Genomic DNA, 68,112 nt, shown 5'->3' with positions numbered 1-68,112 from the left:
CGGAGCGTAATACCCTACGTCCACTTTGGTGTTGTATTGGCTGTGTTTCTGGTTGTTGAACCTTGTCTTCTAACGGGTGTACTCTCCCTTTTATAGTGCAAGGGGAGTGCTTACACTGAGCGGGACCCCGACAGGTGGGCCCAGCCAACAGGAGCTGTTCTACGAGAGATATGGAGATCATCTCCTCGAGCTCCTCTCTGTAGTCCTCTCAATCGAGAAGTTGATGTGCGTATCTACAGCCAGGATATGGCCGCGTACAGCCTTGTCTTGTACAGTGTTCGGTGTCAGCGTTGCCCAACAGTGAAGCCGTGCTGTCACTGTTGGGATGGAACCTCCAGTCAGGGGGCGAGCCAGCGCTGACTCGTGCCATGCGCACTGTTACAGCGCAAGCCTTAGCACGCCTATTACAGACCATCATCACGCGCGCAGCACCGTGATGGGACTGCACACAGTCCGCGCACTGTGCGCGGTGATTCGACGCGCCGCCTTCAGATCAGGCGGGCTTACCGTGGTGTCAGCTTACCTGCCCCGTGTGTCAGTGGCAGGCCGCACCTTTTGACCTTGGCGCGCCCAACTCACCTACCGCATTGAATGCTGGTAGGTGGAGAGGCGACACGTAAGGGGCCTCCGGCCGCAGGCACGCGGCGGGGTCAGCCCGGCTCCTCCCGCCGGGCAGCACATGGCAGCACCGGACCCCTTCCCGGGGGAAAGTGGGGTCCGGGGCCCCCGTGGCCGGCCGGAGCGGGCTGACCTGTGATGGTCTGGCCATCACACGTGGCGGCCTCGGACCTCCCAGGGGAGGCCGGGTCCGCAGGGGTTACCCGAGAGCTCTCCCGCTCACGTGGGTGTGCAAAAGCCCCGGACCTCACGGAGCTCGGGGGGGGTCCGGAGACCGTGGTCCCAGCTGTCAGGCCCGGAGGCCGTGTGCCACGTGGCCCAGAGGCGAGGGGGAGCGTGGATTATGAGAAGTACCAGGGCCTGGACACCCTAGCAGGAGGTACCCCTATCTGTATGTACCGACAGTAATCGATGCCACGTGTTCCACAGCCCCCGAGCCTTGAATCCAAATCATTTGGAAAAAAGGATCCCAAAGGTCGTGGCAAAAATGCTCCCTTTTGATAAAATATAGCTTAAGAGGAGGCAATTGGCATAAAGTGAACTCGAAACTCAAAAAACCTCTTTTTTCGGGACAATTAACCCTGAAAAAATGGTCAGTCAAGTAACGGCCCAAAAAATCCACCAAAAAAGCCTATGTCCAATTAATCCCATTGCGCGACGCTTCACCTTTCACACAGTAACCCACTACCTGAGCGCTGGTTATTTAACCCCACGGTCAGTTAGGGTTTTTTCCTGTGCCTTCAGATCTAACACCGCCGCCAGAAAAAACAAAACCTCAATTAGAGCTTGTCCTGCCTTCGCCCTTCCGCCGTCCTGCGTAGTCGAAAATCTTCGATCCCGCCACCGTAGCCCCCGAGCGTTGTGCGAACAACTCGTGGCTGAAAGGATTCGAAATGGCGCCGAAGAAAACCGACCAGAAGGACTTGAAAGAAGCGCAAGCAGCAACCGGCGAATGGTCAATTAGTAAGTGTTCTCGCCACAATCTAGCAAATTTAGTGTTGGGAGGTCTGCTTCAGGAGAGAGATCTCATCAATTGGCGCCTTCCTTTCCGCGATCCATTCCCCATGGAAAGCGTCGATGAGATCGTTTCTTTCTGCTCTTTTTCTGAACGGGGATTCGCCCTCCCCACTTGTTCATTCTTCCGTGGCCTTCTCTACTTCTATGGGATTGAGCTGCAACACCTCAATCCCAACTCGATCTGCCATATCTCCATTTTCATCCACTTTTGTGAAGCCTTCCTCGGAATTGAACCCCATTGGGCTCTTTTCCGCTATCTTTTCCGCGTGAAGCCTCAGCCCACCTCAAAAAATCCTTCTGCAATAGGGGGTGCTGGTATCCAGCTTAGGCAACACGCTAGTGACAAATACATATCTTACAAATTTCCTTCCAATATCCCCGGGTGGAAACAGCAATGGTTCTACATTGCGAACCATGCCCCCCAACTCCCTGTGCGGTCCGGCAAGCCCCCCGTTCAGTGTGGTGAATGGACATTGGAGCCCAATGAAGCCGAAATGGACTAGGTAAAAGAGCTGCTCGAGTTGATTGCCGCACACAGAGAGATGGGGCTAACCAAGGCATCTGTGATGTTATCATTCTTCAAACGCCGAATTCAACCCATCCAACAGCGCCATACCTTAGGTTTCGAGTACATGGGTACTGAAGACCCATCCCGTATGTGCGCAGAAGAGCTTGGGGACGATGCTGCACTTGTTCGCGTCAAGCGAATTCTGCTAGATGTAGATGTCGTCCCGTATGTTCCAGCGGGATTTACAGCCCAAAATCGACCACCATCAGTAAGTGTTCCACTTCTCGACTTCTCCCTCGATCTGAAGAGTTAATACTAACTGATTGTCTTAACACAGGATTCAACAGCATTGTATCGAAGTTACCCGCCGCAACCCGATCTGCCTCGGCCTTATCACACACTGCCCAGCGCAGCAGCCAAGGCACAGAAAGAAAGAATTGCTGGCAGCGAGTCGGCCGCAGGCAGCCAATCAACCGGGGATAGGGTGCAAGCCAACAACTCCTCCGGATCATCCGTGGAATGGTCTGACGACGCACCTCTAATTCCCCAGCGGCGTCGGGAAATGCGAAAACGCAAAGCCAGCACTGCTGACCTTGCCGGGTAAGTGTTTGTCAAATTATAAAGGTGTCGAGTTGTTTTGCGAAATACTGATGACAACTCTGTTTTGCAGTCCTTCATCTTCTTTGCCCAGCCCCCAGCGCCAGAGGGTAGCCGAAACGCCCCTCACCGGGAATGACGCACTAGAGGCCAGACCCACAGAAGCCGATGGGGTGAAACCGGCACCGTCCCGTGCCGAGGATGTAACGATTGCCGTGGCGGGCCCTGCATCGGGGCCACTCGCGTCCTCGACTGAAGCGGCCCTGTCACCATCAGTGGGTGCCGCGGCCATCGCCACGCCAGCGCTTCCAGCCTCATCGACTTGCACGCCTGCACCACCGGCCACGAGTACAATGGTGAAGAAACCCTTAAAGCTGGTGTGGAAAAAACCAACGATGATCTGATCCCGAGTGTAAGTGACGCCCTGGACCCTGCCCTTGGCCATGCGATGAAATCACACTAAAAGTGTTGTCCTGTTGTCTTAAGCAGGTCGACCGCTGCGGTAGCGCCAGAACTCGAGTTGGCTCCACCAGCCCCCGAGCTTTCGCCTGGGCAACCCAACGCGCTAGAGCCAGCAGGGAGGGCAGATGTAATCGTGCTTGACTCGCCACTGCCCGAGCTCCAGCACGCGGAACCCGAAGCCCCTGGCGATGAGCAGGTCAAGGCTGCCACTGCCGTACCCGTCGACGTTGCAGGTAAATGATCCCACTGCCTTCTGCCGCAATCGTTGCTATATTAACACTTGTCCTTTGTAGAGACCCCGCAGCCGTCAGCCTTGGAGGGTGCGGGTGCTTCTTGCGAGGCAACCGGGTTGCCAACCCCTGGAGGGGAGAACACTGATGTACTCCAAGAGATGCACCTCCCAGGGGACGATCTGAGCCGCCTGCGCCAAATGATCAAGGCGATCGACTCGCTTGCTCTGGTAAATCTTGTCTAAACCGCTGGTAACTGTATGCTGAAATTGCTTGTCTCTGACGCCCAGGAACATGTAGGACATGAACCAAAAAACTTCAATGAAGCTAGAAGAGTCCACCAGGCGTATCGACGAGCTGATGCAGGAGCGAGCCGGCTTCGAGCAGACTATCATCGAGCTCCAAGACCGACTCAAGGAGCAGCGGAAAACCCATCAAGGTACGTTGAATTCAACTCTCGAAATCATACCCGTAGTCGATAACTTCATGGTCTGAAACCTGCTTATCATGCAGAACTTAAACAACTCTTAAGTTATAAAGAGGGATTGCTTACTGATTTGAAGAACATGTTGTATTGCCGCGCAGATGAAGTCGAAGGTCTGCGGAGGGTGATGGCCGACACGGAGAAGCAATTCGCCGACTGTCTCCAGCAGATCAAGACTTTGGGCGAGGAGAAAGAGCAGCGCCAGAAGGAACTGAATGACTTGAAGACGGCGGCTCAAGAACTCGTAGAGATGGTGGATCCGCAGGAAGACGGCGCGGAAGATGGGCCACCACTACTTGATCGACTTCGCGGGGCGCCACAAAAGATCCTCAACTTTATCACCGAAGCGGCCACATCTTACGTGGGTCATGCCCTGGGCCTCGTAAAGTCCTTCTGGCCAAAGGCTCGGCTAGAAGTACTCGCGGAGGGTGCAGCTGCTGAGTGCACTGACGAAAACTTCCGCGAGTATTTGCTAGAGGTCCGACCGGTGGCTGAAAAAATTGTGGGAGACATGGTCCAAGGTTGAACCGTTAGTGTACATGACTTTGTAATATAAGAAACTACCTTTGTTCTCTTGTAGCCTTGTACGAAGTTTTACGAGCTCCATCCGCTCTGTAGTAGGGACATGCGACTTCTGAGTGCAACGACTCAGGGAGTAGTCGATTTAGCCCTTCGCGAGAGCTCATCGGGTGAGCTAGATAAGATCCAGCCGAAGGGATCCACTCGTGCCCGGAACGCGCGGTCTGTGGCGCGACGACTAGGATGCCCATGGCAAACAGTCGAAAACTACCCTGAAGCGTAACAACCGCAGAAGTAGCCAATCATGCGAACATGTCAAACAAGTTAGATAGAACCCGAGCCAGACGGGCCTAACCAGTTTGGAAAAAAAACACGATTATCATCGCGACGACTCATGTGCCACTTAGCAACTAGTCGATTTGTAGTAAGTTAGGGCGTGGCCAAAGCCGCCGCATTGTATGCAAGAATCTTACATTTCGAGTCATGTGGCACAAAGCCGCCATGTTGACCCAGAAAAGAAAAAACATGCCCTTGACGCATACAGGAATTGAAAACGAGACTGCTTAGGGGTAGAACCGTCGTAGGTGCTGGATGTTCCAGGAATTAGGTACTTCTTGACCATCGGGGTGTTGAAGTCGATAAGATCTTGGTCTTGTAACCTTCTTGATGATGAACGGTCCCTCCCATCTTGAGTTAAGCTTGTGCAATCCTGACTCATCCTGAACGCGACGAAGGACGAGGTCGCCAATGCTAAACGACATTTCCTTAATGTTGCGATCATGATATCGCCGGACTCCCTGTAGGTAACGGGCTGACTGAACGAGAGCAGAGCAGCGAGCCTCTTCGACAGAGTCCAACTCCAGCTGTCGTGCTTCGTCCGCCTCGCCTTCTTTATACATCTCAACCCTTGGGGATTTCCACATGATATCTGCTGGGAGAATCGCCTCGGAGCCGTAGACAAGAAAGAACGGGGTCTGCCCTATGGCTTTTGAAGGTTGAGTCCTGAGCCCCTAGACGACGTGTGGCAACTCGTGAATCCACTTCCCGCCCTTTTTGCTATTGGCATCATAAAGTCTCTTCTTGAGGCCGTCAAGTGTGCCAATGGGTATGAGAGCATCATCGTCCCCTTCTTCCGCCATCAGGACTTGGCGAATTGCGAGTTCTTCAGAAGGGGCTTCGACTAGCTCAGTCGAGCCCTCAGTTATGGTAGCCAACGCCCTGCCCTCCTGAAAAGGCAAAGGCTCAAGGTGGGCTACCAAGCGGTCTTCATGTCCGAGTAGATCGGACAGATTCATCCCCCTCCAATGAACAATTCGTCCTTCAGAGGTGGTGGTGATCATCAGCCCACAAGTGGCCAGGTGATTCTCAGCCCCCCGACATGCGGTGGCCTCGGAACCTCCAGCCTGGAGCAAAGAGTCCAGGTCCTTTTCCAACATGGAAAAAGGAATAGTAGAGACAGACTCTGCCTCGGTTTCCCTGGCAGAGTCAAAAAACGGCAACTCGTCGAGACTATCGACAAATTCGTCGAGCCTTGAGGCAAGTGTTTTTGGCTTGAAGGTGTCGTCGACGATGTGCCGACGGAAACCGCCTGCGCCGTTGGCAACGCAGACCCACGAGCCAAAAACAAAGGTTGTGCCCTCAGGGAGCACGGGACTGGGGAACTTGAAAAGAGCCGTCGAGTTCTCCAGCGGATCTCTGACGCGCACCCCTACCTGGCGCGCCAGCTGTCGGGTTTTATCCGGCTGCCCACCGAGGGGTATACCCAAGGTGGTAGGTTTTCGGTTGGGATGCGCCGAGATCAGGACCTCAAAGGTGCAGACAACACAAGATTTAGACAGGTTCAGGCCGCAATACGCGTAATGCCCTACGTCCTGTATGATGGTTTGTATTGCCTTGATGTTGATCTGGTGATCTTATATTTTGAGGGGGGTCCCTGCCCGTCCTTATATATCCGGGGGGACAGGGTTACATGAATCCTAGCCCGATACTAGCTTAGGAATCGTACTCAAGTACAACTCGAGTAGTTTCCTTCTATATCGACTAGTCCTACTCCGCATGCAGGTAGAATACAACATAAATAAGGTACATGACACGTCCTATCCCCTTAGCCCAATACGGACTCCTTGATGTACGCAGCCCCGTGGCCCCGGGTCTGACACAATTTGTTATCCGTTTTACAACTCTGTGAGAAAGGCTACAATTGTCTCTTTACTAATAAGGGTGTGACCATCTTGAGAAGGGAGGATTCCTCTATTGCTTTTACAGGTCGTTTAAAGGGAAAACTTTATTTAGTTGATTTCACAACTACTAAAGTGGAACCTAAGACATGTTTAGTGGCAAAATCTAACTTGGGTTGGCTTTGGCATCGCCGGCTTGCCCATGTTGGCATGAGGAACTTGGCCAAACTTCAAAAGGGTGAGCACATCCTAGGACTAACAAATGTTACTTTTGAGAAAGACAGGTTGTGTAGTGCTTGCCAAGCCGGAAAACAAGTTGGTGCTTCTCATCCAGCCAAGAACATATTGACTAGTTCAAAACCTTTAAAATTACTTCATATGGATTTATTTGGTCCGATTGCTTATGTTAGCATTGGTGGGAATAAATATGGTCTTGTGATTGTGGATGACTTCTCTAGATACACTTGGGTATATTTCTTGCAAGATAAAAGTGAAGCTCAAAGAGTTATCAAAAAGTTTATTAGAAGAGCACAAAATGAGTTTGAATTGAAGATTAAGAATATTAGAAGCGATAATGGTTCGGAGTTTCGGAATCTCAATGTGGAGGAATATCTTGATGAAGAAGGAATCAAGCATGAACTCTCAGCTCCTTATACTCCTCAACAAAATAGCATTGTTGAAAGGAAGAATAGAACTCTTATTGAGATGGTTAGAACTATGCTTGATGAATATAAGACTCCGGATTCATTTTGGGCCGAAGCAATTAATACGGCTTGCCATGCCGTGAATCGTCTATATCTTCAAAAGTACTTAGGCAAGACTCCATATGAGATTCTCACAGGTAACAAGCCAAAGGTGCATTACTTTAGAGTCTTTGGTTGCAAGTGTTATATTCTTAACAAGAAAACCAAAAGTTCTAAGTTTGCACCTAAGATCGATGAAGGTTTTCTACTTGGTTATGGTACTAACGAACATGCCTATCGTGTCTTCAACAAAACCTCCGGGTGTGTTGAGGTAACGGTAGATGTGAAATTTGATGAATCAAACGGCTCTCAAGAAGAGTAAGTTGTAAATAACCTTGTAGGTAACGAAAAGCCTCCAAACCAATCCATCTTGAAGATGGGTCTAGGAGAAGTAAGACCTCATGAAGAACAAGAAGAAGAGCAAGCGGAAATCCAAACACCGAATATTTGCCCTAATCTTAATGTACCATCATCAACAAGAGTTGAACCACCAAGTTCCTGTCAAGATCAAGATCAAGATCATGGTGACGATCATGATAGTGGCAATGATCAAGGGGGAGCTAGTCGCAAAGATGCTCAAGTTGATGGTTCGCATGATGAGGGTGATGATAATGAGCCTATTCAATGCCAATCTATATTTCCTCACCCAAGAGTTCATCAAAGCATTCAACGGGATCATCCCGTTGATAACATCCTTGGGAGTATTCGAAGAGGGGTAACCACTCGTTCACGTTTAGTAAATTTTTGTGCATGTTACTCGTTTGTTTCCTCTTTGGAACCTCTTAAGGTAGAAGATGCTCTTGGTGATGCGGATTGGGTTATTGCAATGCAAGAAGAGCTAAATAATTTCACAAGAAATGAAGTTTGGGAATTGGTTCCAAGGCCCAAGCAAAATGTAATTGGTACAAAGTGGATTTTCCGGAACAAGCAAGATGAGCATGGCATTGTCACAAGAAATAAGGCTAGATTGGTCGCCAAAGGTTTTACTCAAATTGAAGGTTTAGACTTTGGTGAGACTTATGCTCCGGTGGCCAGGCTTGAGTCCATTCGTATTCTTCTAGCCTATGCCGCTCATCATGACTTCAAGCTATATCAAATGGATGTAAAGAGTGCATTCTTAAATGGACCTCTCTCCGAGTTGGTATATGTAGAGCAACCTCCGGGCTTTGAAGATCCTCAATTTCCCAATCATGTGTATAAGCTCCATAAGGCGCTCTATGGGCTTAAGCAAGCTCCAAGAGTATGGTATGAATACCTTAAGGAATTTCTTCTCAAGAATGGCTTTGAAATGGGCAAAGCTGATTCTACTCTCTTCATTCAAAAAGTAGATAAGGACTTATTTGTTTGCCAAATTTATGTTGATGATATTATTTTTGGTTCTACTAATAAGAAGTTTTGTGAAGAATTTAGTAGGATCATGACAAAAAGGTTTGAGATGTCCATGATGGGTGAATTAAAGTTCTTTCTTGGTTTTCAAATCAAGCAATTGAAGAATGGAACTTTCTTATGTCAAACTAAGTACACAAGTGATATGCTCAAAAAGTTTGACATGGCAAATGCTAAGCCCATCAAGACTCCTATGGCAGTAAATGGACATCTTGATCTCAATGAAGATGGGAAACCGGTCGATCAAAAGGTATATCGCTCCATGATTGGATCTCTTCTTTACCTTTGTGTATCTAGGCCGGATATTATGCTTAGTGTGTGCATGTGCGCAAGATTTCAAGCCAATCCTAAGGAATGTCATTTAGTGGCTGTTAAAAGAATCTTTAGATATTTAGTGCACACTCCAAACCTTGGCTTATGGTATCCCAAGGGCTCCACTTTTGACCTACTTGGCTACTCCGATTCGGATTATGCCGGTTGCAAGGTAGATCGAAAGAGTACAATAGGGACTTGCCAATTTCTTGGTCGGTCCTTGGTGTCTTGGTGTTCTAAGAAACAAAATTCCGTTGCGCTATCCACCGCCGAGGCCGAGTATGTTGCAGCCGGTGCTTGTTGTGCTCAACTACTTTGGATGAGGCAAACCTTGAGTGATTTCGGTTGTGAGTACAAAAAGATTCCTCTCTTGTGTGACAATAAGAGTGCCATTAAACTAGCCAACAATCCGGTCCAACACTCGTGAACAAAGCATATTGATATAAGACATCATTTCCTTAGAGACCACGAAGCCAAAGGAGATATCGCACTAACTCATGTAGGAACCGAAAAACAACTAGCCGATATCTTCACAAAGCCGCTTGATGAGCAAAGGTTTTGTTCTTTGAGAAGTGAGCTAAATATCTTGGATTCTCGTAACTTGGCTTGACTTGTTGTGTACACCTTGTGTTGATGCGTAGTTTAAGAAAAATTCCTTTGTGTGAGTTTTTCAAAAATCTTTGGTGTTGAGATCCTTGGATCTCTCCTTGGCTCAAATGATCATTGTTTTGTAATGATGAATGTGGCTGATCATTTTGAGTCAAGGTTCTTATATGTCCATACTCCAAATCATCCTCGTCGGATCAAATTCCTCAAATCAACACTCCTAGGCTCTTATCTCTGGTGGAAGTCGGATCATCCGGCCCAACACCGGATCATCCAACTCTCTACGCTGTTTCTCTCTGTCACCCGTCGGATCATCCGGCCCTCCACCGGATGATCCGGCACTTTTGTCCGGTTCGCCTCTGCCACCTACCGGATCATCCGGCCTCCAATCGGATGATCCGGCCCATCCCCTCTGTCACCCGTCGGATCATCCGGCCCTACACCGGATGATCCGGCCCTAGCACTTCACATATATAAGACCCGACCGTTTGGAACCCTAGGTTCATTCCTTTTTGCTCCGCCGGCCACCCTTCTGTCCAAAATCTTGCGCGGCCATTTTTCGAGCAAACGAGGATTTCTTCGTGCCCTCTTGTGCCCTGCTTCTCCTGCATCGGAAGATCCGGCATTACTCCGGAACTTCGTTTCAAATCTCGCGGGAAACTCAAAGATGGTGAGGAAAAAGGTGACAAAGAAGAAGGGTCCTCCCACCGACTCCGAATCTACAGAATATGAAACCGGCTCCGACGGAGAGGTATATATCAAGGAAAAGACAAGGAAGAACACCACTCCTCGAAGGAACGTTAGAGGACGAGGTGCACAAATCCCTCAAGGAAGGGGATCGTCGGCTGCAGGAAGTTCTAGTGGTCGTCCTAGAATGAAGCAAGCTAGCATTTGCCGTCCCCCAGATGAGTACAATGATGATATCGATCTTTCTCATCTTGAAACCATGGTTCTTAGCATCATGCGTCCAACTTGCAGCGCCCGTGACCCCTCAATGGTAAACTACAAGAGGGGTGGAAACTCTATATCCACACTTCGATACAGTGAGAATCCCATATTCGTTGAGCGCAGCTTCCTTGGGGATATTCGCTTTTGGTTTCCTCACCAAGCTGATTGGTACGAGTTCGTCATCATGACCAAGAAACATGTTACCACTGAGATGAGGTGGATCGATTGGGACTATTTGAAGCGGATGTCGTCACCGGTCAAAGAAGTGGTTGATGCTGTTTATGACCGCTGCAGGGAGATGGATCTTGTGGAGATCATGAGTTTCCAATGTGATTGGAATGAGGAGGTTGTGGGTCAATTCTATGCCACACTTTTTGTTGAGGACGATGAGCGAACTATCCATTGGTTACTTGGAGGAAAGCGCTTCAGATATAACATGGCTCAGTTCAGTATCTTATTTGGTCACACCGGAGACTCTATGGTCTATGGAAGTGGCTACATTGTGGGTCGTGATACCTCCAAGGTCGACTTGCATGAAGGTAATGAGCTTGAGCCCTCCAAGTTGCATTTCATGTATGATCGTGCTTATGGAGATATTGTGTATGGGCAAATCAAGGGGCTCACTCCATACTACAAGATGCTCAACACTCTCTTTAGGTTCACTCTTACTCCTAGGGGTGGTGACTCCGATAAGATATCCTCCAGAGCAAAGAATCTTTTAGCTCAAATGGCCCCCGATCATCCCAAATTCGCTGTTATGGAGTTCATTTGGAATGAGATTATTGCTTGTTCATCTGATCCATCCAGTGCATGTCATTATGCTCCATATATCTTCCACATGATCAAAGCGGCAACACAGCTTAACATTGTGCCCAACATCACTCACATGGCCTATCGGTCCAACCAGGGAAAGATTGAACAGACACTTCACATTGCCAGTCATAGCACGGGGATTCCTGCTTCTGGACCCTTTCCGGGTGCCTATGCTTCGAACTTCACCCCCGGTGCATCATCTTCGCGGGCTGCTCCTTCTTTTCCTGCAGGACCATCTACTTCTCGCCGGCACAAGGCTTCCAAGTCAAAGCAAGGCAAGTTATCCTTCATTGCTCAAGGGATTTTTGCTTGCTTTAATATGTGTCACCAAAATGCACAAGAAATGCGAGAACATAGGCGATATATGGATGAGGAACTCCTCAAGATGGAAAGGAGGCAAAAGCAGTTAATGGCCAAAGTAGATATTCCTCACTCTCCCATTCGTGAGCCATGAGACTTTCCTTCTCCACCACCCATCTATAATCCTTGGGATGATTATGTGCCTCAAGAATATCGTTTTGGTGATGATGTTGAGCTTGATTATGGAGGACAAGAGATGCTTTCCCAAGGGGGTCAAGCCCAGAATGATGAGGATGAAGAAGAAGAGGAAGAGGAAGAAGGCGGCGATGACGAGACCGAGTCCGAGTGAGATGTTGATCTGCTTCCTTTTTGGTGCTTGCTGCCAAAGGGGGAGTGATATTTGGGTGTCATCGTCATTATATCTTTATTTATGTCTTATCAAACACTCTCTTTGGACTTTGGACATGTAAGAACTATGCATTTGTGTTATGACTGGTGCTCGTTGAACTTTTATTTGATAATTTGTAAGACTTATTTGCTAGTGTGATGATGAGTTTTTTTATTAGCTTCATGCGTATGGATGATGTAATGTTATTTGTCATTTTTTGTCTTGGATATCTTGTCATATGCATCACGGTTATATTCATCACACTTGAGCACTTCTATGCAAATTATTAGGGGGAGTTCATCTAAAATATGTGCATTGGTATTTGAGACCACTTCGAGTTGTATATGCACATATTTAGGGAGAGCTCTTCATTTTGTTGGTTACAATTCAAGGATTTTATTCCTCCCTTGTGAGCTCAAATTGGTATTGTCATCAATCACCAAAAAGGGGGAGATTGAAAGTGCATCTAGGCCCCTAATTGATTTTGGTGATTCTTGACAATCACAATTTGGGATATGATGCCTTGATGAAGTTGTGTGCAGGAATAAAAAGAAATATTTAAGAAGAAGATGAAAAGAAGGTCCCCAAATTCAAATATGTATGGTGGTGGAGTTCACTGGTTATTTGATTCAAATTTTCCTTTTGAAGTTGAGTATAGGACCACCGTACTATAAAGGGGGATGCTGTCGATTGATCTAGGTCGTCAAAGTGCTTCATTTTGAGATGGAATACTTTCCTTGAGATAACCTTTCTCCCAAATTCATCTGGGTCGGATGATCCGGCCCTAGGCCGGATGATCCGGCCTGCCAGCCAAAACCCTCTGCCTCAGGCCGGATGATCCGGCCTGAATGGCTTCTCCTCACTGCCCTGGGTCGGATGATCCGGCCCTAGGTCGGATGATCCGGTCCATTCGCCTGAAACCCTCTGTTGCTTGCCGGTTGATCCGAACCCTTGGTCGGATGATCCGGCCCTGTGAGTTCTGGAGAGTTTTTCGTGCTTAAAGTGAGTGCTGGGTCGGATGATCCGGCTATAGGCCGGATGATCCGGTACCCTTCAGTTTACACATAACGGTCACTTGAGGAGGGTGGGGTATTTATACCCTCTCACCCCCCTCATTCATGGCTGCTCTTTCCCAACGACCTAACACTCCTGCACAGCATTGATTTTCACTCTCTCCTCCATCCAAGAGCTTGATTCTTGCCAAGATTCACCTAGGGATTGTGAGGAAGTGAGATTTGGGGTGTGGGAAGAGAGCACTTCGTGGTCTTTCACTTGTTCATCTCAAGAAGCACTTGAAGCATCCTCGATTCGTCGATTTGCGTTTGTTACTCTTGGAGTATTGCTCCTAGACGGTTAGAGGTGCCGGGAAGCTCCCATTCCTTTGTGGTTTGAGCTCCCGGAAGTTTGTATTACCCATCTCTTTGTGAGATCAATAGTAAGTAACTCAATCCTCCTTTGTGGTTGATTGTGAGAGACTTGGGGCTAGTCACAGCCCGGCTCCTTGTGAGCATCTCAACGGAGACGTAGCTCCTTTGTGGAGTGAACTTCGGATTAAATCTTGTGTCTCCATTTACTTATTGTTGTTCATATTGTTCTTGAGCTTGTTTTGACCCGAACTACTAGATAGGTGTAGATCTTTCACATTGAATACCTGCATAGGCTTTGTAATACCTTTTACCAACTTTGTATTCAAAGGGAATTGTCAAATTTTAAGTATATTTTGAATTTAGTGGTTGGTTACTTTCTCCCGGCAGGAAGATCCGATCTTAGGCCGGATCATCCGACCCCCTGGAAGATCCGACCTGGTGCCGGATCATCCGGCCCCTGACGATTTTCTGCCAAGATTTTCAGGAAAATTCGAACAAGGCCTATTCACCCCCCCCTCTAGGCCTAGTGTTGGTCCTTTCAGGAACACAGCTATGCTCACCGCCTCTGCCCAGTAGATGGCCAGCATGCCCCTCTGCTTCAGCAGGGCATGCGCCATTGCCACCACCGACTGATTGCGCTGCTCCACCACGCTGTTCTGCTGCGGCGTGTGAGGTGCCGAGTGGTGCCACTCTACTCCCTGGCCAGCAAAGTACTCGGCGAAGGATGCCGACGTGAACTGGCCGCTATTATCGGTGCCGAACACCTTCAGCTTCCTCCCGTACTAGTTCTCCGCAGTCGTCTGGATCTTCTTAATGGACTCCGGCGCGCTGCTCTTGTCTGCGAGAAAAGCGGTCCACATATACCTTGTGGCATCATCCACCAATAGCAGGATGTAGCGTCGGCCTCCTGGAGTTGCCGGCGTGATGGGGCCGCACAAGTTGCCATGTACAAGCTCGAGCGGCTTGTCCGCCCTGTACTTCTCTTGCTTGGGAAGGGGGCGTGTCGATGCTTGGTGGTGACGCAGACGTCACACAACTACTCGATGTGAGCCAGCTGTGGCAGCCCGCGCACCATGCTCCTCCGCCCCATCTGCTCGAGGGCGCCGAAGTTGACGTGCCCGAACCGGTCGTGCCACTACAGGCGTAATCGCCACAGCGCGCGGTGAGACAGACCGGCCTTGCGACCTCCAGTCGTAGCACGTACAACCTGTTCCCGCTGCGGGGAACCCTTACCAGTAGTCGGCTCTCGCGATCATGAATTTGCAAGACTCCATCTTCAATGTGGATCTTGGACCCGCTCTCATCGAGTTGCCCAACTGAGATGATGGAGTTGCGCAGCTTTGGGATGTAGTTGTCAGACCCAGGTACATCTGTTGTAACTACTCGTAGCCTAGTAGAACTACTCCTACAGTAGTCAAACTAGTCGGATATAGTAGGGAACTACCAGAAAAGTAATCGGGTAGGACTCTAGGGTATGTATCCGACTAGGACTCCCATGTAAACCTGTCCCCTGGACTATAAAGGGCGGACAGGACCCAATCCAGAAGAGAACCCAGCGATCATCTAGAGAATCACCCAGGAGATCACCCAATCACCATCAAAGATAATACAAACCACACAGGACATACGGTATTACGCTCTCGGTGGTCCGAATCTTTCTAAACCTTGTGTTATTTTGCACCTTCAAATTTCTGATCTCGGCAATACCCTAGCTACAAACTCACCACCTCGGGAGTATCCCTCGGTGGGTATGGCGGTAAAACAACGACAGTTATGGCTTCAAACTCCCTCCACAGCTGTTGGACCCAGCCCTTCTGAACCTTGTCACTGCCGACCCACATCGTCTTGATGGCGTTCCAAGCATCTGCAGCCGACTGCTTCTTGGCCACCCACGGCACCATCTCTGGCAGCACTGAGAGGATAAGGATATCTCTGTCCATGCAATCCTCCTGGAGGTCGCAATCGCCATACTCGATGACGTCCTAGAGGTTGCGGGCTTGGAGCATTACCTTCATGACCAGACTCCAGTGGATGTAGTTAGATCTCATCAGCATCGGGTACTTTGCGCCACCCGACTCCTTCACTACCCTCTGAACTGCTAGCCAGTCCCCATCCCGGTAGCGCCGCCCATGCTGGGAAAGGGGAGGGACGCCTCCGGTGGCGATGAGAGGTTACAGAGTCACTCGACGATGACCCCCCTAATCTTTCTTACCGATCAGCTTCTTCTCCTTCTTCACCTACCGCCTCGAGTCTTCTGGCCGCTGGTCTTTGGGCGTCAGGTCCTCCTTCCCGTAGAGACCCTCTTCGCCCTGGAACGACTTCTTGCTCTCCCTCATGCCTAGATACAACGGGCTTCCTGAATGGAGATATTGATCTAACGGATACTAAACCTAGGCTCAGGTACCAATTGTTGAAAACCCACTACCTATCGAATGGTTTCTCAGACACAACAGGTGGTTTGCCTGCACTAGGAGAAGATGAACACACTCGCACCTCTGAGGTTGTCTGCTCTAGGATTCCGACTGGATGCCGGTACCTGCTGTGTGCTTTCATTTAAATAGAGATTCCAAGGGGACAAGTTATAATAAAGGAGGCGCTGGTTCCGACTGGATGTCGGTACCTACTGTGTGCTTTCATTTAAATAGAGGTCCTAAAGGGACAGGTTATAATAAAGGAGGCGCCGGTACAAGACCCGGCGCAAGTTCCAAGTAAAAGTAGTCTTAGTGCATGGGCTGCATGCAAGCGGTAAATGCAGCGTGCTGCTAGTTAGGATTAGTTGATTTGGTCTAGATCATGCCTACACAAGGGTTAAAATCCCAACAGGCACGACCTCGTCGTGAAACCAATTTGCCGCTGTGATGTTTCTAGTTGCCGGCTAGGTAATTCAACATGTCATTTGAGATTCTGAGAACACTAGTATTTTGGACTAGAAACTGTAATGTTCTTACCGGTAGCAAGCTAATCAAGTGCCATGCTCATCGATACTCCAGAAAAATACCAATGCTTTACGTCCGGATGGGCCTGTAAAACACCACAAGACTGTGGTGAGAACAGGGAATGGAACTTGCAGATGCATAGTTCCAACGCAAACGCTGGATGCTGTCAACTTTGTGGAGGCGCCTCCCTGTTTGTTTTCAGTTCATCAGATTGAGCCATAACAACAATCGAATGAGCATGAAATTTTTGCGCATACATGATCGAATGAGCATGAAATTTTTACTGCATCTCAAGCATATAATGATTAGCCCACCATACAAATTTCACCATAATTGGACCACAGAAATTGTATCTATGAATTAATTATAGAAAAGTATACATCTAAAACTACAACAAAATTTTCTATCTAAATTATGACATATCATATGTTCACTCCATAGATCTACTCATATGGAGTTCAACAAAATTGGATTTTCCATTTTATAATTTTTTACTTACTATGATTTTTCAAATATTCAGCTAAAATAAATATAAATGAAAAAGAGAAAACCCGCCGAGAGAAACTAGCTAGGGAGGTTAGTGTTCGGTATCGCGAGTCTGAGGAATTCAGTCAGATGGTTTTATTATCTAAGGAGGAAAGACGGATTCGTTTCATAGTTCAGCGAGGTAAAAAGAACCTTTTTATTTTTCCAATACCAGATCCCATGCTAATTTTGCTTGTTCCGGAGTACGCTAACAGGCACAACATGAACGACTAGAGCCAGTTTTGAAGCTACCTGCATGGACATTCAGTGTAATTTCTTCATTTTTTTTCCATCTTAGAACCTGCAAGTTATCAGTCACTGTACATTTAAAAGTTTCTAGAAATTTGATATTTACACCAATAAGTACATACGAACGTAATTTCATCGCAAAATTAAAAAATATATCTATATTGAAAACACACATAGAATTAGCATATATTTTAACATGTGGATAAATTTTCTCAGGAATTGAAGTGATATATATTCTGTCTAGGTGTAAAATATGCTCTCTAAAGGAGAGAATAGTATCAACCGCACGTCGTATCAAAAGTCAATTAAACACGATCATCACACTTCAAATGGGGAAAAAGGCGGGTAGGGCGGTTACTGGTTGCTTAATCACCCCCATTAGTTTTTAGCAATAGGCATATTCTACCGACATTCATAGCGTACCAAATCGAGGGCCCATTTATTCTTTGAGTGTCTTCTTAGGCGTTGGAAATTCATTGCTCGATTAATTAATTAATTAATCCTGCCGATTTATTCTGAACTGTACGTGGAAATGCTCGATGCTCACGCGCTGACACGTATGAGAATGCAAAAGTATGACATTAAACAAATGGGGTTGTAAGCCAATGGCACCTAAAAATGTTCAGCATGATATTGTGTGCTAGAGCTTAACATAGGTCGGGTGTTTGCTTGGTTTTTTGCAAATCTATCATTTTAGCATAGATATATAGCAAAATCTACGTATCTAGATTTGCAAAAATAACCTACAATTTAGAATGAAGAAGGTAAAAGATATCGTCCGGGCACTATATCTGTTTATGTTTGTATTTATATAGGGAGTTTGTTCGAGAAACGAGGTGGTCCATTATAGTCTTACTTCTCAAATTTTTATTTGATTTAAGGAATATAATGGGTTGATCTATCATCACCTTATTATATTATAATCCTCATATGCACATAAATTAATATAAACACGAGGAATAAATGAACACTAGGCCTCTTGACATTATTTTTTAGGGAAAAGAAACAAAGCTCGATTGAATGATCAACTGGCCGTTTGCGTATCGCCTATACATTAGATGGTTTGATTCCCTGTTCTACACGTCATCATTTCAGTACTACAATAAAAAAATGTTACTATGGTACCTAGTTTGTTGTTTAGTCAAATATATGCAAAATCAGACGGTACTTTCAGCTATTTGATCTTGGTGATGTAATTTCTTTTCATGTCAAATTAAAACAACTGTAGAATACTGGCCCGTGGCTCATCCCAAGTCCCAACAGCTAAGATCACGAAAGTAGTAGAATTAACCTCTTAGCAGAATCAGAACATTTCCCAAATAACTAGCCACTCCATCCGGTACCCCCCTCACTCCTCTAGCTTGCACCGGCCACTTCCTCTAAAAGCCGGATGGCCGGCCGGCCGGCCGGCCGGCGGTCCTCTATAAAAGCCTTGTCACTTGGTCAGCTGGTCATCATCACCGCAACACAGAGCACAGACAGCAGCAGAGAACCAGCAGCCTGCTCGGTCGATCGAGCAAGTGAGGGGGTGAACGAAGTTTGATCGATCGTCAATGGCGGACGGCGGCGTGGCGAGGCTGGCGTCGCAGCGCGCGGTGGTGATCTTCGGGACGAGCAACTGCTGCATGTGCCACGCCGTGAAGACGCTCTTCTCCGACCTGGGCGCGAGCTGGGCGGTGTGCGAGCTGGACAAGGACCCCAGGGGCAAGGACATCGAGAAGGCGCTGGCGCGCATGGTGGGCCGCAGCCCGCCCGTGCCGGCGGTATTCATCGGCGGCAAGCTGGTCGGCCCCACCGACCAGGTCATGTCGCTGCACCTCGGCGGCAAGCTGGTGCCGCTGCTGCGCGAGGCCGGCGCCCTGTGGCTGTGAGCGCTAACCCATCAGCTAGCCTCCCATGATTAATGCTTAATGCATGAGTGAAGCTGCTTCTACGTATGCTTAATGCATATGAAGTTATGGTTACATGCTGCTGCTGCTGCTAGTCATTGAAAGGTCATCTAATTAAGATCCATGATCTTTCACTCTAGATACCTCTTGTAATCGCATAAGGAAGGCCCTGCAAGTTGTAACCTTTGACTCGTACAGTTAATTTTACTGCAACTCCTCTACTCCAGGCAGCATTTCGATCGATCGGAAAGTTCAACTGATGTTAGTGAACAGGTGTGTACATCAGAAGTTGCAGGGGGCGAGAGAATCCATGATGCTTGTCATCAGAAGGGAACAAGGCATAGCCAAACAAGTTGCAGTAGCTTAACCAGGTCAAATCGCCTCTGGATTTGGGCTAGCAGCAGCAGCAACCCTCCAAAAAGTGCAGACATGTCGGCTGCGGCCACTGCTGTCCCCACACGTGCTCCACGACCTTGATCGATCGATGAGCAGCGTACGCTGTTTCTGGGCCAGAAAGGCGGCAGAATCGGCGGAAAGGGCGGGTTGACCTGCTGCGCAGTCTAGGAACGACATGTGGCCCACGCGAGACGAGGCGGAGATTCCGCCCGCTGTGCCGGGCCGTGCGAACAGCGTGGGGTGGGGGGTGGGGGGGTGGGGGGGGGCTGGGCTGGACCGGGGTTAAGCAACACCTCCGCAGGCCTCGCACGGACAAGCCGGACGGGGTGAACATGAACGCCCAGCCCAACCCGAACGGCGCGCGCGCCAACGCCGACGGGAGGCAAACCTCACGACCGGTGCTTCCGCCTCTGCGCCCCCCTGCGCGTGCGCCGCCTGCCAGTGCCAGCACCCCGCGTGGTCCACGTCGCCGAGCGGCACGTCTGTCGGCGCGGACGAGAGCGGGCTGGCGCGCGGCGGCCGGGTGCGTGCCGATCGTCACTTGTCGAGCGGGACCTGCACGCTGGCGCCTGGCACGTAACGCCACGCACTGTCTCGATACCGGGCGTAGTGGACGCCGTTGCAACGCCCACCGTGCACGCACAGTGCTCAGCGTCTCGACCTGCTTCTCGACGTGCCGGCCTCTTTTCCGTGGCGCCGTGGCACGCTACTAGAGTATTTCTTGCTCCATTTCCAAACCACCACACTTGCTGACCGCTCCACGTCTCCACCATGGCTGCCGCCGGTGCCAATCACCGGCGCGCACACGTCGCGACGCGGGCTCGCCACGGCGCGGCGGCAGCGTCGTCAAATGTCAAGACCACCACTACGACCCTCGCGCGTCACCGGGCGGTGGCCGTGACATGGTCGCCCTTGGCCGCGCGTTCACGTGGCAGCGCCGGGCGCTGCTCCCACCTCGCCGCGGGCGACTGGGGCGGCCATGCCGGTTTTTACCTCGCCGCGGAGAGGAAGAGGACGAATTCGAAACCGACGACAGCAAACCGGCGCGGCACCGGTCGCTGGTGGCCGCTCGAAATATCCGCGTGGCCCGGCCAGGACCCAGGAGCTCTCGATGGCGTCGTCGTTTTCTCCGCGAGAGCTCCCCCAGCGCCAACGGTAACTCGAGCACTACTGCCAGCACTCAGCTCGCTGTCACTTCTCCGAGGAAAATTACAGCTTGTGGAGAAAGATGATGAGTCGGTGAAGGTGAAAACTTGAGGACAAAAAAAAAAAGTAACAGCACTGTGTGAGCGGTCAGCAGGGCCTGGCAAGTGAATGAGCTTGATGAGTGGCGCAGTAAACATGGGCCGGAATTAAGAGGCTGCTGCCGTGCCATTTAAAAGCGGAGAGGTGGCAGGCAGACGAGGAAAGCGGATGTGCCCCAAAGATCCCCTTCCTTTCTCTCTCTTCTCTCTCCTCCCCTGCCGTGCCTGCCCAGAGCTGACTTTTGCTCCGCCCCCCCCACCCCGCCCCCCCTCTCTACCACGCTTGCTTCGCTTTGCCCCCCAGCCTCATGTTCTTCCTCACCTTCGTGTAGCTTCCATCCCACTCCCACCGCCGCCCCCCGCTCCAGCCGAATCCCCCCACTAGCGCTCACCAATTGGGGCCCAGGCCCCCTCCCGCCGGCTTAAAAATCCGGTTTTGGGGAGGCTTGCTGCCGCAGATCAGGGAGACGCTCCCGGTTCATTCGGTGGGGGCGGTGTCCGCGTCCCCCGTCGTTCCTCGGTGGTGTCTTCTTCCGGGGGTGGTGTTCGGATGAGCTGCTTCGTGTGCTTCAGATCGGCCCAGGATGGGGAGGCCAAGAAGCCCGCCGCCGCCGACGCCAAGGACGCGCGCAAGGACGGGCCGCCGGATCGCGGGATGGCCAGGGTCGGATCAGGTGCGGCCGTGTAGCGAACTGGATCTGGGAATTGTTTGTTCCTCGCTTCTTTGCTACGGCGGCCCGGCGGCTTTGAGCTGTGCGGCGTTAGGCTTGGTCGTCTTCTTTTGCTGCTTGCTGCGCGTGAACCGTGAGAGTTTTCATAGAGCGAAATTAGCTATGAACGTGCGAAGGGGAGATCGTTCCAGTAAGCTTAGTGGTTATGGATCGGCGGAGACGAGCTTTGTGCTGCATTTGGTGGGGGACAGCACGGAACGCGTGCTAGTGCTAGGCTCATTCTGTGGCTATTACATTTAACTCTAGCTCGAGCGTTACCAGTACGCGTCCGTGGAGACTGGAGAGTGTCTGAAAGCGCGTTGGGCTGGATACAGATACACAGTAGTATACTGGTGGTATTTGTTTTCTGGAGTAATGGAAGCCACGAACCTCGATAGTCAATAGGTGGGTGGAAAGTGATGGATGTGTTGTTGCAGTCCTTCAACTTGGTAAGGATCGACAGGATTCAGGCACTGAGAACTGATTGTTGTATTGATGTTTTGCCTCTCGGGAATAGGTTTGGACTTTACAAGTATATTTTTTCCACCTAGGCAGCTCCCCATGTCTGTGACGTGCAAATTGTTTTTTTCCCACCTAGGCAGCTCCCATGTCTGTATCTCTGTGATGTGCAAATAAGCAATTGCATGCAGTGGCTTGGTGGTCTGATATTCTAAAATTATAGGATGTGTTTTTTTTATCCTGTATTCTAGGATGGGTTATAGTAACCTAATGCAGTGTAGAGAAGATGGGGGATGGGGGTTTGTAGGTAGTCCTTTCTTGGTCATTACATCCTTGTGATGATGCTTTCAAGTTTAGCCGAGTGACCATTGGAAGTAATCATCTGATTCCTAAACTGATTTTTAGAGCATCTAGAGTTGCAGGGCATGTTACATCCTCTTGCAACTTTCTTTATGTTTTACTGATACGATGCCGCTTCTCTGAGCTCTGCACTTTTCTCATGTTGAATCCTTTAATGTATTTGCTTACTGATTGAATGGATGCTATTTTTTTTTTGCTTAGATAAATCTAGATCACAGGGTGGATCAGACTCTAAGAAGGACATAATTATCCATAGAGATGGGAACAGTCAAAATATTGCAGCGCAGACTTTCACTTTTCGTGAACTTGCTGCTGCCACGAAGAACTTCAGGCAAGATTGCTTATTAGGGGAGGGAGGTTTTGGCCGTGTATATAAAGGACGTTTGGAGAATGGGCAGGTAAGTCTCTCTTAAACCATCTTAACGCATTGGCCTTTTGTCTGTAATGCTAAGTCCTCTCAATTTGGGTTTTGAGTGGTTTTGATTGAAATATTAAATAAAATGCTGATGGAATTACTGTCTTTTTCTCTTTAATGCACACTTGCAGTAGTCCTGGATGCTAACCAAATAATTCTACTTATGTACTTGGATTAGTCCTGGATACTAACATAATTCTACTTCCCAGGCTGTTGCTGTGAAGCAACTTGATCGTAATGGTCTCCAAGGAAATAGGGAATTTCTGGTTGAGGTTCTCATGCTCAGTCTCTTACATCACACTAACCTGGTCAATCTAATTGGCTACTGTGCTGACGGTGACCAACGCCTTCTTGTTTATGAGTTTATGCCATTGGGGTCGCTAGAAGATCATCTGCATGGTTTGTGTATCCTCTCTGTCATCTAGTCTTCTGAAATTCCATGAGTGCCTGTAACAACGTTAAGGAAAGCATCATGTCACTCTGCAGGAGTGGCATGCTTCATCTGACTGTTAAACATGTGCTATTCTTGACTTGACTGTACATGTGCACTTAGGTTGATAGATCGTGATTCTTGGTTCAGCATAAAAGTTAAAACCATCAGGATGTATGTTGTACTACTATTGGGCCTATCATATATGTTCTGTGTGCCAAATTTCACTTCTTTCGGCTGGCTGTAATTTTCATATTCTAAAATGACTTGGTTTTTGTTTGAGACTTGTGTGTGTATTTAGCCACACTTATGGATGAAGCTTGCTGATTGAAAAGTTAAAACTGTGAGATAAAAACTGCAGAAAAGAAAAAAATAGAGAAAAAAATAGAAACTCCAAATTCAGAAGGTTCTCAACCCAAAAACAAAAATGGTAACCAAACCATATATAGATTTTTTTTTCTGACTAGAGTTTATATTCATGGTTTTTATATTTTATTTCGTTCTTCCAATTCTTGGTTGAAACAACTCTCTGGTCTTGTAACTGAGGAGTATCTGTTTTGTATATAGATCTGCCACCAGATAAAGAAGCTCTTGATTGGAACACACGGATGAAGATAGCCGCAGGTGCTGCTAAGGGCTTAGAGTACCTTCACGACAAGGCAAGCCCTCCTGTTATTTACAGGGATTTCAAGTCGTCAAACATTCTTCTTGGAGAAGGATTTCACCCGAAGCTATCGGACTTTGGCCTTGCAAAACTTGGTCCAGTTGGTGACAAGACACATGTTTCAACACGTGTGATGGGTACATATGGCTACTGTGCCCCAGAATATGCAATGACTGGGCAGCTCACAGTCAAGTCCGATGTTTATAGCTTTGGTGTTGTGTTCCTTGAACTGATCACAGGGCGCAAAGCAATTGACAACACCAGGCCCCAGGGGGAGCAAAACCTAGTGGCATGGGTATGTTTCTTATTTCATTGCATGTAGCTCTTTTTATGTCCGACAGCATGAAAATCAAGCTGTGTGCGCTTATGAATGAATGCCTCTCGTAATTCTACATCTGTCATTTGAAATTGCTATCTGATACTATTTTCTACTGCAATCTTGCAGCATCAGCAACATTCATTTAGACAGTTTTATCTGGAAAATTAATGCAGTTCATCTAATATGCAGGCTCGTCCACTGTTTAAGGACCGCAGGAAGTTTCCTAAAATGGCTGATCCGATGCTTCAGGGCCGCTTCCCCATGAGGGGTCTATATCAGGCATTAGCTGTTGCTGCCATGTGTTTGCAAGAGCAAGCTACCACACGCCCTCATATCGGGGACGTCGTCACTGCCCTCTCATATCTTGCTTCTCAGGCATATGACCCAAATGCCCCTGTTCAACATAGTCGGAGCAATTCATCTACCCCCAGGGCCAGAAATCCTGCTGGGTGGAACGATGACCAACGCAGCATGCGCTCCCCAAACCGCCACTCTCCAGACCTGCGGAGGAGAGAAGCTGCCAGGGCATCGAAGTATGGAGCAGAGGTTAGCAGGACTAGCTCTACTGGTGATTCCGGTCGGCGATCAGGATTGGATGACATGGACATGACAGGGTCGCAAGTGGGTAGTCCAGCTCAAACTGGAAGGAGAAGAGAAACTCCTAGGGCCGCTGACAGGCAGCGTGCTATCGCGGAGGCCAAAATGTGGGGGGAATACTCAAGAGAGCGATCAAATGGTCATGGCAGCTTTGACAGCACAAACGAGTAAAGCCGGCAGGTTTTGTTTCAGACATCATTTCAGCAGAGGGGTGAGTTGAGTTCACTCATCAGCACCAAAAGGGATCTGGTGTCGGTCTCGGATACATTGTCATCAGTACCATTGTCTGTGAATAAGGCTTTTCTTGCTCTTTCATGCATCCTCCTGGCGTCCATTCCTTGCGAATGTGATCGTGTTATATGCTTCGGTGGAGCTGAGGAGCCTGTAGGATTCAGTTGGAGAGGGTAGATTTGAGAAGAGGGGGTGCACAGAGTCGCATTTGACGAGTGCGTTTTTTGCGGTTATATCATATAAGTATGCATGCTCAAATTCTTCTATGTTGTGAATGTATGACTCGGTGTCAGGTTTCGCTGCCTGAGGCCGTGAAGCTTTGTGAATTCCTGTTTGGATATGTGTAGGGTAGGCTACGGTGTTTAGTACAACTGTTTTTTTTGAGAAATTGGTGTTATTACCCCTACTTTGAAGTGCAATTGTGATTATACCCTCGTTTTTCTTAACTTTATGATTTTGCCCTTACTATTAATAAGTCAATAGTAAGGGTAAAATCACAAAGTTAAGCAAAATGAGGGTAAAATCACAATGGCACTATGAACTATGAAGTAGGGGCAAAAACATAAATGCCCCCCTTTTTTCTTGGGGATCCTCCTATCATGTTGAGTTGCAGAACACCTGCATATTTGTATGAGCATGCTGTACTGATAGTTGTAACATGTGCAGACGACTGTTGAGCACGATGCGCAGCCCGGGACGGCGACAGATTGACATTGGCTGGACCCGATCACTGGAGGCGCCGGCATCAAACCGTTCCCGAACTTTTGGCGGCTGGTATTGCCGGTACAGCTTGATCAGTCCGTCCTCAAGGAGATCATACGAAGGAAATCCGTCAGAGATCTTTCCAACCTACCTTTCAACTGCCTCACCGTATCCAATGAATGCTACTCCCTCCGTCTCAGTCCCAGATCGCCTTGACGTCGAGTGAAACCAAAATGGACCTCCAAGCCGGGCTTTCAGAGACCAATCTTTTCCACACGAGCTGGAGCAAAGGCCAAAGTTCTCCAAAGCCGCGTTTGGCGAGTGGGGACGAGAGCACGGCGGTCTTTTCCCGCGGGGGAGAACGAGGAACAGTAGCCCATGGCGTCGTACACTCGTCTTCCCTTCTAGCACTCCCACCTGCCGCAGGCTGCCGCCGCTGACCACCATCTGAACGATCGCCAAGAAGAGGAAGAGAGCCCCCACGGCGGCGACTAGGCGGATCGTCGCCGAGATCCGCGCTCACTGCTACGTGGACCCACGCGTCAGTTTCGTTCCACGCGAGGGCCCGAGCAGGTACGGGCCCCACCGGTCGGTGAGAGTCAAGGGGCTGCGAGTTGCGAGAGTGGGTGGATATTTGCAGGCTGCTCCTTTTGGCCCAGCCGCCGGGGTAGGTGAGCCGAGCGCTGGCCAACACGATTCGCGCAGGCGGCGGGCGGCTTCAGGCGCTGCAGATCAAAAGGAGGCCCGAACTCCAAAGTCCACCGTGCATCCCTTCCTCCTGCCCCCGCCCGCCCCAACTCCGAACCGCACTGCAGCGCCCGACGGTCGAGCGCGCCTCGATCCAGATCCAGGTAACCTCCTTGGCTCCTCCTCCCGCCGTGACTGCGCCTCTCTCTTGCTCCCTCCTCCCGTAGGCGTTGTCCTCCTCCCATCCGGAATCGGTTGGTTGGTTCCCGGTTCTGCTCGTCAGGGATGCCCCAGCTCGCTTGGACGGGTTCGGTGTTACGTTCTGCGCTCTCCTGGTTCTGCTCGTCAATCCGGACCTTCCTTTCTTGAACGGATAATCCTAGTCCTACCCGAATCTGATACGAATTAACGTTACCGATGGACTTTTGATACGAAAATTCTGTAGATTCGACTACTTTCTCGTCGTTTAAAACAGTCCGTTGGGTTGCTACACACTGAAATACCTGCTGTAGTTTAGTTACCTCTGAAATCTTAACATGCCGCACGTATGTGTCTGTTATCCTCCCATTTTTTCTCTCGCCAAATTGGCTTTTATAGTGTGCACCCTTGTAGTAGTCATCAGTCAGCACTTAGCACTAGTCCATTGCAGTTGATTTCTTAGTCTTTTGTTCACAACAAACCAGCAGTAATCAGGATGATGCATCTTCGTCCTTCCGATTCACATGCACGGCACGGCCAGTCTAATGGGTTGTAAGTTTGGGGAATGTGGTGATCCACCACCACCCAATTGCTTTACGCACATGTTTGGTTTCAAGAATAGAATGGGGTGATCTGTCACCACTTCATTCCCCACATGCACATAATTAATTAGTACGGATATGAGAATGGTGTCATCGCAACAACATAATTCATGGCATTGAGGCCATTATGGACCATCCTCATAGGATGGATTTATTTTCTCATACCAAACACCAATACAGGTCCAAAGCACACATCCTCTGTTACGTTTGGATTGAGATCTGTGTGCAGTGCATTTTCAATCCATAAACCTGATGTGTTTGGTGCTTGTGTGTCCAGGTTGGAGATGGCTCTTACGAGAATTGGTCTCGCCGGCCTCGCGGTCATGGGGCAGAACCTTGCCCTCAACATAGCAGAGAAAGGGTTCCCTATCTCTGTCTACAACAGGACGACCTCCAAGGTGGATGAGACCGTGCAGCGTGCCAAGCTGGAAGGAAACCTCCCTGTGTATGGTTTCCATGACCCTGCATCCTTCGTGAACTCCATTCAGAAGCCGCGTGTCGTCATCATGCTTGTCAAGGCTGGGGCGCCGGTTGACCAGACCATCGCCACCCTTGCGGCACACCTGGAGCAGGGCGATTGTATCATTGATGGAGGAAATGAGTGGTATGAGAACACGGAGAGGAGGGAGAAGGCAATGGAGGAGCGTGGACTCCTATACCTTGGCATGGGTGTCTCCGGAGGAGAGGAGGGTGCCCGCAATGGCCCGTCTTTGATGCCTGGAGGCTCTTTTGAGGCGTACAAGTACATCGAAGATATTCTTCTGAAGGTCGCTGCCCAGGTCCCTGACAGCGGCCCGTGTGTCACATATATTGGCAAAGGTGGATCAGGCAACTTTGTCAAGATGGTTCACAATGGAATTGAATACGGTGACATGCAACTGATTGCTGAGGCATATGATGTTCTCAAGTCAGTAGGTAAGCTCACAAACAGTGAACTGCAGCAGGTGTTCTCTGAATGGAACAAGGGTGAGCTCCTCAGTTTCTTGATTGAGATCACCGCAGATATTTTTGGTATCAAGGATGAGCAGGGTGAAGGCTACCTGGTCGACAAGGTCCTGGACAAGACCGGGATGAAAGGAACTGGGAAATGGACGGTCCAGCAGGCTGCAGAACTTTCTGTGGCTGCTCCTACAATTGAGGCATCCTTGGACTCGAGGTTCCTCAGCGGTCTGAAGGACGAGCGGGTCGAGGCTTCCAAAATCTTCCAAGGTGACTACTCCACTGGCCTACCAGTGGACAAGGCACAGCTGATCGAGGATGTGAGGCAAGCTCTCTACGCCTCCAAGATCTGCAGTTACGCACAGGGCATGAACATCATCAAGGCCAAGAGCTCAGAGAAAGGATGGGGACTCAACCTTGGTGAGCTAGCGAGGATCTGGAAGGGAGGGTGCATCATCCGTGCCATCTTCCTCGACCGCATCAAGAAGGCCTATGATAGGAACCCCAACCTTGCCAACCTCCTTGTGGACCCTGAGTTCGCCCAGGAGATCATGGACAGGCAAGCTGCTTGGCGCAGGGTAGTCTGCCTAGCCATCAACAATGGCGTTAGCACCCCAGGCATGTCTGCGAGTCTGGCCTACTTCGACTCCTACCGCAGGGACAGGCTGCCCGCCAACCTGGTCCAGGCACAGAGGGACTACTTCGGGGCTCACACCTACGAGAGGGTCGACATGCCTGGTTCTTTCCACACCGAGTGGTTCAAGATTGCGCGCAACTCCAAGATCTGAGCTGCTGCTGCTGCACAAACGGCATGCCAAAACACGATAAGACATGGTTTCGTGCCTTCATATACTGCCGGATGTTGAGTAATCAGTCATATATCGTTTGCAGGGGAGGAACTGTGGTTGAATTTTATTTTCCATGCGCATTGCTTAAGTTAGGTCAGAAGTTCAGAGTTCCCTCTTGTAAGCACTAAGCAGTCCCGGATGGAGAACATTTAAATTTGCTGGAACTTTGCATTTATGTTCGTAAGTTTATTACATGAATAAAAGCATTTTGGCATGCTTGTTTTTAGTTCTCATGTTGATCAATCATTACATTTACCTTTGCCTTGAAAGGAACTATTTCTCTTGTATTAGTTCTCTAGCCTCTGTGTTGTTGCATGATGAACTGTTGACTGGTAAGTGTCCCAGTACATTTAAACTAGGCTTGATGGACAACTTTGAAATAGCTTAATATCATTTCACGAACGCTCATACTACCAGTTTAAAAGAAACACGAATGCTCCAAGTTTTGTTGTTGCTCACACTAGATTGGATGAATTATTGATTTTCTGACACATTTGTCAAATATCAGCACATATGTTTGCAAACTGAGCAATATATTACGCAACCACATTTACAGCAAGCATATCCAAATCTGCATGCTCCTTTCACCCTCCTGTTTGATGCAGGAATAATTTAACAGCTAGCATCACAAGGGAGATGAGAGGGAACATCTGTGCAGTGGTAGCTCACATTACTGATTCGTGATGCTATCGTACTATACACATCATACATTGGTTCACTGGGCAGTGAATCCTCTATCATTCGACAAACCAGGTTGCTTTGATAATATGACATTACCGTTGAGGTCCATCTGATACTGCAATTTGCTGTAGTCCATGACGATTCTGCAGCTGCTCCAGTCTTCTGCATGCATGCTGACACCGAGATAGTATATATGGTCACGCACGCTAATTCCACTTACCGACCTGAATACCAACAGATATATAGCTGAGTATGAAAAGCTCCCAAAAGTTAAAAGTGAAGAGAAAGAAAAGAAATGATAACAATGCATCTGCTGTGTTCTTTCATCTGAGAGAGATCGCGGACCTGCTGCATGTTGGGTCTTCACCAGAATCATCACAGATCTTCTCCACAGAGTACACTAAGCTTCCTAGTCCAATGTTATGGATCCATACCTGAAGAAATGAAAAATATTGGAATCTAGGGAAGCATAGAAACCAGGAGTACCAGCTATCTGTAAAAGTGGAATAGTAATAGTAATTGTACTCTAGAGTGCATATCATACCTCTCTTGGGAAGTGATGATAGGTCTTCTCTGGGAAGAATGAGAAGTATGGTGGCAGGTGGGGCACGATATCGTGGGCATGAGTAACTCGAATTGCATGAGGCAAGTATGTCTTGAAATAAGAAGCAAAAGCAGCATTGCCAATACGAGGCTGCCCAAATGTCATCAGTTTTACGCCATCCAGTCCGTAGTTCACCTAAAAGAACATGGACATTTATTTGGATGTAGAAGTTAAACAAGAAGGAAGAAAGTTTTGGCAAAATAGTCTTGTTTTTTAAGGAAACATGGCAGTCCAAACTTTTTAATTTAGTAAACATGGCAAAATTCTAACTGCTCAGACATGTGGAAGATTGTCCGAAACACAAAATAAGCTTTAGGTTGCTAAATGAAAGATGAAGAAACATCGTCTCCACAACAGGCTAACCCAACAGCTGCAAATATAGCTATCGAGCATAAGTTTCTGAAGAACAAGTAGTAAAAGCTTAAAGCGCATATGCTTCAGGCAAGGCTCAGTACTTACAACAAGATCAAGTGCACAAAATGAAGCCATAGCCCCACCCATTGAATGCCCCGTGATCATGATTGGAATATCTCCATAAAATTTCCTAGTCTTTTGAATACCGCTGACTACTCCATCACGTAGTGTCGTGTTGTGGTAGGCAGAATAAAACCCTCGGTGCACCTATAACCAGGTAGAATACTAGTATGAAATATGAACCGGGTTTATCACAAGTGCAGTTTAACTATAATCCTTCAGCTATACTCACCATTGCTTCAGGCATACCAGGATAGTCAAGATCAAGCTGTTTCCATAACAAGTCCTCTATCCAATTCTGAATGCTGAGAAATTGGACAACCAGTACAGTTAAGGTAACAAAGTACATTTTTACACATTGCACAGAGATATACCTCATTTTCAACTAAAAAGGTCAAGTATTTATAACAGATAAAATGCATCATAATGAATGGTAGTAGCACATAACTGATCTATTCATGTAAGTTTAAAGTGGCAGAAGTTCTGAATTGAAACAAGAATATCAGTTTTTAAGAACTATAAGCAAAAAAGAGATCTAATGTACCTGTTCTCTTGAGTTCCTCTAAACACAACAACAGCAGCATTAATATCACTAGCAAAACCAACATATGCCTGCTTATTCATTGAAACATGATCAGTATACTATACGATATGGAGATAAAGGTACGAAAAAAGTAGGGAAGAACCTCCAAGCAGTTCTCGACATTTACAACGATCTCTATCATCTCGAACCCCTGGGTCATCCAATAAGATTTCATCATCCATCCCCAAAATTACATAAGGTGGGATGGAAAGACTCAGAACATAGGCGAGTGGTAGTGAAGGTTTACCTTGATCAAGTCAGTGCATCGAGCACATGTCCAATTAAACAATTGTGTCAAATCAGCAGTATAGATCTGCAAAATATCACGACATTTAACTACAAAACATGGTAAAAGAAAATGCAGAAACCTACACATAGTGGTATGTTTTTGTATGAATTTTGCGTAAATAGTGGAAGGAATTAATTGACATTGAGGAAAAACTAAGGGAAGAAAGGTAAATGAGTTTACCGCAGCAGCATACTCCACAAGTATCTTGGCAAGAGTGGAGTTGTATATGGTAGTGGAGGGGTTATGTTTGATCGTAAGTTCTGTTTGACAAAAGTAAAGAATAGTGATCAAGATTCATCATTAAGAAAATACTGAAGAGTAATATGGAACATGATGAATACTTGGAGACAAACCAGCTAACAAAAACAATAGTATGTAACATGGAAATTATAATCATACAGAAAATTTCTTCAGAAGTTAAAGTGGAAATATGTGGCGTCTTTGAATCAAATCTGCATGCAAACTAATGTACTAATATACAAAAATATTGATGTCACTTGTTCAAGAAAACTGACTATGACCAGGCTACAAAACCATACCAACAGGACACGCCTCCAACGTTTTCAACCTCAAGAATTGAAATGAAAAAGCAAGGTATTATGTATACTACTAAATGGGTTAGCATAAAAACATGGCCGGAACATGTTTCGGCGTATTGCACTGTAATTTGCCATGTATGTGGTACCCTATTTTCGTTTTAGAAATAAACAGCATGTCAGTTCATCCAGTGGCTTCTGAAAAATTGACTATCTCATCTGTTTGCAGATTGTTTCTCTCTCTTTTTTTTTCACAAATGCTCCCATGCGCATACCAAACTGGACCAAATGAAGTGGAATGAGCACCTCTAAATACAAGCAGGCACAGTTACAACGCAACATTGTGGGGGCTAATTGCTTACCTCTCCCGGAGCAAACAGCAAGCAAGCACAGCAAAAGAGCCGCCTTTAGCAACCCGCGGCGCTCCATGCCCTGAAAACACAGCACGGAGAAACCAGGCGCACTCAAAATCACGACGAATCCCGCACGAAGTCAACTAATTCTGGAAGAAATTGGGTGAAATAGCTCTGGAGTCGCTTACCGGAGGCCGAAATCGGCGGAACCCAGGCCGAAAACCCGTCGCGCACGATCGTGGAGCGCAAGAACTTGGGGAGGAGACTGGAGGATCCCCGATTGGCCAATCCGAACCAGTGCGAAATTTTATTCTGACAAGCAATCCGAGTTCTGACTTTCTGGAGGTGCGGGGACAGTCGGGATACTAAGTTGAGAAGACGGAAATAATAAAATAAATTAGGACTGATAAATTAATGGAGCGAAGAAGCGAGAGCACGGCACGGTGATTAGATTAGGGGTGATCTTATATAGGAGCGAGAACAAGAACACTGGGTCGGTGTGAAATGACACGGATGCCCCCCTGAACCTTATCGGGATTCGGATTGGTAACGAAGCGGGTCACGATCCGTCCCCAACCCAGAAAGAAAGGTGCAGTAAGATCATGACGGCACTGCATAAGTCTCTTCTGCAGCTACACTGACCACGGCCAGCTCTGACGGGTGACATTGAGACTGCATCGTAGATCGTACGGTGGCAAGAGATGTCAGGAGGAAGGAATCAAGCAAATGAAACGAACGGCGAGAAGGAGCTGGGCACGAGCGATCAGCGCCCTGTTTCACCAAACAGATTGCGTTTCTCGTGCCGGGGGACATCGCAGCTAGATCGAGCTTTCTTTTCCGTTTCCATTGGACTTTGGACTTTGGACTTTGGAGGATGGCACGCGATGCGCCGATCCATCAGTTTGTTGAGGTGGTTATGCATGAGCTCGACGTAGCTTCTTCACGCGGCAACCACTGCAAAGGTTAACTAACGATCGATGTGCTGCTGCGACCCAGATTCGCTGCCCCTGCCGATCGATCGATCGATCTCTTCTGAAAACGAGCCCCCATCTTTGATTTGATTTATTTCAGCCAGGCTTTTGCTGCTTGTATGTTTATCCCTTTGCTGGCCGGCTGGCGAATCTTGCTCCGGCGATCACACGGAGCCATTCAGAATTGCTCGCCGGCGGCGAATGAGCCGTTCTAACAGGCGTAGCTGCGTCAAACTGAATTGCTTTTGCTTGGACGGATCAGAGTCAGAGGTGCAGCGGCAGGGAATTGCCAATTGGGGAGGCTGCCACGCAAGGAACATCCTTGGACGTCTCAGCCAGGCGTGCCGGAGACAAAAGAGACGGAGGAGACTTGGGTTGCGGCGCCACATCGACGTCGATGGGCCCCCCGGTTGAGAAGGACGAAACGGTCTGGGCACAAAACCGTTGGGAGCACGGAACGGTGCCGTGTGACTGTCAGTGGTAGTTTTGGGTCTTGATATCTGAATCTGAATGGATGGAGCGAGATTGTTATCCCCCGCTTCCCCCTGTTCTTCATCGATGGCGTGCGCGGGGAACCAAACCAGCCTGCATCGTCTCAGCGTCAGTAAACTTTCCTCTAAAAATAAGATTGTGCAGCACATCACCGTGTGGTTGCTGCAAGCCACTTTAGTTCAATTTGCTACCATTCGGATCTTACCTCACTCGCCTCAAAAAGTTTGCTAAATATACCAACAAAAACATGGTCTCTCCACTCTCCGTCCACCATCGACCATGCCTACAAGCCAGAGAGCTCACCGCTCCTCCGTTTTACGGCCCAGCTTGTCCAGTGTGGTCACCAGCTGAGAAGAGCCTGCCCGTGCATGACCACGGTGACCCATTGATCTGCTTGAAACCACTTTCTCACTGAATCCTACTTCAGCTGGTTCTGCTTTCACTGAATCCCAACAGTTCAGAGTTTCAGCTCACGAGCGACGGAGCGACGACTAGCTTGTTGCAGCTGACGAATTTGTGGCGCCTGCCGCCTTCAATGACATACCAGAGGATCTTCTGAGAGATGATGAGCTGATCAACTCCCGATGTGGTGAAGTTGACTCCACTATCCAATCAACAAGTTTCAGTGTAGCCATTTTCCCCATTCCTTCCAGACCAGGGTGGAGATCAACATTTTGCAGCATGTGCATGAACAAAAGGTAAGAAAAGTGCAATGGAATGAGTTGCAAAATCAGCATAACTTTCTACTTAGGGATGCAAGTTATATATATATATTGGTTTATTGGATCGACCTAAAATATTAATAAAATGGATTAGAATATCATTCTGTATAAATAATTTAGAAAAGAAAATAAATTAGAGTGGCATGCCATATAAATTAATTCTATTGGATAACCATCCTACTTCGCAGGTGAAGTTGACTCCCTCGGTCGCCTTCTTCATCCTCATCCCACCAAGAACTCAGCTGTGCTGTCAGTAGATTTTCTTTTGCCGACGGCTCTGGATGCCATAAGGATGCAGGGGGCTCGAGCTAGAAACGGCGCGCGTGCAGCGATTCGCCGATTCGTCGATCCTACCCAGCGCCGGCACGCCCTCTTCTGTATACAGGATTATCGTCTCCGTGGAGCAGACGGCCGGCGTCTCCGTTCCATTCGCACCGTCGCCCTCTCCGATCACCATGACGCCTGGACCTCGCGGCACGGTTGAAAGCTTCTGATTTGGTTTCTGGGTTGAGGGGCATGGATGCGGTGTGCACGCTGAGGCGGCTCGGGTTTGGAAGAAGCCATTCCTCCATGGACATTCCGAGGGCGCGGCGAGAAGGGCTCGGTCGGCGGTCCGGAGCCGCCATGGCCGTCGCGGACAGAGCTTGCTCGTCTCCGGTCAGTCGAAATTTTTTACAAAATACCCTTTCGTCCAATATTTTACATAAAATCCCCTAAATAATTTACACAAAACCCCGTAAATCGACGTTTTAGATAAAATATTTTAGATAAAACCCCCGTATTGGATCGTGATTATTAATCGCGATCCGATTATTTACGCAAAACCTCCGGATCAGATCGCGATTATTAATCGCGATCCGATTGTTTACATAAAAGTCCCTTAACGGGAATAATAGTTTGCGAAATAGTCCCTCTCCGCACTCTGCCCCATGGGCCATGGCTGATGCTCCCTTCCCGTCCGGCGACGGCGACGGCAGCCTCCTCTCGGCGAAATAGACTCCAGCTAGTCCTCCAGCTCCCCCTTCCCTTACCATGCGGGTTTCCGCCTTCGCACCCCGCTCCTACACGTCTAGCACCATGGATTTCAAAGTGGCCAGCTACCCACTACCGCCGCCGAGAAAAAGGTACATGGTCGACGAGGAGGAGGAAAGCGTTGGAGCGGTCACAAGCAGGGGATAGACTAGATCGGACTGCGGCTTCGCGGCCAGATCAATCTAGAGTCTATGCCCTCTCTCCCCTCCGGTGGCTTCCCCTCGCTTGCTCGTGCGACCGGCGCGGTAGGCGGAGGCGTTCCTCTTCTGCGGCGGCGACGGCAGAGGTGATACGATGTTATTGCAGTGGCAGCTTGCTTATGAGTTTGACCTATTACTTTACAGATGTTACTTCCATTTCTCCATCTCAATGCTCAACCATGATTTATCTGCTTCACTCACTTTCTACTTGAGCCAATAGATCTGCTGTTCACCACCACACAGTGACACAGATGTAATTGTTGAATTCGATATCTTTGAATCTGCTAAGATTCTTTTCATTCGTTGACACTAAAATAGTACAGACTGATCATGCGATTCATGAACTGGGACCAAATGACCAGCTACTCACACTTCTTACTTGATAAATAAAAAATGAATCCTAAGCTGTGCACATGGTCTGGAAAGTTTTCTAAAGAGATGATACAATTGGCTCATTAAGTTCCTTTTTCTGATTTGACCAAAAATATAATTGGGTCCAAAAAAACTCTTGCAGAAGATGACTCAAATACCAAATCAACAAATTTTGGTAGTCAATTTCTCGATAACTTTTAGATCGTGTTACAGATCAACCTTTCACAGTATCCACATTGATAGCAGTAGAATGATTTACAACTAAGCATAATTTATTTCATAGAAATTTGAACTTAACTGAACTTAACATCAGAAAACCAATGCCTTGCTTGGTGCTCCTCATCTCTTGTTCACCTCAGCACATCTCAGAAGATGGCCCTCCCTGCCTTGAGTGATGGTGTCGCCCCATCTTAGCAGCAAGGGTAGACGGCGATGCAGCGCCTGCGTCGGGGAGGTGTGCACATCATCAGCAGCAGCAAGGCGAGGACGATGGTAACAAGCAGCCCCAGCAGGTTGAACGCCGGCTCATCATCTTCTTGGCTGCAACACAGCTTGCCCATGTTAGCTGTTAGAGGGGGAGGAGGAGATGACTCTTGGTAGAATGAGGATGAAGGAGGGGTGGGACTTGGCTAAAGGCTTCTTTCTTGGCTTGTGGAATTTCTTTATGGCAATGACTGGGGATACAGGTCAGTCTTTCTATTATATGGTATGTTTGATATGAATCTTCTTTGCTTTCAGGCTTTGTTTTGTGGCTGTGGGTTGGTCTTAGTTGTTGAGACATCACTATCCACTTTTCCATGTTGCATTTTCTTTTTTCTTATTTGGTCCTTTTGGTTGCAGATGAGACGACTCACTCAACCAATCAATTCCACACCAATAGTACCACCACCACCCAACTAGGATATAGTTTGTTACAGCCACATCAGTAGGCATGTTATATGGCATTAACTTCCTGGTTTTCCTTTCAGTATATCCTGGTCAAATTCATACCCGTCTGATCTGTACTGTCGTTATCAAGTATTAATTTGGTTATATTGACACTGAAATCCATGTTAGTAGCATGTGCTGATACTGGTGGAACCAGGTTGTCTTCAATAATTTGCTGTTTTTTTTTTCAGTATATAGCTATGCAGTTGTGGCCTGTGGGTATGTTTTTCTCAAATTTTGCTTCATTCACAGGACAGTTAGATCTATCTATAGCAATTAAACTGTGGGCCGTCAACATCAACTTGAATTCTGGTATGCACATCATTGGTACTTCAATAGATAGACACTTGCTAAAGTTGTTTTCATTGTATCATACCATATGCTATACTAACTGTAATTGGGTTGATAATGACTTCTAAAAATGGCTACCCAACTCTTGATTCCTCATTTTCCTATTACCATTTACATTTTAAATTTTTCGAATAAAGACAAGACAACCTGTACTAGAAAAGAATATGCTGACTTAATGTACTGTTCTGTGGCCTCATTTGCTAATGCAACAAACTCATCAACAATTATTTACCAACTAAATTGAAAATCATAGTTAGTATAACTGCTACTAAAATGATACTGTTAGACAAATATCTTAACGCTGTATTAAACAGAATGACAGTCACGCTACCAGGTCTGTAAGCATGTAGCGGTAAGAGGTAAGAACACATATGCATGCACAATTCTGGTGACTAAAAGGAACAGAGCACATTGACCATTCAATGACGCATACATGTCATCTGCCATGGTACATCATTTTTCAGTTCAAAGTCGATGCACTTGGAGAAGGAGCCTTTTCATCATCGTTCTCCTTCTCTGGGACAGCCAACTCCTCTGCCTTTTCCTCAGTGGTTATAGTCTCCTTGGAATCAATTGGTTGCTTCCCATCTGATTCCCCTGCACATGGGACGAATGGAAGTTTTGTGTCAGCACATGATGATGCACCAGAGCAGAACTATAGACATGCTTCCATGTAGGGAATGATGGTGTCAAGAAACAAAATGATTAGAAATTAAGGATAGCAGCAGATGCATGGTTAATTAGGCCCTGATCACTTATCATGACCAATATAGAAGAAATGTGTGGTTGGCATATAGCACAATTAGCAATCAAGAAAATTCAACCTACCATCCTCGTCTCTCAAAACCGCACTAGAACTTTCCTCCTGGGGCACTTTGGAGACACTCTCCTCATCTTGCTCGACTTTGATCTCCCCGACAGTCTCCAACTTCCCCTCCTCCACTTTCAGTGTCTCGACAACTTCGGTCATCACCTGCTCAACAACAGTAGGGTCTGGGAGCTCTGCCTCATCTTTTACCACCTCATTATCTTCAGAAGGTTTGGATTGCTCTGCCACCTCCTCCTCCTTCCCTTCTGTTGTGCCATCAACTTCGGTCATGGACTCCTTATCCTCGAAAACAGTAGGCTCTGTGAGCTCTGCCTCATTTTTCACCTCCCCATTGTCCTCAGAAGGCTCAAGTTGCTCTGCCACCTCCTCCTCAACCGGGGCAGCTGTTAAGGTGACAATGTCATTGTCCTCGGTCGTTGGGGAAGCTGCCAAGGTAACACTGTCATCGTCCTTAGTCGTGGGGGCAGCTGCCAAGGTAACATTGTGACCATCCTTGGTCACAGGGGCTACCGGTTTTGCAAAGGTGACACTGCCACCCTCCTCAGTAACCATGGCAAGCACGTCGTCGTCCTTGGTCTCGGGGGCAGCTGTGAAGGAAACACTGTCATCATCCTTGGTCACAGGGGCAACTGGTACCGCAAAGGTGATACTTCCATCCTCCTCGGTCACCATGGCAACCATGTTCCTGCCCTTGGTTGCCGGGGGTGTTGGGAAGGTAACACTGTCATCGTCCTTGTCATCATCCTTGGTGATGGCGTCATCTGGTACTCTGAAGGTGACACTGCCATCATCCTCTGTCAGCATCACAACTGGGAAGGTGACACCGAAATCATCCTTGTTCTCCACGACATCGTCCTCAGTCGATGCAACGTCCTCAGTCAGTGCATCATCATCATTCTCTTCAGATGCCATCTCTTTGTTTTCACCCTCATTTTTCTTGTTCTCGATGGCTCCCTCCGTCGATATCTCGACGACATCATCATTCTTGATATCTTCTTTTTTCTCCTCGGTGATGACATTCTCGGTTGATGCCACATCGTTCTTCTGATTAGCGACCATTTTGTCCTTGAGAACCTCATCTTCCTTGTCCTCCTGCTGTTCCTTATCCTTGGTGGCCTTCTCGGTCAATGCCTCTTTGCCCTTCTCAATGGTGATCGCTTCTTTAGCATCCTTGATAATTGCTTCATCCTTCTTGATCTCAACCTCTTTCTTGTCAGGGATGGTGTTCGCTGTTGCTATCGCATTGGCCTCCTTCACAGCGAATGCTTCTCTGTTGTCCTTGACGACCTGATCAGCCTTGCTGTTGATCCCCTCCTGTTTCTTCTCCTCAATGGCCTTCTGTGTTGATGTAGTTGCCTTGTCCTTTGCACCAGTGACCACCTCGTCATTGGCTTTCGCAACCACGGCAGAGCCATTATCAGATGGCGGAGGCACACGGGACGGCTGGGTGGCGTCGGCGACGACGCTGGATTTCCTCCTGAAGCGATTGCATCTGCTGCTGCCGGAATTGCCTTTGACCACAGCTTCTTTGGAGCCACCGCAGCCCATGGTGGCTCAAAGGAGATGGAGAGGAGAGAACGTCGGGATGCAAACGCAACGAGAGGAAGAAGAATGGGGTCTAGGATTTGAGGCAAGGAGAAGTCGCTGGAGATTAGGGAGTTATATGCCACGTGCATGCATGAATGGGCAAGCTCGTGGGGAAATTGCGTGCATGCATGCATGATTTGACAAATTTAGGGAAACCATAAACAAGCAATAGGTTTTTTTTCTTCATAAAAGACATAAGTTTCTGTGTTTTTTGTTGAAGAGGTTGTCACAAGTGTACTATTTGTCTAATTCAAGCTCATCGTTGCTGTAAAATTTGCTTCGCTTAGAGAACTGTTTTTTGACAAGCATTGTTCCTGCAGGCTGTCTTACCTCATCGGGCTCGGCTGGCCTCCAGGTATTTGTCCTTGCTGACAGAACTATTCAGGCGTCATTATCTCCACCCCCAACTCCTCCTCCCCCCCCCCCCCCCCCCCCCCCCGCCGCCAATATGCTGACTAGGATACAAATGTTGATTTGGTGGACAACAAATACCATGTTTTTCTAGTTTTCTAGTTTTCTAGATCACAATACCATGAAAGGAATGAACGGCGGTGTGAGCCAGGAAGCTTTCACTCTGATGGCTCTTGACATGAGCCTCTTGTGCTGTTGACTGCTGTGCTTGTGCAGCTTCTACGTTCTCTGCTGCCTGCTCCAGGAGTAGGACTGCTGCCCGCCGTTCCTCGGCCACCCCGGCCCCGGCGGCCAGCGGCCGCCGCCTTTCTGATGCCGTCCTGGCCAGGTCCTCCATGTGAAATAACGTAGCTTACTGGTGCTGTACCCTGCTCATCCTCTGCAGTGCATAGCCCTATCTGGATGAATAGATTTCTGTTTCCAGTTCGCTATGCGTGTCCTTTTTATGCAACTACTGATCAATAAACACTGGTGAAAACCTGACTAAGTCTGGTTGTCATTTGATATCTTGACACGATCCCTGCGTTAGTGACTCTTGGATTTTGGAGACATTGTCTTGCGACTCCAATGCATGTCGGGTCAAAGATAACCTGGCCCACAAACTGTGTCACGAACCAAATGGTAAATAACACAAAAGATTGTAATCATTCAGGAGAACCGAATCCAGCAAACTGTAAAAAAGAAAAACTTGGGCAAATGGAATAAACCCAGGTTAATCTACGAGGCAGCGCAACAGGCATCTTTTGGGTGGGTTCTATACAACGCAAAAAGAACTGTTCTATACATACAGGCAACTGGTAATTTAGTTTGCCACCGCTGTTATATCCAAAACCATCTGCACTAATAATGCTAACAAATGCTCCTCTCCAAGATTTTGGAGTGCGACTGCCCTTCAACTCTCTTGCCACATCGAGCACCCCAGCTGCTGAGCACGGAACTCATAATCGCAGCAGGTAACCGAGTGAGGTACCAAGAAGCGCCACGTACACCACAAACAGCAAGGGAAAGCCCACTTGACTCCTGGGAGCACCCTTCTTTCTTAGAAATACCTGGCCAAGACATGCATGATATTAGAAATAAAAGAAGTTGGATAGCCAAAGCCAACTGAAAAATCAAAATAAACTCGATGATAGGAAAAGAGCGATTTCATCTGACGTACATGGGTCTATTTTGTCTACCTCAGAAAAAAAATTACATATATCAGCAATCACAGCCGATAGTAAAAAGCAATTTCAAGAAGAAACAGCAAATTCCACAGTGGGCAGTTAATGGCGACTATTCTGCTTTATCATGTGCCATGGCTAATTTTCAGATGGAGATAATATCAGGTGACTATCCACCAACCATGCGGATCTAAAGACATATATCGGGAAATAACTGCGATATTGTTTGTCAGATGATATCTGGGGACCATTAAGCATATGAAATCCTGGATGGATAGCTCCTGCAGCGGATAAATGCCTCAACCGGGAAACATGGCACGAAGAATCTACCTGAACCAGTTAATGGCATGATGCATTGTTGCGCCGATCTGACAACGAAAATGCAGCCCCTCTCATTCATTGTGACTATAAATGTGCTGCACCTAGAAATTTCAGGCCAAACAGCAACAGGAGGGGGAGCAAATTGTTGCTGAAAGGCATTTTAGCTTTTTCACGCTTCTTCTTTATGAGTAAGTTGTAAACCATGTGTTTGAGAATGCCCTTTCTTTTAATTTATAGTATATACAGGTCTTCTATATTTTTCAGACATCTATATATTGATGAAGTTCAAGACATACCATTTCTTGCTGTAACTTGTCCCGCTCCTGGGTGGTACTTCTGCTCTCTTCTCTTAGCCTTATTATCATCCTTTCAGCCTACACAACAGAAACATAATAGAGTATCTTCAGAGTTCAATGATAATATTATCCTGATACTTGTTCAGGTGAACCAAAATATCCCATGGTATTCAGCTTACCTCTTCCAATTTTGATTCAAGATTGTTGAGCTTTGACTTCAGATTCTGAACATCTTCTGTTACCTGGTACATATGTACAAGGAGAAAGTCAACAAATTGGTTGTACAACAAGAATAAGGAACCTTTTGTCCCGCAAGTAGCATAGGCTAAAGATGGATCCAATAAGAGCCATAGACACAAGAGGTTAATATTATGTTGACTTGAAGGCTGTGAAAGAAATAAATCAGGACTGTGTTATGGAAGATGCATACTCACACACTTGTCTAATTTAGTTTTCTCTGGCCACAATTCAAAATTGAATCCCGTTTTTAATTAGCTCTTCACCATCTTATTTCATAACTAGGAATCTCCTTGGGGCCTATGTGACTCTGTTGAGCTAGAAGTTGGCTTGTAACTAGCACTACATTGCATCAAAAACATGTTTGACAGACGTACTGATCTTCATCTTAGATTAAGCTAAACTTAGGAAAATGGCATACAGTGCACTATATAATGGAAGCTTACATGAGATAATTGATGGTTCTGCACATTGAAAAGTCCTCGATCACTTAGCATAACAGCTTCTTTAGGAGGAGTTTTCTCCAGTGGAGGAGATTCCTTAAAAACTGCAGTGCTTTGTTTCAAAGGAGGGGATTCAATCGTAGTAGCAGGGGCATGTTCAATTGTAACAGTAGAGGCAGGTTCAATAGCAATAGCAGATGAATCTTTTTGATTGGAAGAAGATTCTGTCAATGCAGCTGGTGCTTCATTTATTGGCACAGGAATTTCTCTCAAGCCTGGAGTCTCTTTGACAGGTGAAGGTATTTCAGTTGCAATTGCTGGAGTTTGTTCCAGAGGGGGAGGAACTTCTTTTGCAACAGCTGGCACTTCGTTCTCTATATTTGGCATCTCTTTCAGTACAGGAACTTCAACAGCTGGCTCAGTGTCGTGAACTCCATTAATGGGTTCCTCTTCAAGAGAATGGGATGCACTAACAAGGACAACTCTCAATTTACTTTCCTCAATGTACCTGCCAGTTTCTTTGGAGAACTGACAATAAAAGAATTAGTGAGATTTACAATTGGAGCAAATGACATGAAAAGAACACCATGCGATTAAGGGTTACAGCTGTGTTGCTTACAAAGGCAGGAACAAGGTTCTCATCAGATGTACCATAAGGAACAACTGTGGTCTGCACCAAAAACTTGTCTTTTAATTGCATGTCTGGTGGAGCAGTTCGGAGTGCTTGCATGGTAACTACATTTAAGTAAAAATCAGGCGCCAATAATATAAGAGAAAATAATAATGTAGTTAACATAAGAAGAAATCTGACAAGGTAAAAAAAGAGAGAAGTTTTATTACTATTGCCATGTACGAATAGCAAGCACACATGTGAATTTGATGGGCAGGGAAAGTAATGAAGGAATCCACTTATAATGAACATCAAACAAGAGTCAAACCGTTCAATTTAGAAATGATTTAGGATTTAGATAGTTACTACTTACTACCTCCGGTCTGAATACTTATCGCTTTAGATTCATGCACACTGAACCAGGAGGATATCAATAATTACTGAATTGCCCTTTTTCTTTACCTGCTAATATTCTTCCATCTCTTAAACACCAAATACAAATATCCAAATAGGAAATGTGGTGAAAAATGTTGCCTTGAAACCCAAAACGACATCTATTTACAAACCCAAATGGACTTCCTAAACCAACATCTATGATAGTGAAACAGTACTCCATACCAGAATAAAGATGGCTACCATGTATCTCCATTTCAACTTCTAACCCTCAAGTAAGCATAATTCTTAGATGTATATTGATATGGGTACTCTCAAGATGGTTCTACTTCAATGAACATCCCATAGACAAACCATGATTATCAATAAAAGTGGCCCGCAGATGCATACCTGTGAATTCACATGTTTTCCTAGGAAGGATAACTCCAGTATTTGGTCGAACACAGTATCTTTTTGGAGATGTTGTTTTAACCTAGCCAATTCGAGAAAAAGAAAGACAAGATCAGATATTGCAGTTTTCCAAAAACACATTCAACGCGATCATCCCATTTAGCATAAAATGAGAGCAGAATACACAAAGCCCAGGCAACAAAACATCTAGTTATAGCTCTAGCATAATCAGAAACTAACTAGATGGTAAGAGATTGACATTTTTTACTTCCCAAGATCCTTCATTATCATCCCAAATACCCACTCAACATTATAGTAAATAGTGGAGAATTTTTGCTTAAGAACAGAATATTAGAAGCTCGGACATTACAGTGGCAACCCATTAGTACAATTGGAGAAAGACTTTGAGAGAAAATAGGAAATAATTGAGATGTACATTAAAGTTGCTGACAAACCTTGAAAGCAACATATTCATTGGACTTGTTGACTAGATGGACAGTACATGAACTTTGTTTCTTCACCTCAACTGAAAACCAAGCAGAAAAAAGGGGGTCAGATTTTAAAAATAAAGAAGAATGGAGACAGAATTCTATGTTTGAAATGAAATGACACATTTAAAAAGCACTATCAGAACAAAGATGTATGAATGTATAAGGAATAAGAATGCTGAGGTTAGCTCTAATAACCAATCTGCAATTGACCAGATGATCTATTTTAAGATTTCAATATGGATAGGTATCTGTGAGAGACATTTGGTTCATCCTGTGAAAAATCAGAGTCTCCATTTGATAACGCACATATTCGACAAATGCATTGCCCATGTTCACACAGAAACCAGAGAAAAATAGTGACGTGGAAAACTCGTAGACCTTCTTTTAAAAAGATCAGTAGCATAATATTTCACTATGGGTCCCACAACTATTACTCTTAGCATATTCGTTGTGTCTTTTTTCCCCCGAGAACACTCATAGGACCATTTTCACTTCATTGTGTAACCTTCTTGAGACACAATCAGTTACAGCTATGGTTGTACTCAATCCAGGTCCAACTCAAGAGCTCTGCAGCACAATTGCAGTTTATGGCTGCCAAATAATTTACCGTGTTCACAAACCTTAACACCTTTTCCTCTCATCAAGTTCCTTCTCTCTCAACACAATTGATATTGGGAAAGGTGTGAGCCATTAGCTCACTTTCATGTTAACAAACCAAACACGAACCAACTGCCAAGCAGACCCCTCCCTCCCTGCCTCTCTCACACGCTGACACACACACCCCACCAGCCACTAGACTTTACAACCACTCGCACCACGAAATCTATCTGTTTCTAACCAAACGAACAGAATGGAAGCAACCAACTAAAGTACTAGTCTAGAAGAAAAGTTCCGAGCTCTATACTGTCACGCATTACTGACAAAGTAAAGGGGGGAAAGGGCTATGCTCACTGCGTCGACTGGATCCTGTAATCCAGTGATGAGAGAGAAAGAGAAATTCTGCAAGGTGGTGGTCTAAAGTTGACGAAACCGTTAAAACTGAGAAAAGCAAGCAGAGGAAAAATAAAAGTTCGCGGAACCGTTGCTGCCTTCCCAAATTCACAAGTCCCAAGGTGGTTTAACTTGGCTGCTACTCCATCGAATACATCTCGAAAAGTTCCGAGCCCCATCCCCAAACGCAGCAGTGGTAATTCATAGGAGAGCTACTCTGTGATCAATTCAAAGCACTCCAACTAACAACCAGGCAAAATCAACCCCAAACGGCGGAAAGCGTTCGAAACCTCCGCACGCCATCCGGAATCCGCCAAGCGCAAAACGCGAGCTAAGCTAACAAAAACATCGAATCGAAGCGGACAATCGATGCCGCACGCCGCGGCAATCGAGCGCGTCGCCAGCATCATCTACTCGTGCAGTACGCCGGCAGAGGCAGATCAGAACAGCGGAGCAGGGAGGAGGCGGGAGGGACTTACAGGTGAACTGGAGCTCGCGCGGGTGGATCTCGACGAGGTCCTGGCCCATCGCCGCCGCAGGTTCCTCAAACACGCCGGCTACACCACCACCACCGGAGCGCGCGCCGCTGCCCACTAGAGTAATTCGGCACCGAGTCTGGCGGGGTCGTGCAATCAATCCCCGTCCCGAAGCCTCGGCGTCGCTCGCGACAAGGACCGCCCTCCCAATCGCAATAGCAGCAGCAGAGGAGGAGGAGTTGGAGTGAAGACGACGGGACGGGAGGACGGGGAGGGAAGGGGAGGCCACTTCGTCGTGGGCTTGTCGCTCTCTCCCCTCGCGTCCGCGGCGGTTTTGACGAGGGGGCTGGGAATGGGAGCGGGGGACGCGGAGCAGGCGGCGAGGTTTCCCAGGGGCGTGGTGTGGGTCCGGATTTTATCGGTGCGGGGTCCAGCCGGCAGACCTCTGCCCGTTTTTGCAGATCCGTCCCTACACGCCCCGCAACCTTTTCACCTCTCACAGCGAACGTGGACCTCGCTTGCAACTTGGCAATAGGCCAGGCCCTTGAGTGCAAGTAGTAGCGTCGACACAGCGGCGTGGATTTCTGAAGAGGGGTACTGGCAGGTGGGGCCGGCCGCCTTCACCGCCGTGTCGGCAGTGACGTGGCGGGGCTCGAGCGCACCGTGCGGGTCAGTCCCGGTGACTGGGCCTTGAATTTCTGTGGAGGGCCGCTGCTAGAGTCACACTCACACACCACGCGGCCCGCGCATCGCGGCGCGGAGTGGATCGCCAAACGGTACGGCGGGCCCATTGGGCGCTGCCACGTGGAGCCTCATGGTTGGTTGGGAGGCGGGCCGCTGTCAGTTCTGATGCTGTGGTTCCCGCTGCGACCCGGGGGTAGAGAGTAGAGACGAGGGAGCTAGAGGCGACATCGGCCGAGGATTTCCACATGGCTGCGGGGTGCATGCCATCATCGATCTGCCCATCCGTAAAAGTTAGGCACCAGACGATCCGAGCAGTACGGGTACTAATCTTGCCATTGCTGCCACAAACAAGCTTAGGAGAGTGACCAAGAGCATGTGCGCCCGCTCCTTAACCATCGGCGGCGGCGGGGGGGAGGTGATTAGCTGCGGCTCTAGTTTTGATTGGGGGATCGGATGTTTGCGACAGGCTAATGTATCATGATTAGTTTGTCATTTTTCATCGAATAATTATCTCTGTTCGAAACCTTTGGAATTGGGTATGTAGGGCAGCGGCAGAGCAGAGCTAGTATATACTCGTAGGGGATGCTAGATAGGGCAAAGTGATTAGCCAATGCACCTCTTTTAGGACTAGCAGTCTAACGCGGCCATAGAGAAAAAAGAAACATTTCTACAAAGGAAATCCTTTTTCTCATTCAATGATCTAATGACATGGGGCTCATGACTTAAAGCTACCCGAGTTCTAAACATGTCTCCGCTCAAAAAGATAGCACACACTGCTTGGTATTGCTTCACCTTTTGCAACTAACAAATTTGTTTAGTGGAGTAGCTGAAAACAGCTGTTTTGCAATGCACGGGCTACGGGGGCTAGCTCCTTTTCCTGTGGTACATGTGCCCTATATATCTTTTTTTATTGTGCTCGTGCTATATATCGCATTTTTTATATTAAAAAAAAACTGCAACGACTCCATATAATGTGTATGTATGGGAAGTTGATTTCCTTGCAAGCTACTGCTACTCGCTCGGCTCGGCTCAGGCTTCCGCGGTGGTTGAGCTTTCGTCGTCCGAGCCAACCGACGCGCCCACGCCGACCAAGCCATGCCAAGCTCCAGGATTTCAGAAAAAACGCCCCGCACTCCACTGCCCGGCGGTGTTCGTCGTCGTACGTACCCGACCGACCGACAAGCAACGAAACGAGGGCGGCTCGATCGATCTCCACTGGCTGACCTTTGCTTCGCTCGTCACTGTTCCATCCAGTGCCGCTGTGCTCTTCGTTCTTCTCGTTCCCACCAGCACAGCAGCAGCACGGGTGCTAGTGATGGCTACTGCTGCAATTATTTGGTCTAGGATGAAACGGAAAGAGGGTGTCTTTAGTCATTTCTCCTTTCTTTTCTCTTATCGGATCGATCGTCAAAAGTTCTGACCACGAATCCATGTTATTTTCGATTCAAAAAAAGTCCATGATATATTGATATATGTAATAGGCTGTGGGTGGGGGAGGAGGAGAGGAGACACTGACAAGCTTGTGGCGCCCGTCACCAGATCTTTGTGGGCTTTGCGTGGGCCAGCTGTGCGCGTGAGTTCCCGGATCCCTGCCTGGCCCCTCTCCCCGCTCACAAAATAATAGGCCTGCCTGCACACTCGCAAAAGGAACACAGAGAATGCCTCTTGCCCTTGTGGCTGTGTAGTGATTAGTGAAGAAAAAATGTCATCAGGATGGCAGCGATCGCACAAGCAAAAGCTTGACTGCAGCCTTGCTGACACATCACACGTGATCAAAACCACTTGCATCATCGACGAAGCACAGAACTCTCAACAACCATAATCGCAGTGGCGTGGAATATTTGGTTGGCAGGAAATCGGAAAAATATTCAGAACAACTTTTTCTAGAAAAATGAATTATAAAAAGTTCCCTCGAAATTTTATTTTAATACTTTTGATAAAAGCTTTTTCACAACAAATCTTTCAGAAAAAGTTGTTTCATCGGAAAAGTATTTTTCAATAAATTATTCTGTTACATTCTGTTAATTATCTTCCCCGTAAAAATTTGCCCTTCACTTTTGCCGAACTTCGCCATCACTAATGGCCTTGTTTCACGCATTTTTGAAAAGCAAAGCCGCTCGTTTATTTTTGTTGGCAGAGCGCTGCAGTAGTACCTGTAACGTAAAAAGTGCTAAAACAAAACGGTATTACTACGTGGATTACAAGTGGACATTTCGATAGATTTGTAAGGCCATGGGCCCTTCTATGAACTGCCCATGCTGAAGTCGAAGTTGCCGCAGTGGGTGCGGATTCCAGGGAGCGGGCCGCGGAACCCAAACGCCTCCTTCTCCAGGTCGAACAGCAGCAGGTGGTCCTCCATCTGGAACCCGCCAAAGATGACCGCCGGCGAGCCTGGAACCACCGTCGCGGACCCCATCTCAAGGAACGCGAAGCACACGGTCCGGTCGTTCACCTGCACCAGCGAGGCGTTACCCGCCAGCAGCCAGCTCCCGCCCCCGTCTAGCAGCAGCACGATGTTGGCCACGCCGAAGCCGAGCCGGGTCGAGCTGAGCGCGGACACCTGGTAGCACATCTCGAACGGCTCCACCGGCGCCGCCCGCGGGATGCCGCTGGTCGCCGCGTCGAAGGCCCTGCGCAGCGGCCGGTAGATTTCGGACCGCAGCGTGGTGTAGGGCGTCATGGTGCTGAGCATGACGCCGCCCGTGCCGCTGCGGGCGTGGAGGTCGAAGATCCCCGGCGGCAAGGGGACGCGCTCGTTGTTCACCTCGATGCCGGTGACGCGGACGTAGTAGGCACCGTTCCTGGGGTTCTTGAGGAAGTGGAACGGGTGCGGGTCTTCAAAGAAACCCTCGGCAACGTTCACCGGCGGCGCGGCGAGGAGCTGGAACGGGCCTCCCCCGAAGATGGCGGCGCCGCTCCTGGCGCCGCTGGTGGGGAGGCACAGGGCGAACCGCTTCGCCACCCTGAGCACGGACGCGACCTGGGACGGCAGCGACAGGGGCAGCCTCGACAGCCCCGCGACGCCGGCGGCACCCGAGGGGAGCGACGCCAGGAGCGCGTCGGGCGCACACGACCCGAACGCGGAGAAGGACACCGGGAACAGCGGGTTTCTGCCGTCCGTGGCGTTCGCGGAGAGCGGCACGGCCGTGACGTCGCCGCGGCCGCACTGGCCGGTGGCCAGGTTGTACGGGCACGCGGTGCAGGTGCAGCGCCTCCCTGTGGAGTTGGTGTTGGTGTTGGGCTGGCCGCCGCTCGTGCACGCGCAGCCGGCCTGCGGGTTCCTGCCGGCGACCCTGCACACGCTGGAGTTGCACGGGATGGTGCGGTGCGCCGGCGCGCACGTGGACCAGAGCAGCGGGCCGGCGAGGTCGAGGACCAGCGGCGCGGCGCCGTCCTTGATGGGGATCGTGTAGAGGGACGTGGAGGGATCCTTGAAGATAGGGGTCAGTATGGGCTTCGCCGGCGGCTGCTGATCGGCGGCAAGTGTCCCTTGAGGCGACGCTAGCAGCAGTAGCGAGAACAGGAGCAGCGACATGCCGAAGGTGAGTGTGTGATTGGTGCTTGTACTATGATCAGTGCATGGGTTTGCATTGATCAGAGCCTTTATATATAGTGCGTGTGGTTGGCGTTCTGGATTGGAGATTGAAGTGAAACTTGGTCAGTTACCTTGTGCTGGCTGAATTGAGTGGACTGATCAGTCAGCTGCAGCATGGAGTATGAACTGTGGGCACGGCGAGTACCGATGGATGGATCGCATCGATGAAGCAAATCGGGTGGCCATTTTCCAAGGCTTGGATGCGCTCTAGTAATGCCAAAACAGCGTGCCGCCTCAATACCGGAGTACATACGAACTGGTCCCATCGCAAGAACACGTCCTGCCTTAATAATCTAATAATAAGCTGTGCTGAGAGAGATCCTCCACGACGACTTGGCGTTGCTCACGAGATTGCTCAGTTCCCGTGGTGTGCATTTGACATTGAACATCTGTGTACTGCTTCCATAGAATCCCGGGCTTGCATCATCCAGGGATTAACTTTTATTTCAGATCATAACGGATGTTTGATGCCAATTAGGGAGCTAAAAGATTGCTCAGTTCCTGTCGTGTGCATTTGACATTGAGCATCTGTGTACTGTTTCCATAGGATTCGGGCTTGCATCCAGGGATTAACTTTTATTCCAGATTATAACGGATGTTTGATACCAATTAGAGAGCTAAACATGATGAGCTAAACTAATTGTATAAATGATAGTATAATATTATCAAATTATGAACTAATTAGATTTAAATATTTGGTTTTAGATATCAGAATGGATGGAATGGCTCCATCCCAAATTTACATGTGTTTGTGTGTCTGGTTGGAGAGCATAACCACGGAGCGGCTCCCATGCAAGAATATTCCTTCAATATGTTGCACTGCTCCATCCCAAAAAATCGAGCGAACGCAACCACTGCATTTGCACGGCGTCAACTCCGTCTCTTCTTCCTCGCTACAACGCGACTCGCAGGTCGCGCAGCTCAGCGGCGGCAGGCAACACCTCCGCACTGCTGCGGCAGTTGCTGCTCGGCGAGGCGGCAGCAGCTCGGCAGGGCGGCGACTCAGGCCCCAGGGGCGAGCGGCTCCAGTGATTCGGGCCCCGGGCGAGCGGTGCGGCGCGGCAGCTCCAGCGATTCGGGCCCACGGGCGAGCGGTGCGGCGCGGCGCGGCAGTAGCAGCTTGACGAGGACAGGGGCGACTGGAGCTCGGAGGGGACAGGGGCAGTACCAACTTGACGAGGGCCAGCCAGGGCCAGCCAGGATGGGCACGCTAGCAACACGAGGGAGACGGGCCATCGAGCAATGCTGCGGGGAAGAAGATATTGGGTGGCTGACTGACATACGGGACCCACAAACGAAGGATAACGGAGTGAAAATAATCCGTCATCCGATTGCTTCTCATCCCTCCAACAGAAAAAAATGGAACGCTCCATCCTCCGACCAAACCTCTAACCTCTACAAAGGAACCGTCCCATCTTTAAAATCAGGGATGTAGTCGTTCCATCCTATCTCGCTATCCAACCAACTCTATCTTAATGGATCAGTCTCTATTTATATAATTAATTTTATAATTAATCTATATCTAATACTTTTAATTGGTCCGGCAGAAAATAAATAGAATCTTAGTTGTGGGTCTACAGATAAACTCTTGACAACCTAAGGCTGCCAAGGCAAGATCATCTATGTGCCCCACTCCAGCACGGTTATAGGCTATAAAACTTCACATGTACAGCAACGAATTAAGAGGGTGTTTGAATCTAAGTATTGATGCTTCAAAGTGCTAAACTTTAGTACTACCCAACATGAATGCTAATAGAGTGGGCTAAACTTTAGTTAAGACTTAAAAAATTTAATAAAAATATAAATATTAATGGATGCTAAAATTTAATATTTAACTTTACCATCTCTAAATAGATCCTAAGTTCTAGGTAGCTTGAGCAAAGGAACCACTAGGCATTAGGCAGCTATGGTTTGAGTTTCTCTGTTATTTATGTAAAATCACAATCTTTGTAAGAACTGTATTTCTTCTTCTTACATGATCTGGCAGCGCTCTTGCTTTTATTTAAAAAAGAAAAAAAATAGGCAGCCATGGTGCAGTTGAAGTTGCTGCACGAAGTCTGCCTGAACAGCAGCAGGGTGCTGAGCCCGAGCTCCTGCTGCTCGTCGTCGAAAACCAGAACTAAATGACTGTCGGGCTTGGCTACGCACGCCACGCTTATATTTAGCTGAGGTCTACTTTGTGAAATATACCATCAAAATATGATTATGGATGAACCAAGTTTTGTTGCTCTGTTTGGTACTCCATCCATCTTAAATTATTAGTTATTTTAATATTTCTAGATATATAATCTTTACTGTGCATCTAGATATAAATTATTGCTATGTGCATAGTAAAATTTATCTATTGTGATAACGCATTTTATGGTACCTCAAATATATAATTTTGCGATAGCTCATATAACTCTCAAGAACCCTAAAAATAGCCATGTTGAAACTGATCCCTCTATCTAAAATTCTAATCCTGCTTATTAGATTGGCACCAGAACTCTGCAAATCATCCGTTCATCGGCGCTACTTATTTTCTGGACGCTCTAAACAATCCCACCTTCATTATTTAACTAATGTCTTAACACACACTACTAAAAAGTAATTTACAGCAACGTCTCTTTTTTTTACGGGTGGGTCAAAATGTAACCCGTTGCTACAAAAGGAGCAGGGCTACTGTAGCAACCGATCCGCCTTTGAAAATGCATTTGTAGAGGCGGGTGATGGACTCACCGGCCTCTAAAAATGGCCACCATCATTTTTAGGTGCAGGTGACGCTATCACCTGCCCCCTGAAAATTAATATTTAGAGGCGGGTGACGCCGTCATCCGTCCTCTAGAAATGGCCACCATTTTTAGGGGCGGTTGATGGCATGACCCGTCCTACAATGGTATCACGTAAAAAATTCATAACTTTTATCTCGGATGAAGACAAGCTTTATACCAAATTGTAGATCTTGACGAGATCTCCAATTTTGTAGTTGATAACGTTTTTATTTAAGATCATTTAGTAGTTCAAAAAATTATTATAAATTCTCTAGTTTCAAAATCTATTAGTTTTGATTTGTTTTTAAACAACCTCATACGTAGATTAGTTCTGTATCAAAGTTGTAGTGGTAAGATATAAAATTTTATATTTTATACATTATTTATTTTAGACCCTTTCAAGATCACAAGATCATTTACTAGTTGTACCCTACATGTGGCTATAACTTTATAGTATCTCATATAACTCAAGTTATATTTTCAAGATCCCATGATCTTAAACTTTTATATACATTTAAATATATTTGGTATATTTTTTCTGTATCTATAGTTCGCAATAACTATATGTAGAAGTTTTACTTTTTTAATTTGTTCTTCTATATTTAAAGATTTAATTGAATTTTTAGAATAAAATAGAAAAATATTTTCAAGGGCTGGCGTCACCCGGCCCTACCCATGAGATTGCCCGCGCTCCTCGATCCGGTAGCATCCACGTCATTGATCCGCGCCCCCTTATCCTCCGCCAATCGCACGCCACCGCAGCCACTACATCACCCGGTTCCTTCTCTATCCCTGGTCCTTCCCTCTCCCTGTTATCCCCTCCCCTCCTCTATCGATCCCCTCCTCTCTCCCCGCATCACCCCTCCCTTCTCTCCCCAGCCGCCCTCCCTTTCTCTTCCCCCGCCGGCCTACTCGCTGCGCCTGCTGGCCGCGTTGGCCGCCGCGGCCTCGCAAGCCGTGCGGATCTACGTCCAGGCGCCAGTCGCCACGAGCCACGTTGCCATCCCGGCCCGCCGCCGAGCCACCGCCCCACTCCCCGCACAGACCGTGGGGGAAGAGAAGGGAGGGCGGTGGGGGAAGAGAAGGGAGGGCCGACGTCAATGCAATCCGGTGCGAGGCGGCATGCCGCGGTGAGCACTTCCAGGGCGACGCGGAGGTGTGGCACCGCCGCGGAAAGGTGGTCCTCCGAGCTGCCCTCGCTGCGGGCCGCGCGCGTGGCGGCGGCGTATTGGAGCTCGCGTAGGAGGCGGTACACGACCACCGAGCCTGGGTGCACGAGCATGAGGTCGCGGTGGGCGAGCGACGCGTCCATGTCACCGTCGTGGTCGGCGAGCATAATCTCTGCAGCCTCCACGCGGACGGCTTCCGCCGCAGTGGCCACGCCAGCATTGGCCATCGCGCACGAGGTGTTCGGAGAAATATATTTTTACCCGTCCCTAAAAATATATTTTTACCTGCTCCTAAAAAACCGTTTTCGTAGCAGTGACAAAAGAACAAGCTCGCAAATCCCAAAATCGAAGGAAAAATGAACACTGATACAAACTGCCAGACATGAACAAGTAGAAACACTCTTAAGCAGCGAGGGTGAAGTTGAAGTTGCTGCACGTCGTCTGCCTCCCGAAAAGCAGGCTACTGAATCCGAGCTGCCGCTTCTCCTCGTCGAACACCAGCAGGTTGTTCTCCATCTGGAACCCTCCGATGACCACCGCCGGCGCCCCCTTCTCCTCCCTGGCCATCCTGACGAAGCCGAAGCAGGCCGTGTTGTCGTCGACCTGCACCATGGAGTTGCCGCCGAACACCGTCCAGTTGGCGCCGCCCTCCAGCATCAGGTCCACCTGCGGCACGGCGTAGCCGAGCCGCGTCGACCCCAGCTCCCGCGAGTCGTAGCACAGCTCGAACGGCGCCGCCGCAGGCGTCACGCGCTTCCTCTCCGCCGTGGCCCTGTCGAACGCCTTCACGAACGGGCCGTACACGTCGGCCCGGAGCTCCGTGTAGGGGACCCGCGAGCTCAGCCCGACGACGAGCGGCCCCGGCTGCACCTGTCCCTGGTTCACGGCGATGCCCCTAGCCGAGATGAAGTAGCCGGGGAGCGCCGGGTTCCTGCGGAGAGGGGTGGTTCCGGCCAGCGTCGTCGTGACGTCCGGGCGGCCCGGCGGGAGGAGGAAGAGCGGGCCCCCGCCGAAGATGGCCACGCCCTGGCCGCCGCTCGGGAGGCAGAGCGCGAACTTGTTGGCGACCTTCTGCGCGCGCGACACCTGCGCGGGCAGCGCCACCCTGGAGCGCGCGAGCCCCGCGACGCCGACCGCCCCCGCCGGGAGCTTCGCGAGCAGGGAGTGCGGCGCGCAGGCGGCGACGGCGGGGAAGGAGACCGGGCGGAGCGGGTTCTTGCCGTCGGTGTCGTTGGCGGTGACGGTGACGCGCGTGAGGTCGCCCGAGCCGGCCTTGCGCGCGAAGGGGTTGTAGGGGTGCGCCGTGCACTTACACCGGAACGGGTCGTCCTCGTCGGCGACGCCGTGGCCGGTGCGCGGGCAGTCCGGCGGGTGGTAGCTGTGCGCGTGCGCGCACACGTGGTGGTGGCACTCGAAGCTCGGGTGCTTGGGCGGGCAGGTGGACCAGATGAGCGGGCCGGAGAGGTCGAGGACGAGCGGGCGGCTGTCCTTGAGCGGGGCCGTGTAGAGCTTGGTGGCCGCGTCCTTGGTGATGGCCGTCACCAGGGGCTTGCCGCCGCCGTAGCTCGCCGCCGCGGACCATGGCAGCAGCGCCGAGAGGCAGCAGAGCGAGACGGCGAGCGGCAGCGCCGCCGGCTTGAGCTGCGCCATCTTGGACCGGCTGCTTTGGTCTGTGGTGGTCTCGTGCTGTGCGATCGAAAGCTGTGCCGTGTGTGAGTGCTTAAATATTTGCGGATCGATCTTGGAATGCTTGGCACGCTGTTTGTTATCGCCAGCTTTCGTGTTTGGTCAACCATACAGCATTGGCTAGCCGGGGACGGAGCATCTAGCTGGGGAGCGCCGCGATTCTCGTCTGGGACTCACCGAGGGGAGAGGCTTCGACTCTCCACTCCGTCCGTTTAAGACAACAATGTGTGAAGTTTGAACAGAATTCAAGTGCCACAGCTCTTGCATATCACATCATGTGCCTTCTCATGTGTGTAGCCGTGCAGGATTAGCGGGTGTCGGTGATTGCATTCTCGATCAGCTCCGTCCCGGCCATGAGCCAGAGCCACCATCAGCAGATGGAGCTGCAGACATCTCTCGAACGTGGCCTGCACAAACTGAATGAAGGTCCACGACGCGGGTGTTCTAGCAGCGTACATATCGGATCTTGCTCGTTCTGCGATGCCTATCCTCCATGCCTCTGGTCAATGGTTTAGGAATTAGGATTATATTGATGCAGGTGGAATTCTAAAATTCTAGTAAGGCGCTCGAGGTCCATCGATGCCGTGCTCTCCGCAACAGCGCTTCCGGTTAAAATCATAATTTTAAATCAACGGCTAAGACGTTCAGCGGTAAGGCTGTCGTTACGACGTTTAGCGGGCTATAGCCGACATTTAGCAGGCTATAGCTGACATTTAGCGAGCTATAGTCGACTTTAACGGCAGCTATAACTGGCTATTTAAAATTTTGGTTAAAATTACTGGCTGCGGGCCGCGGGGAAAACTAGTACGACGGGGTAATCCTGGCGGGCGGCCGTGTTACAACTTACAACTTCTTCGCCATGCACTTAAAACATTTATTCACTAAGCTGTATCACTAAGTTTTAAAGTTTTCAGAGAGAGAGAGAGAGTAGCGAAGAAGAAAAAATAGCCAAAAAAAGAGTTGCGGGACTATTCGAAGATCGAGCGTGTTACACTTACACTCCTGGCGCGTGCGATGTCAGAGCCCCGGTTTATTTGTCTTGGCTTAGGTTGATGTAGCTCACACACAAAAATAAGAAGAAAATACAGGTACTCAGTTTCGCTCGAAAAATGCAGTACACATGACAATGGTGCACACAATTGCAAAATGAGAGTTCATAAATACGTGACAAATTGAACATGGCAGGTTTTTTTTTAAAGAGAGAGCTTTATTAACTAGACTGTTTCTGGATACAATCAGCGGCAATTAGATCAGTGACACACAGGAGCCTGACCTAACCACACCGTGGAATGAGTGTTTCGCCTAGCTCATGCAGCTAATTCGTTTGCTACCTTGTTACAATTAGAGATGGCAACGGGTAAAATCCGCGCGGATATTAACTTTCTAAACCCGTACCCGCGTGCTAAAATCCGTACCCACACCCGCGCCCGCAACCCGCCACGGTGAAAGCATCTAGGCCCCTAATTCGAGTTTTGATAATTAATGACAATGGCTTGTGGATTAACAATTTCTTTTGAGATAATGAGTATAGGTTGATCCACGGATGATGAGAGTTAATAGTGAACGTGTGGATTTTTGGAGACGATGATCAAAGCTTGGGCTCAAGACAAAGGTATAAAATAGGGTCTTTTGAATTTTACCGGTCACAAGTCGTTTAGTGGATGAAAAGTGACCGGACTCGTTGGATAGATAGCCGTACTATCAAGAGGGGTCATGTACTCGTGCTTGACGGGTCTTTAGTGCCATTCTGCTCAAAATGTCTAGGTGCATGCATGAGGGCTAACAACGCTTTGTCGGATTTTTGAAAAAGAACAAGTTAGAGAGCTGACTGCTCAAGTGCGGACGGTCCGCTCCATGCGGGCGGACGGTCCGCTACCGTTACAGAAGGTCTGGTGGAATTCACATGTGACTGGCGGACGGTCCGGCCCACGTGGGCGGACGGTCCGCCACTCTAACTCTTTTTGTTCCAGAAAGGGTGTTCTCTGGACAGGCTTGTGTTCTACTCTGCGGACGGTCCGCCGCTGAGGCGCGGACAGTCCGCAGGCCTTTCGATAATTTGATCCAGAAACATTGTTGTCTCTGCTTATTTTTCTAGGATGAACTGCGGTCTCTGGAGTTGTGGAACTCTTAACTGTGGACGGTCCGCCGATTATGCGCGGACTGTCCGCCAGAGCTGTAACGGCTAGTTCTGACACGCATTTAATGCACTCTGTCTCTCTGGCTTATAACGGCGGATGGTCCGATTTTTGAAATCGGACGGTCCGCGATCTCGCAGAAAAGAGTGTAACGGCTAGTTTTTGATGGGATGTCTATATATACCCAATGCCCGGCCATTGGGTCACTCTCTTGGCCATTTGGACTGCATTCTTGACACTATAGAGCTAAGACATCCCTCTCTCTCACACACTTGCTAAGGATTTGCATTTTTGAGAGTGAGAGTGCTTCCTAGTGCATTGCATCAAGAGTTTGAGCTTTGTGGCACTAGGGAATCTTCAAGCAAGGGTCATTGGCTTGTTACTCTTGGGAGTTGCCGCTCCCTAGACGGCTTGGAGAAGGTGATTTCGTGGAGCTTCTTGAAGGAGATTGTTGAGAAGCCCCGATTTCGGTTGTGTGAGGTTTTGTGATCACCTTACCGAAGTGGTGAAGAGCAACTCTAGTGGAATCGAGGTGTGGAGCGGTTCCTTGGTTCAAGCCGGCTCAAGATCAAGAGGTTCTTAATAGAGGAGCGGTTGATTCTTGGAATCCACCTCAACATGAATTAGGGGTGACCGGCAAGTCATCGACACCACGGAATAAATTTGTGTGTCAAGCTTGGTTATCTCTCTTGCTTACTTTAATTGTTGTTTTATTTTGAGCAATTTACTTTACTAGAGCTTGAATTGTATCTTGTCACCCTAGGTTGCAAACCTTTCTAGAGGTAGTAATAGCATGACATAGGGCTTTCTTTTGTTACTAATTAAATTTCTCTAGTGTTGTTGGTTTTAGTTTTAAACCGCCTATTCACCCCCCTCTAGTCGGTGTTCTTGATCCTACAAGTGGTACCAGAGCTAAGTACTCCATTAATTGCGGATTTAACCATCTTGGAGTAAAACAATGACTAGTGATAATGGAATTCATGTTGGGAAGCCACCGTTTTTTGATGAGAACAATTTTGTTATTGGAAGACTAGGATGTCGGCTCATATCAAAGCCATGAGTAGAAAGCTATGGAGAGTAGTAAATGATGGATATGTCATTTTGGACTCAAAGAATTTGACACCTCTAGAAGAAGAAAATGAGATACTAAATGATCAAGGGGTCAATGTGCTCTTTAGTGCCCTTGGTGTGACTGAATTTAATAGAGTCAAGAGCCTTACAAATGCTCATGACATATGGGAGAAGCTCATGGAAATTCATGAGGGCACATCAAGTGTGAAGGAGGCCAAGTTATATTTGCTTAAGGGCAATTTTAGTGAATTTACCATGAAGAAGGATGAGAGTATAGCCGAGATGTTCAACCGGCTAAATGACATTGTGAATGACCTCAAGGGATTTGGATTTGAGGTATCGGATGCGGATTTCAACCACAAGTTTCTTAGATGTCTTCCGGAAAGATATGACACAATTGTGACCTTACTTGTAAGGTCAAATGTGAAGACCGCAACTCCCACACAAATATTAGGAGAAGTTCTCACCCATGACATGTTCAAGAAATCTCAAGATCAAGCTCATGGGGGAGATATTGATATGAAAAAGAAAAGTGTGGCATTCAAAGCTCAAGATAGCAAAAGGAAGAAGAAAGTGGGTGCTAAGAAGAAGAATCGGATGAAGAGATGGCTCTCTTTATCAAGAGATTCAATAGAATGATGAACAAGAAGAACTTTGGTAAGAAAGGTCAATCATCAAGAAAAAATCCTTTTGTGGACAAGACTTGCTTCCAATGTGGTGAAATGGGTCATATTAGTGTCAATTGTCCAAACAAGAAGGATGACAAGAACAAGAAGGATAAGAAAAATGATGAAAAGAAAAGGAAGAAGTTCATCAAGAAGAAGAAAAATGGTCAAGCTTATTTTGTTGAATGGGATTCCGATGCAAGCTCCGATGATGATGATGATGATGATGACGACGACGACAAGCCATCCAAGAGAGTTGCCGGGATTGCCATCAAGGAGGCTCCATCACTCTTCTCCACACCACATTATCCTATAGCAAAGGGTGGTGCAAAGGTACAACAAGATAGTGAACTTGATGAACTTTCATATGATGATCTTGTTGAAATGCTCAATGATGCCGATGAATTCATGACTAAAGAAAAGGCCAAGTTGAAGGACTTGAAGTTGAAGTTTACTTCACTTCAAGATTCCTATGAGGAGCTAAAAACTTCTCATGAGAATCTAAAGGAAACTCATAAGAAGCTTGAGGAAGCTCACAATGCCCTACTTAATCATAAAAGAAAAGTAACATTGAGCATTGGTGTTAGTTGTGATTTAATTGATGATAAACCTTGTGGCTCTAGCTCTACTAGTTCTTTTTGCACTAAAATTGATAACTCATCTTGCAATGAATCTCTCATTATAGAAAATTATTTGTTAAAGAAAGAGGTTACTTGCTTGACTAATGATTTGAGAAAGTGCTATGATAGTAGAGCCATGTTTAATCATTGTTGGGCAAGCTAAAAGTTCACTTTGAACAAGTAAGGATTTGGATACATTCCTAAGAAAGGGAAGAAGGCTTTTGTGCAAACCAAAACTACTTTTGTGAAGAGTAGTGGTAAGTCATATTGTGAAAAATGCAAGAAGGTTGGTCATGTTGAGAAGAATTGCACCAACTTGAAAGTCATATCCTTTGATTCAAGTTACATTCTTATGAAAAAATCAAATGGCAATGTTAGCGCAAAATTTGTTGGAATACCTATAGATGGTGCTAAAAAGAATGCCATTTGGGTGCCAAAAGTCTTGGTCGCTAACATTCAAGGACCCAAGAAAGTTTGGGTACCTAAAAGAGTTACTTTTTTGTTGTAGGTGAACTACAAGTCCGGAGGAAGATATTGGGTGCTTGATAGTGGATGCACTCAACACATGACCGGAGATCCAATGATGTTTTTCTCTCTAGATGAGAATGTGGTTGGCTATAGTGATATCATCTTTGGTGACAATAGTCGGGGCAAAGTCAAAGGAGTTGGTACAATTTTAATCTCAAGTGATCATTCTCTTTCAAAAGTATTGTTGGTTGATTCTCTCAAGTTTAATCTCTTAGCGGTCACTCAACTTTGTGATTTTGGATATAAGTGTAGTTTCACTAAAGATGATGTTGTAGTGACTAGCTTGGATGGAAAAAATCACATTTTTACGGGATTTAGATATGAGAATGTATATCTTGTGGATTTTGCTACTAAAGAGGCAAACTTGTCTACATGTTTGTTTACTCAATCATCTTTGGGTTGATTATGGCATAGAAGACTTGGTTATGTTGGCATGAAACAACTCAACCGACTCATAAAGCATGATTTAGTAGTTGACTTGAAGAATGTGAAGTTTGAAAAAGATAAGTTATGTAGTGCATGTCAAGCCGGAAAACAAGTTGTAAATGCTCATCCCACTAAGAGTGTCATGTCAACCGAGAGACCATTGGAATTATTGCATATTGATTTATTTGGTCCTACAACATATAGAAGTATTGGTGGAAATTGCTATTGTCTTGTGGTAGTGGATGATTACTCAAGGTATACTTGGGTTTTCTTTCTTCATGACAAAGCCGATACTTATGACATATTCAAGAAATTCTTGACAAGGGCCGAAAATGAATTTGAACTTAAGGTGAATTAAGTGAGGAGTGACAACGGAAGTGAATTTAAAAACACAAGAGTTGAAGAATGGTGTGATGAGAAAGGAATTAAGCATGAATTTTCAACCAAGTACACTCCGGAACAAAATGGTCTTGTTGAGCGGAAAAATAGAACCTTGATTGATATGGCAAGATCAATGCTTTCCGAGTACAACGTTTCCGATAGTTTTTGGGCCGAAGCAATTAACACGGCTCGCCATGCGTCTAATAGATTATATTGCCATAGATTTCATAACAAGACCCCATATGAGTTGCTCATTGGAAGGAAACCAAATATATCATACTTTAGAGTGTTTGGTTGCAAATGATATATTCTCAAGAAGGGAACTCGGTTATCTAAGTTTCAAAGCAAATGTGATGAGGGTTTTCGTCTCGGATATTCATCTTGTAGCAAGGCTTATCGGGTCTATAACAAAACACATGGCATTGTTGAAGAAGCATATGATGTTGAGTTTGATGAAACAAATGGGTCTCATAATGAACAAGAAAATCTTGATGATGTGAGAAGTGATGGTTTAAGAAATGCAATGAAAAATATGTCAATTGGTGATGTTAGACCAAGAGAAGAAGATGAAGGTGATGATGATCATTCTATCTCTATTAGAGTTAATCCTTCAACTTCTATCTCAAATGATCAAGCACAACAAATTGTACAAGATTCTAGTAATGATGATTCTCAAGTGCAAGATCGAGTTGGTTCATCAAGTGCACCTTCTCCATCAACTCAAGAACCCATTTTTCCTCAAAGAACTCATCATATTCTTGCAAAGGATCACCCTGTGGATCAAATTATGGGTGATATTAGTAAGGGTGTCCAAACTCGATCTCGCATTGCTTCATTTTGTGAACATTATTCCTTTGTATCTTTTCTTGAACCTAACCGTGTAGATGATGCATTGAGAGATCCGGATTGGGTGAATGCTATGCATGAAGAATTAAATAATTTCACCCGGAATCAAGTTTGGGATCTAGTTGAGAGGCCTAGAAATTATAATGTCATTGGCACTAAATGGGTTTTTAGAAACAAGCAAAATGAAGATGGATTGGTTGTGAGAAACAAGGCAAGATTGGTGGCTCAAGGCTTCACTCAAGTCGAAGATTTGGATTTCGGTGAAACGTTTGCCCCCGTTGCTAGACTAGAAGCTATCAGAATGTTATTAGCTTATGCGTGCTCTCACAACATAAAATTTTTTCAAATGGATGTGAAAAGTGCTTTATTGAATGGCAAGATTAGTGAACTTGTTTTTGTTGAGCAACCTCCCGATTTTGAAGATCCCAAGAAGCTAAATCATGTATACAAGCTCTCTAAAGCTCTTTATGGTTTGAAGCAAGCTCCACGAGCTTGGTATGAAAGATTGAGGGACTTTCTTATTTCCAAGAGATTCAAAATTGGTAAGGTTGACACTACCTTGTTCACTAAAACAATTGGTAAGGATTTGTTTGTTTGTCAAATTTATGTTGATGATATTATCTTTGGTTCAACTAACCCAAGCTTTTGTGAGGAATTTGGTGAAATGATGTCTAGGGAATTTGAGATGTCCATGATCGGTGAATTGAGTTTCTTTCTTGGACTTCAAATCAAGCAACTCAAGAAAGGCACCTTTGTGTGTCAATCAAAATATGTGAAGGATATCTTGAAGAAATTTGGTATGGAAGATGCAAAACCAATCAAGACTCCTATGGCCACCAATAGGCATCTCGACCTAGATGAGGAAGGTAACCCGGTTGATCAAAAGCTTTACCGTTCTATGATTGGTAGTTTGCTTTATTTGACCGCATCTAGGTCTGATATCATGTTTAGTGTTTGCATGTGTGCACGATTTCAAGCCGCACCTAGAGAATGTCATTTGACCGCCGTCAAAAGGATTTTGAGATATTTGAAATATACTCCTAATATTGGTTTATGGTATCCCAAGAGTGCTCATTTTGATTTGGTTGGATTCTCGGATTCGGATTATGCGGGATGCAAGGTTGATAGGAAGAGCCCTTCCGGTGGTTGTCAATTTCTTGGTAGGTCTCTTGTTTCTTGGTCTTCAAAGAAACAAAATTCCGTGGCTCTTTCAACCGCCGAAGCGGAATACATTTCGACCGGAAGTTGTTGTGCACAATTGTTATGGATGAAACAAACTCTTCTTGACTATGGTGTAAAATTTGATGAAATTCTCTTGTTGTGTGATAATGAAAGTGCCGTGAAGATTGCTACTAATCTGGTTCAACATTCAAGAACTAAGCACATTGATATCCGCCATCATTTTCTTAGGGATCATGTGAACAAGGGTGATATCAAGATTGAAGGTATTGGCACGGATAATCAATTAGCCGATATATTCACTAAGCCTTTGGATGAATCTCGGTTTTGCAAGTTAAGAAATGAGTTAAACATCATTGACTTCTCAAATGTGGCTTGAAAACTAGCACATGTGACATATGGTTCTTCCATATTTTCTTTGTTTCTTTTTTCTGAATTTTTGAGGGATTTTTGAGCCGTTTATGAGTTTTCATGATTTCACTCGATTTATTTTTGAATTCTTGTTATAACTTGCTCATATGAGATTTTGGAAAGTTTTCATGCAAGATTTGAGATTTTTAGATTTTTATATGAGCAATGATCCCATATTGAAGTTGGAATTGTGAAAGTTGGCAAAATTCTGAACAGAATGAAAATTGGAACAGCGGACGGTCCGCAGGTAAGAGGCGGACTGTCCGCCGATCATGAGGATTGTTCACCAGAGGCACTGCAGAGTTATTTCGGGCCGCAGAATTGCGAAGCGGACGGTCCGCGCGTAAGAGGCGGACGGTCCGCCGTTCATGAGGATTGTTCACCAGAGGCACTGAAGAATTGATCTCAGCAGCAAATTGCAAAGCGGACGGTCCGCGGGTAAGAGGCGGACGGTCCGCCGTTCATAAGAATTGATCACCAGAGGCTCTGCAGAATTGATCTCCGCAGTGAAATTACAAAGCAGACGGTCCGCCGGGATGTCGCGGACGGTCCGCCACTGGACAGATAGATGGGGCCGGCCTGACTTGGCTTATATTTGGATGTCACTTTCTCTCCTCCCACCAAACCGAGCACTTCTCTCCAAAAGCACCCTCTCTTTCTCTCTCAAGCACGTGGGGAAGACTTCAAGGTCAAGGCTTTTTGGCGTGATTCGCGGACAGTCTGAGCACATCCCCGTACTCTTATCAAGATTCTTCATCATGTCCTCTCGGTATTTCGATGAATCTCTAACTCTTGTTCTTGTATTTCTTTATTGGAAAGAGTTAGGGTTAGTTGCTCCGATCTACTTTTGGGCCATGGATTCTTGTAAATACTTGGGGCATCTTGTTCCTAGTGATGAGGAGATGGTGTAGTTAAAATTTGGTTGGTGGATTTGAATCAAAATTCAAATTGTGGATGGATCAAATTTTGGGGCGACTGTTGTGTTCCTGCGCTGAACAGATGAGTCGCGGACGGTCCGCGTTCAGTGGGCGGACGGTCCGCATTCTGTAGGCGGATGGTCCGCAAGTGTCAAGATTTTTTCAGCAAGATTCTGAATTGACTTATATGATTATGGATTGGTTCTCTTACTTTTGTAATTATTCTTATGGTCAATTCTTGATCTCAGGCCACCCCGGCAAATTCGCAAAGCATTCACATCTAAAATCAAGAAAGCTGGGACATCAAAGAGGCAAAGAGACGGTGATAATTCCGATGACTCGGACTATGATCCTAATCCTAGTGAGATGGCTGCAGCATCCTCAGTGGGTGGTGTTGGTGATGAATCTTCAGAGGAGGAATTTGAGGAGTTTGAAGATGATGTCACTATTCTGATGGGGCTAAATCTTTCTAGCCGACAGTGGACTGCTGAGAGCTATGCCAATGCTAGAGCAGTGAATCAGTTCGACATGCCTTGCGACACCAACATCCTCTTCTTCAAAACTAAGGTACAACAAGATGCTTACTTTGGTCATCTAGTTAAGAAGACTGTGTTCAAACATCAGACCATTGACCTAGGCTATATGAGATCACATTAAGTCATGTCTGATCTAGTGGATAGATTTGAGGAAATTGGGTTAGCAAATTTTCTGCAACATAGATGTGATTGGAATGAAACAGTCATACGTCAGTTCTATGCTACCTTAGAGATTGATATAGTAGAGGCAACATTTAAGTGGTCAACTGGGAAGAGAACCTATTTTGCTACATTTGCTCAGTTTGCTGCAGCTAACCAGTTAGACTATAATTTCATCACTAGTGAGCAAAGCATGAATGTTGTCCTAGAAAATCCTTTAGATGAGAATGACTACCCCATGTACTATGAGCCTGCACATCTTGGTATTGCCAGAAGCTTTGGGGGAACTCAGGGCCTGAGGCATCATCCTGCAGTGATCAATAAAATTGCAAGAGTCACATTCATGCCTAAGAGTGGAAACAAGGATAAAGTTAGAGGGCTCTATTGGAATGTGATTTCTCATATCATGAATGGGAATAGAATTGATGTCATTGCTCTCATTATGGATCAGCTTGCAGATTTAAGGCTTAATATGGAGATGAACTTATACTTTGCTCCATACATCATGTCCATCATCAAGGCAAAGACATCTTTTAGAGGCATTTGTGAGTGCAAGCACACTCCCTTTAGGCCATTCAAGAATGACCATGCTTTTCTTATGAGGCCGTTGACTCCTTTCCCTGGAGATGCTGAAGCACAGGGGCATGATGGTGCTGACGATAGTGATGATGATGCTCACATAGGAGCAGCTGCAGCTCAGCATGCCATGCCACCACCAAACCCTCCAGTACAGTAGCAGTGGGCTCCTCCAGCTGGCTACTTTGATCCTCACTTTGCATCCATGCAGGAGAGTCTATCCTCTCAGATTGCCGGGTTGACTAGTCAGATGCAGAGTCAGATGGACCTTAACTTTCAGAACATGCAGCAGCAGATGTTCCAGCCCATGATGGCTCAGATGCAGAGGGTTCAGGAGAGTTTACACTCCGATATTGCAACTCTTGACTCCCGCTTTGAGGATTTGCCTTCTTCTGAGCAGTTTGAGCAGCTCGAGCATAGGCAGCAGCATCTAGAGCAGCGCTTTGATACCTTCAGCACAGCCTTCACCGGGTTTTCTGACCACTTCTACTCAGTGTTCTCGGCTCCAGTGCCGCCTCCAGAGTTCTACCCGCACCAGCCGTTCTACCCACCACCCCCTCCTCCACCGCCGATGGATTGATCTTTCTGGCAATTGATGCCAAAGGGGGAGAAGGAGCTTTGGAGTGCTTTGTTCTAGGGGGAGCTCATGGATTTCTCATGGAACTCATTCGCTTTCGGCTTCCGCTTATCACTCATATTTTATTTGTGTTGAACTTTATTGCATGGACTTATGCTTTATATCTTGCGTGGATTTGGTTTGTAGTATGTGATGAACTATGTTGATTTGTGCTACTCCTATTTACTTATGTTCATCTTGTGGTTGTGAGGCTATGCTAATCAAGCTAAAATTCATATCATATATATCTTGTATCTCGTATGCCTCGATTTCCACTTGTAGGGGAAACTCCGTCAAAACGTTCATATTATATATATATGTGTGTGTGCTCTTGGTATTCATTCAAATCTATATGCACATACCAAGGGGGAGTTCTCTCTACTCATCGAACTTGGTGAATTTATTCATACAATATTCTAAAATTTTCAAGAAAAATGAGTAAGTTCTTCCAAAGTTAAATTCCAAGTCCACTTTATGCCTAGTGTATAAAGTTGACTTGAAGACTTTTATCACTCCAAAATTTAGTGTTGTCATCAATTACCAAAAGGGGGAGATTGAAAGCATCGAGGCCCCTAATTCGAGTTTTGGTAATTAATGACAACGGCTTGTGGATTAACAATTTCTTTTGAGATAATGAGTATAGGTTGATCCACGGATGAATGAGAGTTAATAGTGAATGTGTGGATTTTTGGAGACGATGATCAAAGCTTGGGCTCAAGGCAAAGGTATAAAATAGGGTCTTTTGAATTTTACCGGTCACAAGGCGTTTAGTAGATGAAAAGTGACCGGACTCGTTGGATAGATAGCCGTACTATCAAGAGGGGTCATGTACTCGTGCTTGACGGGTCTTTAGTGCCATTCTGCTCAAAATGTCTAGGTGCATGCATGAGGGCTAACAACGCTTTGTCGGATTTTTGAAAAAGAACAAGTTAGAGAGCTGACTGCTCAAGCGCGGATGGTCCGCTCCATGCGGGCGGACGGTCCGCTACCGTTACAGAAGGTCTGGTGGAATTCACATGTGACTGGCGGACGGTCCGGCCCACGTGGGCGGACGGTTCGCCAC

General features: G+C 47.3%; 9 protein-coding genes across 10 annotated transcripts; 4 read left to right on the top strand and 5 right to left on the bottom strand.

Annotated features, from left to right (window-relative positions):
• The first annotated feature begins 18,663 nt into the window (after window positions 1-18,663).
• Window positions 18,664-19,154, top strand: LOC112895455 (putative glutaredoxin-C2). The gene has a single exon (XM_025963404.1). It carries the CDS (start codon window positions 18,739-18,741, stop codon window positions 19,054-19,056), a length of 318 nt encoding a protein of 105 aa, XP_025819189.1. The 5' UTR covers window positions 18,664-18,738; the 3' UTR covers window positions 19,057-19,154.
• A 1,804-nt stretch (window positions 19,155-20,958) lies between these two features.
• On the top strand, window positions 20,959-25,305 carry LOC112894185 (receptor-like cytoplasmic kinase 185). The gene is made up of 5 exons (XM_025961812.1): window positions 20,959-21,388; window positions 22,445-22,641; window positions 22,868-23,057; window positions 23,656-24,047; window positions 24,261-25,305. Exons 1-5 carry the CDS (start codon window positions 21,265-21,267, stop codon window positions 24,837-24,839), a joined length of 1,482 nt encoding a protein of 493 aa, XP_025817597.1. The 5' UTR covers window positions 20,959-21,264; the 3' UTR covers window positions 24,840-25,305.
• A 735-nt stretch (window positions 25,306-26,040) lies between these two features.
• LOC112894186 (6-phosphogluconate dehydrogenase, decarboxylating 1) lies at window positions 26,041-29,106 on the top strand. Its single transcript, XM_025961813.1, has 2 exons — window positions 26,041-26,452; window positions 27,366-29,106. Exon 2 carries the CDS (start codon window positions 27,373-27,375, stop codon window positions 28,813-28,815), a length of 1,443 nt encoding a protein of 480 aa, XP_025817598.1. The 5' UTR covers window positions 26,041-26,452; window positions 27,366-27,372; the 3' UTR covers window positions 28,816-29,106.
• Window positions 29,107-29,389: 283 nt separating this feature from the next.
• On the bottom strand, window positions 29,390-32,853 carry LOC112894188 (probable feruloyl esterase A). The gene is made up of 11 exons (XM_025961816.1): window positions 32,584-32,853; window positions 32,405-32,474; window positions 31,687-31,766; window positions 31,465-31,530; window positions 31,321-31,368; window positions 31,179-31,246; window positions 30,867-30,939; window positions 30,620-30,781; window positions 30,101-30,295; window positions 29,902-29,990; window positions 29,390-29,780 (listed from the first exon to the last, which is right to left on the bottom strand). Exons 2-11 carry the CDS (start codon window positions 32,469-32,471, stop codon window positions 29,591-29,593), a joined length of 1,038 nt encoding a protein of 345 aa, XP_025817601.1. The 5' UTR covers window positions 32,472-32,474; window positions 32,584-32,853; the 3' UTR covers window positions 29,390-29,590.
• A 467-nt stretch (window positions 32,854-33,320) lies between these two features.
• On the top strand, window positions 33,321-40,715 carry LOC112894189. Of its 2 annotated transcripts, XR_003228964.1 has the most exons (5): window positions 33,321-34,556; window positions 34,769-36,870; window positions 37,364-37,423; window positions 40,199-40,233; window positions 40,506-40,715. XR_003228964.1 is itself a non-coding variant. In XM_025961817.1 (4 exons), the coding sequence occupies exons 1-4, from the start codon at window positions 36,771-36,773 to the stop codon at window positions 40,638-40,640; spliced, it is 330 nt and encodes a 109-aa protein (XP_025817602.1). In that variant the 5' UTR covers window positions 34,710-36,770; the 3' UTR covers window positions 40,641-40,715. The 2 variants fall into 2 exon arrangements, 1 of the variants encoding a protein (XP_025817602.1); XM_025961817.1 differs by lacking the exon at window positions 33,321-34,556 and having other exon boundaries at window positions 34,710-36,870.
• LOC112894183 (titin homolog) lies at window positions 37,655-40,244 on the bottom strand. The gene is made up of 2 exons (XM_025961811.1): window positions 38,291-40,244; window positions 37,655-38,059 (listed from the first exon to the last, which is right to left on the bottom strand). The coding sequence occupies exons 1-2, from the start codon at window positions 39,837-39,839 to the stop codon at window positions 37,923-37,925; spliced, it is 1,686 nt and encodes a 561-aa protein (XP_025817596.1). The 5' UTR covers window positions 39,840-40,244; the 3' UTR covers window positions 37,655-37,922.
• A 177-nt stretch (window positions 40,716-40,892) lies between the features above and the next one.
• LOC112894187 (vesicle-associated protein 1-2-like) lies at window positions 40,893-46,482 on the bottom strand. The gene is made up of 8 exons (XM_025961814.1): window positions 46,103-46,482; window positions 44,598-44,668; window positions 44,143-44,224; window positions 43,369-43,484; window positions 42,753-43,277; window positions 42,249-42,311; window positions 42,070-42,147; window positions 40,893-41,338 (listed from the first exon to the last, which is right to left on the bottom strand). Exons 1-8 carry the CDS (start codon window positions 46,149-46,151, stop codon window positions 41,228-41,230), a joined length of 1,095 nt encoding a protein of 364 aa, XP_025817599.1. The 5' UTR covers window positions 46,152-46,482; the 3' UTR covers window positions 40,893-41,227.
• Window positions 46,483-48,974: 2,492 nt separating this feature from the next.
• LOC112895414 (basic 7S globulin 2-like) lies at window positions 48,975-50,418 on the bottom strand. Its single transcript, XM_025963363.1, has one exon. The coding sequence runs from the start codon at window positions 50,316-50,318 to the stop codon at window positions 49,026-49,028; it is 1,293 nt and encodes a 430-aa protein (XP_025819148.1). The 5' UTR covers window positions 50,319-50,418; the 3' UTR covers window positions 48,975-49,025.
• Window positions 50,419-54,549: 4,131 nt separating this feature from the next.
• Window positions 54,550-56,125, bottom strand: LOC112894828 (basic 7S globulin 2-like). Its single transcript, XM_025962649.1, has one exon. It carries the CDS (start codon window positions 55,945-55,947, stop codon window positions 54,700-54,702), a length of 1,248 nt encoding a protein of 415 aa, XP_025818434.1. The 5' UTR covers window positions 55,948-56,125; the 3' UTR covers window positions 54,550-54,699.
• Window positions 56,126-68,112: the final 11,987 nt, after the last annotated feature.

Source organism: Panicum hallii, chromosome 5, assembly GCF_002211085.1.
Source record: "Panicum hallii strain FIL2 chromosome 5, PHallii_v3.1, whole genome shotgun sequence".
NCBI lineage: Eukaryota > Viridiplantae > Streptophyta > Magnoliopsida > Poales > Poaceae > Panicum > Panicum hallii.
This window is presented reverse-complemented; position numbering and strand designations above follow the sequence as displayed.

What these genes read in the sequence shown, in the direction of transcription:
- LOC112894186 (XM_025961813.1), top strand. Translation starts at nt 27,373, where the DNA reads ATGGCTCTTACGAGAATTGGTCTCGCCGGCCTCGCGGTCATGGGGCAG.
- LOC112894185 (XM_025961812.1), top strand. Translation starts at nt 21,265, where the DNA reads ATGAGCTGCTTCGTGTGCTTCAGATCGGCCCAGGATGGGGAGGCCAAG. An exon ending in GATGGCCAGGGTCGGATCAG is followed by an intron (nt 21,389 to 22,444) that starts GTGCGGCCGTGT and finishes TTTTTTGCTTAG; the next exon opens with ATAAATCTAGATCACAGGGT. An exon ending in AGCAAAACCTAGTGGCATGG is followed by an intron (nt 24,048 to 24,260) that starts GTATGTTTCTTA and finishes TCTAATATGCAG; the next exon opens with GCTCGTCCACTGTTTAAGGA.
- LOC112894828 (XM_025962649.1), bottom strand. Translation starts at nt 55,947, where the DNA reads ATGGCGCAGCTCAAGCCGGCGGCGCTGCCGCTCGCCGTCTCGCTCTGC.
- LOC112895414 (XM_025963363.1), bottom strand. Translation starts at nt 50,318, where the DNA reads ATGTCGCTGCTCCTGTTCTCGCTACTGCTGCTAGCGTCGCCTCAAGGG.
- LOC112894183 (XM_025961811.1), bottom strand. Translation starts at nt 39,839, where the DNA reads ATGGGCTGCGGTGGCTCCAAAGAAGCTGTGGTCAAAGGCAATTCCGGC. An exon ending in GGTTTTGAGAGACGAGGATG is followed by an intron (nt 38,060 to 38,290) that starts GTAGGTTGAATT and finishes TCCCATGTGCAG; the next exon opens with GGGAATCAGATGGGAAGCAA.
- LOC112895455 (XM_025963404.1), top strand. Translation starts at nt 18,739, where the DNA reads ATGGCGGACGGCGGCGTGGCGAGGCTGGCGTCGCAGCGCGCGGTGGTG.
- LOC112894187 (XM_025961814.1), bottom strand. Translation starts at nt 46,151, where the DNA reads ATGGGCCAGGACCTCGTCGAGATCCACCCGCGCGAGCTCCAGTTCACC. An exon ending in GAAAACATGTGAATTCACAG is followed by an intron (nt 43,485 to 44,142) that starts GTATGCATCTGC and finishes ACTTAAATGTAG; the next exon opens with TTACCATGCAAGCACTCCGA. An exon ending in AGAACCATCAATTATCTCAT is followed by an intron (nt 42,312 to 42,752) that starts GTAAGCTTCCAT and finishes CATATGTACCAG; the next exon opens with GTAACAGAAGATGTTCAGAA.
- LOC112894188 (XM_025961816.1), bottom strand. Translation starts at nt 32,471, where the DNA reads ATGGAGCGCCGCGGGTTGCTAAAGGCGGCTCTTTTGCTGTGCTTGCTT. An exon ending in ATGTCGAGAACTGCTTGGAG is followed by an intron (nt 31,247 to 31,320) that starts GTTCTTCCCTAC and finishes ATGAATAAGCAG; the next exon opens with GCATATGTTGGTTTTGCTAG. An exon ending in TTTGTGCACTTGATCTTGTT is followed by an intron (nt 30,296 to 30,619) that starts GTAAGTACTGAG and finishes ATGTTCTTTTAG; the next exon opens with GTGAACTACGGACTGGATGG.
- LOC112894189 (XM_025961817.1), top strand. Translation starts at nt 36,771, where the DNA reads ATGACTCTTGGTAGAATGAGGATGAAGGAGGGGTGGGACTTGGCTAAA. An exon ending in CAACATCAACTTGAATTCTG is followed by an intron (nt 37,424 to 40,198) that starts GTATGCACATCA and finishes TTGTTCCTGCAG; the next exon opens with GCTGTCTTACCTCATCGGGC. An exon ending in CGGGCTCGGCTGGCCTCCAG is followed by an intron (nt 40,234 to 40,505) that starts GTATTTGTCCTT and finishes GTGCTTGTGCAG; the next exon opens with CTTCTACGTTCTCTGCTGCC.